The sequence below is a fragment of the Physeter macrocephalus genome, chromosome 11, assembly GCF_002837175.3.
Source record: "Physeter macrocephalus isolate SW-GA chromosome 11, ASM283717v5, whole genome shotgun sequence".
Lineage (NCBI taxonomy): Eukaryota > Metazoa > Chordata > Mammalia > Artiodactyla > Physeteridae > Physeter > Physeter macrocephalus.
The window spans coordinates 91,852,530-91,924,618 of record NC_041224.1 but is presented as its reverse complement, the minus strand read 5'-3'; the positions used below and the strand labels follow the sequence as shown (position 1 = coordinate 91,924,618).

Here is a 72,089-nt window from a genome sequence, read left to right as displayed (position 1 = left end):
GATTTCTGAGTCATTTAAATCACACAGTTCATCAAAATGTTCATCACTGAGAAAAAAGACCCTATGTGGGTTTTCTTTTCTTTTTTCTGCTTTACACCATATTTAGAATATTTCAAATGAGTCTGCACTCATTTTTCAAAGAGCAAAAGCTAAAGTAAACTTTAAAATAGGGTGAATTCTAAACCTGGCAAGTAGCTAATTAAAGGGAAATTTTAAATGGACGTTAGACATAAGACAATTTGGATACATAACGAAGCAAAATAGGGAGAGAAATGACCTACCATCTGACAAATTGCTGCAATCTTCCAGTAAATGTCTTCAGTTTAGGTCATTGATTACTAATTCATTATTTCATGTAAATCAGAAACATTTTACTGTACATTCCTTTTAAAGAAGAAGGAAATCATTATCTCAGTTGGTAACATTGTTTGTTGCAGACTATCTGTTTTGCTTCTGTGGTCATTCTTGGGAACAGCCTCAGGAGCCAGCTGGTATTATTGTAAGGTAGTGCACCCTAATGAGATGCAGAATCCTCTTCATAGGTCTAGTTTTTGATAACCTTCCTCTCAATTCTATTTTGTGGTCTGTAAACCATTTAAGTATACCCTACTTGGGGAATGTAACTGGAAATACTCCATCCAAACTGTTTTTAAATTGACAATTTACGTTGGGAAATTGCTGTGGGCCATTTATTAATAACTTATTATCTTATTAGGATTACATAATTGTTAGACTCATTTGGTCATTAATGGTCCCAAATAAATTATGATCCATCATTATTTTGACTCTGATGGTGAAATAAGATGTAACTTTTCTAGATTAATGTTTAGTTCATAACATGAACAGTCCGATTTTGCACTCATGAGTGTATGTGTTTGCATGTTCTGGAATAACAAGTTACACATAGTTGTATCAGTTTATTTCCTTTTAATTTTCTTATCAATATTCTTTAATGTCCGTTTAAACCATCACCTCTAACTGATTAATGGTATCAAAACCTCAAATGATGCACGTATTAATTAGGAATGCAGATTCCTTTGATTTGTTCTATAAAAATACTTTCTAAAAATATAACAGAAGTACAAACTTCCTGTCTTTTACATTCGGTCAAATTTTCATTACCTCATAGCCATTTGCAAATGTATTCTGCCAAAGCTGAAAATACTTCTAATTTTAAAAAAAGAAAGAAAACACCTGTTTTGGGTCTAATTATGAATTGCAGAGAATTATCATTCCTAATTACTAAATAGCTACAGAATTCCCATTTAAGTCAAATCAACTACACTTGAAAATAAACCTAGAATTTAAATGTTATAATCATTTATAATTCATTCTGCTTCTGCACACAAAAATAAGGCTCAATTCAAAAGCAAGCCTAGGGTAGGACATGTACTTTGCAAATCTTGCTGGGTGGTTTTAATACAGATGACACCGAATTTTGAGAAATTTAATGAGAGGCAGGTTTTTTTTCCTTACAGCACATTTTGTAAATTAATCTTAATTTAATCTTGATAGCTTCCTCTCCCCCACCCCAAGAAAAGATAACCTGTAATAATTCTAAATGTATTTTAATGTTACAATTTAAATCTTCCAGAAAATCCCAATATGAAACCATACTTAAGGAATTTCTGGACATAATATTTACTTTTAATTCATACTTACTTTTAATTCATAAGAATGAGTATAACTAGATCTCCAAGATTAAAGCAGACAGCATCTACTACTTGTACATTAGGAAAATCAATGACCCAAAGAAATCCAATGATAATTTCTCAGGAAAAACTACTGAGGGTATGACTTGTAGATCTCAAATGCAGTTAATGTTCTCTTGGGAAAGACTAAAGGCTCCTGGTATCAATCTTTAATGTGTAGACACATTTCGGTTCCCCCTGGATACTACCAATCAGTTCTACCAGTGTAGGCAGGTTTCATGTTGATTTGTAAAGAGAGCATTTCAGTCATTACTTCATGCCATATATCATTAAAATACACATATTATAATTACATCTTTCTTCAAAAATGCATTTAACTATACCCAAAACAATATGGCCTGCTTTAAGGAATTCTAGTAAAAAAAAAAAATCAATGGCCACTTTTTTTTATTTTAAACTTGGTTTTGTTAACCAAGTCTTCATCTATAGGTTATCTTAGACATGTTTGTTTGCTGCTACTTAAAATAAGGTTACAAATAACCTTGCTGATTATAGAAGTTCTCTTCTTCTAAAAATCACCTGATACAGCACATATTCTGACAAAAGCACACATTGCCGAGTTGATTTATAGGGGAATATGACAATACTCAGGTTAGGTAGATGGCAAAGTTTAGCATTACCTTAAGACTCTATGTGTACATGATGATTTACAATCAATTGAATGCATCTTAAATTAAAACATGTATATGCATCAACAACAAAAGCATAAATTCCTGTTATGATTTTTTTTCAGTTTGCATGCCCTTTTTTCTGCATTTACCATGTAAGTAGTGGTGCTTTTGAGTACACAAATAAAGATATGGAATCCCCTGGCCTGTTGTGAAAATTGGGATGATCCTAGAAATGCTCACTAATCCTAGGTAGAGATTAACAAAACAAAACAAAACAAAAACTTTTTCCTGATGTGTAGAGCTGGGAGGGAGTAACTCAGTACATATGCCTCATTCTCCAGCTTTTCTTCTAATAGTAAAGAAATTATTTAAACACAGACTTTGGAATTGGCAGAAATATATTTGAGTTCTGGCTTTGCCACTCACTAAGTGTGTGGCTTTGGAAAGTCACTAACATCTTTAGATCTCAGTGTTATCCCTCACTAGAACGGGGATAAAAATTGTACCAAATTCTTAGAGTACATATGTTAACGTTGATGAAACAACATATGTAAAGAAATTAGTAGCTGACACACAACAAACAATAAGTGTTACTATTACTGTTATCTCTGAAAGTCACAAATTTTTGTCAGCTTTACAACAAAATTCACCAGTGAGTTTTTACAACGTATAGAAAAGTGTAACCATGACGATCAACATGAAATAGAACATTTCATCTTCGTACAATGTTCCCACATAGTCACAAACGTTTAAGACTCGAAGAAAATTTTATGGCATCTAGTCCAATTTCTTTGTTATAGCTGAGGAAACCAAGGTCCTGTGTGGTACAGAAAATTAGTCATGCTCACTTACTTCAGCAGTGTTAAATCTGTTAAATATCTCACATCTCCTTCCTCTGGACTGGGTTCCCTTCTGCTTTACCACACTGGCTTCAGGGAACCACGAAGTTCTAGGGAAGGCTCAGCACCCTGCAAAGCTATTCACAAAAATGCAGCAACACACAGGACCAGGCCCAATGGACACAGAACCAGTGAACAACAGATATTTGCCCTCATTTGGAATGCAAACACTGGAGAGGTTACTTGCTGTGTTAGTCTGGAAGCACCAGCAAAACTTCCTTTATTGCTGAAGTTCAGAAATTTCAATAGTGTTTGCCAAGGGCAACGTATTTAAAGGAAAATAATTTGTACATTAAACAAACTATGAAATTTGGGAATAAGGTGGGTATGCAATAGAAAAAGAACCTTGTATTGGAAAACAAGAAAGACTCCAGGCCATAGACACAAAACAAAAATCATGAGTTTTTGATCAAACTCTGTTGTTTTTAGGAGGATTTGATGCTTCTTTGCCTTGTTGGGAGAAACAATGGCTTATCTCACGCCAAGGTATGGTGACTTTGTATCCTGATTGGGCTTTTTAAGCATTATAGAATAGGTCAGTCAGGATCACAGAATTCCACACTGCTGGTTCTATTGAGATAAAAGGGCCTTACACTTCTATCCTTCATCAAAAGTCTGGGTGAAAGAGATGATATCTACATACCATAGATAAAAATAGTGACTTTCTAACATTTTATTTATATCCCCTAAAATAATTTTGAAAAACTATGAATCATATTATATATTTTAAGTTGACATCCAAATTTTTCTGTCATTTTAATTTTTAAATAGTACTTAAAATGTATAAGACCTTGTGTTTTTTAAAATATTAACATTTTAAAACAAAAATGTTAGATCACTATTTCAAATGTTTTCAAGGAAATCTAATTATCGTTGTGATTTAATGCCCACCATCATCCATAAAAGAAAAAAAAATGAATAAGGTATTCTTCAGAAATCTACCATCATTCCTTTTGGATCTGGTTCTTATATCCACTTCCACATACAATCTATTTCTTATAAAATAAATTTAATGTACGAAAATCTTTTCTAGAAATCCTATAATACTTAATTGCAGCAAGTACATACAAATAAATATATTTGTTTATAATTTTTATAGTCGTCTATGTTGACAGAGGCAAAATAAATTTACTACCAATTTTAATAAATAATCATTAAGGACAGTAAGTAAAGTGTAATTTAGAATGCATTTCTTAATGAAATACATGATGGATGCTCTTGCTTTGTTTCAATTAGTTTATACACCCTCTTTTAAAATGAAACAGGGTTCAGGATCAATTGTTTCTATTTTTTAAATAGACATATTCATTGAGATAACTTGTTCTCTAAAGAGATGAGAATTCAAAGACTTTCATTACGGTAATGAAATTCAATTCATTGAACTCCTTTCAAGTTATAAGACAAAAATCTCATATTGATCTCTCATTAAAAATATATCTGTAATGATCTAATTACTAGATTAGATTCTTCATTCAATTTTATTGAAAGCAAAGAATTAGAAGCCACCGACTGGCAAAAGAAATCATTTCCCAGTCATTAGCATTACTTAAATTATCCCTTTGATTGGGCCGTCACACAGAGGTAATGTACCATATGAAGATTCCCTTTGTGTGAAATCTATGACTTTCTATGATAAAGTGGGAGAAAAACAGAAAAAAGAAACTAAAAAAGAATAATAGACAGGAAACTTCCAGCACAATGCACTGGCCACCAGCAAACTGTCAGGCACATCAATTCTAAGAAACTACACATACGGCAGTTGAATATTTGGAAATGGATTTCCTTAAAACTATTCCTGCCTGAGTGCCTGGTGGAAAGTCTCAATGGACCCCCAAGGGAAAGCATATTCCAGCATGAAGACCACTGAAGTAACAAATGTAAAACTAATTTTATCTGCGAAAGATTTTTTTCTATGTTGCTCTTTAGACCTCTATTAATTTGACCTCTATTAATCTGTAAGCTACGTGCTTCCCTAGAACCATCCTCGTTGAGATATAATATATTCCTGATTTTGAAGGCTAAAAAGTGAAAAAATCATATACCTTTACTAGGAATATGATTAACTTAAGACTGCACCTGAGGGCCAGTTGAGGAAATAAAAGTATTTAGAGATAACCTTGGCATTTCCTACAAAATGCTTATTGAAAATAATTCAATTATACTCCATTCATTAAAGTCTCTTGCAATAAATTCTTACCACTAATTAGTACTAGGAAATGTTTGTCAATCTTGAATAATTAATATATTTTATCCTATTATAGAAAAAAGACTATAGAACACTTTGTGCTTCTACTTTTGTCTTGACTGCTAGGATACTTAGACACAAATTTAAAGTTAAATCACTCTCGATATTTCTTAACTATAAAATATGCTTCCCCCCTTTTCCTTATGATTTTATATTTATATCGTTTTTAAGAATCTTATTATATATATGCCATTTATTTAACCCATAAGTCTCTTTTCTGAAGATTTAAGGTATAAGTTAGAGGATGGAGGAATTAAAATATAAATAATTAAAATATCCACAATCTAGCTATGTAGCTGGGGATGCTAAAATTTGTTTTTATGACACTTACTATCTGTTAGGAAACTGGTATAAATATTGTATATTTTCAAGTGCTTTTCAGACAAGCAGGAGATTACTATAACATAATTATTTATAGAGTTGATGTTGTTCTGTAACCTGATAGCATACTATGCATGGTAGCAAACATGCATAGGTTTCTATTGGTCTCTGATTGGAGCAGCTACCAGAACTTCTGACAGGACTCATGACAACAAAAGTAACCATAGCTGGAAATAGCAATGGTAAAGAGACCCCATTGCCTTGCTTCTACTTTCCACCAATTTTGAAAGTAAAATATTCTGGAAACCTTGTCTAATTTATATGTGTATCAAAATGTGAAGAAAAAGTTTTTGGCATTACCTTCATAATTTAATGCTTTAAAACTATGTGAATTTGGAGACTAAGAAGACCAAGGTAGAGTCTTGAGCCCATTGTGGGAACCTAATCAAAGAATTCTCAAATTTCAGGATCTAGGTTGTGATCAATTGAAAAAAAAAAAAATAGGTGGCTGGATATATCAGATTAAAAATCCATTCACCAGACACAAGTATTAACTAACAGGCTTTGGGGTCATTTTAAATTGAGTAACTCGTTATATATTTTTAAGTGTATTAACAGATTTCTAAATGAGTACTAATATTCTTAATTGAAAAGCAACAACAATTATCACATTTATTATGGTTCTAGTTGTACCTCTAATGTGAACAAGTTGTTTATAGATTGGGTAAGGCCTCATTCTCTGAACGCAACTTTACGAGGGAAAAATACTTTGAATTTAGGTTAATTTAATAAAATTAAAGTCACTGAATTCAGACATACTTGTGAAACTTATGAATATTTTCTTTTATTGATAGATATCATTGGATGATAAACCATTAGAGACCTGAGTTTAAACAGAGGATTGTAATGAACAATATAGGCATACATATGATTCTAATTAATGAATTGTCTCATGTAGAGATCTGTGTAAGTGACTGCATCTGGCACATGGAAGACATGCAACTCTTTGTCAATTCTAGATCCATAATGCTTTTTGCCTGTGCTTTTGTCAGTTTGCTCACCCAGAGCCACTCCTGGAATCATCTGCCAAAGCAGTCAGCAGAGTGACCACATGAAAGAGGTGTTAGTTAGACTCACTCAAAACAAAGTTGCTAGGCAAAATACAGGACACCCAATTGAACTTGAATTTAAAGTAAAAAATGACAAATTTTGTAGTTAAGCATGCCCCATGAAATGTTTGAGTGTCCTGTATTTTTATTTGCTAAATCTTGCAACTAACACAGAAAGCCCTGCGCTCAATTCTTGCCTCAACTGCTTAACTGGTTGTGTAATGTGACCTTAAGCAACTTATTTAACTTGAAACTCTGTTTTCTCTTCTGCAAAATGGGGGTAAACATTGTTCCTTACAGTACTGTTGTGACAGTTAAATGAGACCATAAATATATGTAAAGTGCTTTGTGCAGTGCCTGGCATGGGTGGGCTCAAGTTGAATGGTAGCTACTGATGCTGTCAGACAGCAGCCACAGAGTTAGGCTTCTGTATAGTTTACACAGACCACAGCAGGCCATAGCTGCTCCCTTTATTTTTTTTCCTCCCAGAAAAGTACATACAGTCTAGCTGACTTCTCAGAATCCCAGACAAATGCTGGAGTACCCAAATAAGCTTAAACAACATAGCAACCCTCTGGGAAGGAATAAAGGAGTGCATCTGGCCTTAAGTAGTCTTTTCTGCTCTGTTAATTGGATTCACTGAACTCTCGTTTACAATGACAAAAAGCAAATGTTTGGGACAGAAACCTTTCCTCAGTCTAGTAGAATACCACCATTTCAAATAAACATTTTGATCAAACATTTCATCACATATATTGTGTTTGACCAAAAAGAAGCTTCTGCACCTATGTGCACTGGTTTTCTCCTTCCCAAAATATTTGCTTGGCATTTTCTAGACACAGGTCGACAGCACCAAAAATAAAATCTTTTTCTTTCTTTTCTGTTTCCTTTTTCTAACCATCAATTGTCCAGACTCATTGTCATTGTTTAATTATTTTTTCTTAGTGTTTTATTCAATTATAGTATGCGATGAGGAATACTTTACCCTGAGGGAACAAAACCTTTTACTATGTTCTCTGTTTAATTTCCTTACTTCCTAGCTTGAAATTCATGATCTGTCTCTTTCTTCCCATGTTCAGCCCAAATCCTGCATCCATATTTGCCCTCTTCATTGGTTTCATCATCTTGATTCACTTATTTATTTAGCAAAACTATTTTCCAGATAATGTTTTAGACCCAGAAATACAAATAAAAATAAGCTCCAGTCTCTTCTCTCAAGGTGCACAAAACCTAGAGGAAGAGACAAACAAAGGAGTAATGATTCCACTATTTTATTAAAAACTCTATCACAGAAATACGTCCTATGTATTAAGGAAGTAGAGAAAAAAATGCTTAAATGTGTCAGGGAATGGGATAAGGTCAGAAGAGGCGGTAATAATGCAGCCAAGTTTTAGAAAGTTAGATATGTGTTCATTAAGAGTGCACAAATGACAATTAACTGCCAAGAAGGAAGATCTTGCATGAAACTGCAGGGCACATCAGGGAAAGTAGAAATAGTTTGGTAAAGCTGAAGCATAAGGTATGTATAAGACTAGAAAAATAGGCTGTACTTGGATTTTTAAAAGACTTGTATGTCATTCTGAGAAGTTTAGGTTTTATTCTGTAGGAAATTAGGAAATTAAGGCAGGATTTATGTTTTAGAAAGATCAATCTGGCTACAAGTTTTGTGAAAGTTGAATTGGCAGAGAAAGAGATAGGGCAGGGAAAACAGTTATAAGGTAATGAAAATAGTAAAAACAAGATATGACTAGTGAGCCAAGGTAAAGACAGTGAGAATGCAGAGGAGAGGATGAATTTAAATGTTATCTAGGAAGCAGAGTGAAAATAATTTGGAGACAGGGAAGTCATGGTTGATTCCTGAATTTCTACATCTCTTTTTGAGTCTTATAGAGAAACTGGACACACATACACATGCAAATACATACACAACACACCAAAGATAATATGCCTCTTAAAATGTTGTGAGTATACATTGTAGTAAAAGTTCCTAAGCAAATTTCACCATTAACTGTGTTTAACCATTTACGAATCTGTTATTAATATTTAATTAATGTATTATTAAGGGAATATGAGGCAAGAAAGCCGCATGGCAATTTTCAGAAAATCTGTGATTAGTTACAGATTTTACCCTCCAAGAAAATTGCCAAGGTCTATTAATTTCTTGAGAAGAACCTGTTTATATATGAAATTTAGTCTACCCATTATCGTAAGTAGGAGTGCAACTTAATATTTTCCCATTTCTTTTCATTGTGGTGTTATTCTGTTTTTATTTTTAATGGTTTTATTAATTTTTAAATATATATGAAATTATATTTATAATATATTGAAGTATAAAGAGTAATAACAAGTGAAGATCCATATATTCCCCTACCCAGGCCTAGAAATAGAATATGGCCAAAACTTTGAAGACCCTGTGTTCCCCTCACTTATTGCACAACCTTCCCTCCACACACCCAACTCATAAGTAACTACAAATTTGATTATTTGGAGTTAATTATCTCCTTAACTTTTTTCCCAGTATAATCAATATTCTCTTATTCTTACTCACGAGTGATCATTTTACATATAAATTAAATGCTACTCATTTATTCTTAGTGGGTTTTATCTTTTGCCAAAAAACATATTCCTGAGATTCGTCCATGTTGATGTATATAGCTGTGCTCATTCTTTAACTCTGATGTAGGGTATTCATTATGAACATAAACTAATTTGTTTATCCATTCACCTGCAGACCAGTTTATTATGAACATTCCTGCTTTGAACATTCTTGAGCATGTCTTCTTTTGCCTATGGTACACGAAAATAGTTAATCAGCTGTCTTTTGCTTAGAAATCCCTTTTATATCTTTTTCTATGCTTTTACTTTCAAATATTTGTGATTCCTTATATTTTAGAGGGCTCTTGTTAATTATACATATATAATGATTCTCAGTCTATATATCCCCAAATATATACATATATATTAATATATTTTTGTGTGTATATATATATATATATATATATATATACACACATATATATATATAGTCCATTAACTGACAAGTTTAGTTAACTCGTAGAAAGATAAAGATAAAAACTGCTGCCAGCTAGAATTGGAAAGCTAGTATTATGAGAAGGAATAAAATGATGCTACATTTAGGAGGAGAAAACAGAACTTGATTAAAATGATATTTATTCTCTGTATAAGGGCCACAAGGAAGGACAGAGGTAGTTCATAAGAAAATTATAGCATGTGACTTAAAAAGCAATGGTTACTGGGAGGAATTAGAGTCTAATCTAGAGGAAGAAGAAAAAGAGGTGACATAAAATGGTCTTGAAGGCTTGATAGTAAAGAATATTCTAGTTTGGGAAAATGGACATATACAGGGGAACAGAATGAAACAACGGACATATAGTTGGACACCAGGATAACAATGTATTAGATCCTAAGGTTGAGTGAAAATTACCATAACCATGAGTCAATAGTACCTGCGAAGATTCCAGAAGGTCCTGAACTTGGACTAGCCCGGACTCATTTGTAAAATATAAGTGTCTTTCTCTGACAACACCACTGTTGGGGGTAGGGGGGAACTTTCTACCCTTCTAGATTCTTCTGGTCGGTCTAAGAATTAAATTGATGTGAGACAAATTAAAAGGAAAAAATAAAATTTAAGAACATGGGGCCCAAGGACAAGTTAGGCAACTGAAGCTTATATACCATCTAAGAGAAGGAAAAGGGGACAGGGTTTTGGGACTTCAAAGAGAAGAAAAGCAATTTACAGGAAGATGAAAAAGAACATATGTTTGGTAAACAAACGTTTGCTGGGCTATGCAGAGACAATGGGACACAGAGAGGATTTTGATTAAGTAGGCCTTGCTAAGTTTCCCCAACCCTACCACACCTAGTTCATATTATACTTCAGTTATCTATTATGATAGTTCTTCTTCCTAGAGCAGGCCCTTTATCTAAATTTTTTTAGGCAGTTAAGGTAAAAGCTCTTTCTGAGCCTTTTGTTTCTTAAAAATCAAAAATCAGCCCCAAATAATCCTTAAGCCAAAGACATACATGTTGGGGAGACATATTTTGTTCCCCTACACCACCATTCTTCTTCCTTTGGGGGGTGCCCATTCTTAGGGCCTTCATGCTGCCCACCTAATTCACAGAACCCTTACATCCCTGCCATCAGCTGCACGTCTTTCCACCAAGCAGACATTTTCATTTTCTCATTCCCATGGCCAACTTGCACATTGCCCAAAACCAGAAATTCTCAGTCAGTGTATCCCCAAATTTTGATCAAAGTATAAAATGTATCGTTATAGCTAAACTTCTCTCACACTGACTTATGAAAGATAGAACAATTTGTTGAATGGTTTGTGAAAGGTGTAGCAAGCAAGGGAGCAAGAGATACACACTGCACTATGAAGCCAAGCTGACATCACAAAAAGGCAGAATGTTTACTGTGTCATGTGAGAACTTTGTCTCCTTAGAATAGAATAAAGCCAGGCTTCCCTGGTGGCACAGTGGTTAAAAATCTGCCTGCCAATGCAAGGGACACGGGTTCGAGCCCTGGCCCAGGAAGATCCCACATGCCGCGGACAACTAAGCCTGTGCGCCACAACTACTGAGCCTGAGCTCTAGAGCCCACGAGCCACAACTACTGAGCCCACATGCAACAACTACTGAAGCCCGCGTGCCTAGAGCCCATGCTCTGCAACAAGAGAAGCCACGACAATGAGAAGCCCGCGCACCGCAACGAAGAGTAGCCCCTGTTCACCACAACTAGAGAAAGCCCACGCACAGCAACGAAGATCCCACACGGCCAAAAATAAATTTAAAAAAAAAGAATAGAATAAAGCTTAGTCTAGATAGTAAACAGTTTTCAGAAAACAGAGGCATGGTGCTAAAGGGGTGACAAATGAAGTTTGTGATAATTATGGACACTTCTATAAAGATGCAGTCTTGCACTATGGTAGTGATTGTATTATGAACATTTTAAAGTATTTTAATCTACAAAAAATTCTAGCATTTTGGAATTATGTTGCAAACACCAAATATTTGTGGATCTCAGCAGATGTAAGCCCTGTTAGAGTATACCATGCCCAACTTACTGAACAAAAGCACGTAAGCAGTGCCAGAGAAATATCAGGTGAATGAATGAATGCTTTCCCTTGCTTTGTTTTCTACTAGGGCCAGTCTGATAAACTTATTTGGGTTAACTTGTTCAGGCTGATAAAAGGTGATAATGTTCAGCTAATAGTTAAATATTTAACAGAGACTCAAAGCCTTTTTACAAAGTACCCTTTTCAGATTATGAGGAATTTTAGACAAAGGTACCAGGCCTAAAGGGCAACTAGGAATAAGGATAATACTTAAATTCAGCCTACTACTTATATCACAAAAATCAAGGCCATGAAATTAGAAGGGAAAACATATGGTAGAATTTATTTTATCCATTCCTTAAATAAATTTTAACACATACTAAAGAGAGATACTCTTCCTTAATGGGAGGATACTGACAACAAATATAATAAATAAGAAAAGTATGTAATATTTTTAGAATGTGTTAAGTGCCATGGAAAGATATTTAGAGCAAAAAAGAGAGTTCAAGAAAGCAGAACAAAGGAAAGTTAAAAATTGATTCAGTCATTCATTTATTCATTCATTCACTCAGTCACTTAGCCAGCAGTTCCCAAGCATCAGTTTTGTCCTTAGCATTCGGAATATAAAATCTAATTAGACATGGTCCTGCTTAGTCTAGTTAACATACATGAACAACAGGAAGAGCCAAGCTCTTGTTTTGTAAATTCCCTAATATAAATGGGTACAGACTGCTACGGGGATTCCAATAATGACTAGCAATTCAGGGAAGACTTCAGAGATGAGAAACTTTTACGTGAGATCTTAAGAAGTGTGTGCGATTTAAACAGTGGAGAGGAGAGAAAGGACAATCCAAATGGCAGAAATAGCTAATGCAACAGCATGGAGATATGAAAGAGGACAGCAATTCAGAGAGGTAAAATGTTTGTTTATAATTACAACAGAAAGAAAACTAGGGGGTGTGTGGTGAGGTCCGGGTTGGGGCGAGGGTGTAGCTTTGCAGGAGATGATCTTCCCAACACACGTTAAGAGTTTCTACATACACTGAATGCATTTGTATGCTGCCCTGTAGTTTGATCATAGGAAAGAGCAGGCTTAAAAGTACTGTGGAACAAAGCAGTATACTTTTGTTTTTACCATGGGTGTGCTTGGCTTTAACTAGACTCAGAATACAAAAATCCAAACCTACAAACAGATAAAATAGGATGTGATTATTTTGTGAATAAAGGAATTCCTAACTTTATAAAAGGATTTAGGTTCTTTGTTCTCAAATACAAAAGTAGTGCTTGAGCTTGTCAACTCCCTTGATGTCAGGAGTCCCCCATAATGGAGTTATTCCTTACATGCTTCTGACTCTTCAGTACTAATTTTTTCCTGCTTTGTTTCTAAAGTTAAAGTTCTGCATCTATAGAACTTAAGACCAATTCTATATAAGACAAATTTGTATTTCCAATATGCTTTTAGTAAATAGTGTGAGTTTAGCTTCTAACTTTCCCCTCCCTTATCCATAAACAAACTGAAGGGCAAAAAGGGAAAGGAATCACTCAAGTAGCCCTCATGAGATCAGATCAGAGCATCCAAGAGATGGGGCTGGAGACCTGAGAAACAAAGCTCATGGTAGAGATGAGGGCCCACAAGTTTATAGGGGACACTAATGGGGCCACTGGCTGCTGGTAGTGATGGGGATCTGGGGTACAGGAAGCATGAGGATAATATGATTGTCTTGATTTTCCTGGTTGGAACAAATGAGATAGTCAAAATCTCATAATGGGCATGTGTATCTAGAAGATAAGCTTACCAAGTTCCTTAATATAGTGATGTTTCATGGAAACATAGTCTTGTTAGTCAGTGTCTTTGTTAGCTGTTATTCTTTCCTGTTTGAACTTTTAGAGAACTATAGTAGTTTTTTTTTTTTTTAATTTAAAAATAACACAAACATTTTGGGAATGACCTCCTCCAGGTACCTTTACTGCCACACCTCTTCAAAATACTAGTATTAAATGTCTTAATTTGTTAAAGGCTCAAAATTTAATGTTTGAGTTGATAGATACTAATACTTTGAAAGTAATATTTAAACATATTAATAAGGGTTCAAATATGTAAGCCATTTACCTCACTGACCAAATTATCTGCTTTTTCATATGTTAAAATACGTGTGTGCATGTGTACATGTATGTATGTGTATCTTCAAAATCTAAAGCTAACATACTTAATGGTAAAAGATGAAGTTTTTTTCCCTTAAGACCAGGAAAATGGCAAAGATGTCTTTCTCAAAACTCCTAATCAACACTGCACCACAGCTCTTAGCCAGTACAATGAGGCAAGAAAAAATGCAAATGATTCTTTTAAAAGACAAAAGGTAGAAGGATAGAATTTTCCTTATCCATAAATTATATGATTGCTGTGGGAGAGGAAAAATAATTTCCCCTTTATCTTTCTAGGTTCTTGGCTAAGACCCCCTATAATAAAATACAGATTAACATCAGAAAGGCAAATAGAAGTTTAATAACATGTATATCTTCTGTATACATGGGAGATACCCAGGAAAACTGAGTAACTTCCCAAAATGGTCCAAGCCATAACCTTAAATACCATCTTCAGTCAACCACAAAATAAAGATGTTGAGGGGGTGGGGGAAGGCATGTTTGTGGGACGTTACAAGGAAAAACACTGGAACAAGTAACAATGGTATTGGCTGTTATGCAGATCTAAGTTGTTGCCTTCTCCACTGATTTGAGTTCCTATAGATTTAGTCATCCATCTCTTCCTGGTGGAGAAAGGGAGATACCCTTATAAGTGAAGATTTCCCTTATAAATGTAAACATCTCTTAAAAAAAGGGCAACTTCTACTCTATTTTCAGAGATTCTCCTATGTCTGCAGCTTTTTAAAAATAATCAGGCTAAAATAATTCTTACACCTAAAATGCATATTTTGGGGAGGCAAATTCTGATCCCCTTTATTATCTACGAAGAAAATACTAGAGTATTAAAAAGAAATCTGCTAGAGAAATAAGTGAATTTAGCAAAGTTGCAGGACACAAGATCAATATGGTAAAATTAATTGTATTTTTGTATTTCTATATGTTAACAACAAATTGGAAATTAAATTAAAACAAAGATTATTTATAACAGAATCAAAAATATAAATGAGGAAGAAATTTAACAAAAAAGGTGTAAGAACTCTATACTTAAAACTGAAGAGATTGAGAGACATTGAAAGACTATTTAAATAAACAGAAATAAACCATTTTCAAGAAATGGAAGACTCAAAACTGTTAAAACATTAATTTTACACAAATTGATAAATGTATTCAATGAAATCTCAATTAAATTTACAGCAGATTTGTTGTTGTTGATGAGCTGATTCTAAATTTCATATGGAGAAGCAAAGGATTTAGAATAGTCAAAACAATCTTGAAAAAGAACAAAGTTGGAGGATGTACACTACCTGATTTCAAGACTTAGAATATAGCCACAGTAATCATGATAGCATTGTACTGATATAAAGGTAAGCCTACAGACCAATGGAAACAGAATAGAGATTCCATAAATAGACCATACATATGTGGTCAAATAATTTTTGACAGAGACATCAATTCAATTACATGAAGGAAAAAGTCTTTCCAACATATGTGCTAAAACAACTGGATATCCTATGGAAATTAATGAACTTCAAGCCAATATCACAATACATACAAAATTTAATTTGAAATGAACAATAGGCCTAGATATAAAAGCTAAAACTCTAAACTTTCCAAAAGAGAACACAAAGTAAAACTTCATATCCCTGGCATAAGCAAAGATTTATGAGATAAGATATAAAAAGCACTGACCATAAAATAAAAAAGACAGATAACAGCCTTTACCAACATTAATATCTTCTTATCTTCAAATGACATTATCAAGAAAATGAAAAGGCAATCCATTGAGAAAAAATATTTGTGATACATTTATCTGACAAAAGACTTATATCCAAATCATATAAAGAATCACTATAATGCACTAATAAAAAGTCAACCAACCCAATAGAAAATGGGTACTCACTTGGATACCTACAAAAGAAAACATTCCCAACAAAATACTTCATTTCTTTTAACTATTTTCATCATATCTGAGCCCTAGGTTTTTTATAATAATTATTTTTGGTGATAACAACCCAGTGATAATACCCAAGCAGAATCCACTGGAGTGGAGGCAGAGAAGCCCCATGAATAAAGGTAATAAGGTTTTAATGGGCTTTACTACTCTGTACATACCCAACCCATTATAGATTTATCATTTAGCTTTACGTCATCACAATCATATAAATGCTAACTGCAGGCTTCATACTCTTTCATGTATCCTGGAATTTTCCTAAGGCTATCCACTAAAACATTGTCTGATTGCATATCAAACCCAACAGAACTGTGATGGGAATTTTATGTTGACCTAACTGAATAGATTGACAAAAATACAATCTCTTTATTTGATAAAGAAATAAAGACGCACATAGGAATGTTATTGTATTAGTGTATTAGCGTACACAGTAAATCTAATCAGAATATAATTATTTAATTAATGTTTTGTTATACAAGTGAGTGATGTCTATTAAATCAAGCCTCAAGGGCCATCCATGATTACTCAATCCTAAGAAGTAAGTTCTTGTTAGTTTTCTTAACAGAAAAAAAAGCTATAAAGAAGCACATCTTATATTATGCAAGATACCACCCTCAAATTTATAAACCAAATTATTATAATTGAATCAGCTTTATGCCCATTGATGTTTTAAATTTGGCCTTATTTTTTTCTGATTATAAAAGTAATATATACTCACGAAAAAATGGGGTATACAAACGGGTATACTTTTTTTTCTTTCAATCTGAAGATAACTTAAAATTATTTGATTTGTTTTCTATGTACTTTTAAGGCTCTGGAACTTTTCACATAACACCTTAGTTACCTGTTCTTTGCAAACTCATGAGAACTTGCTTGTAAAACTTTCTTAACCAAGGACTCTTTATAGCTATATATAATAAGCATTTCAATTTTTTCTACTGATTTTTTTTACACAAAATTAGAACTTCCCAGTATATATGTATGCAACTATGCATTGAATTGTTGTATAAAGTTAAAATCTCTCCCTTATGTTTTTATACTTAATTTTTAAAATAATTTTCCTTTTAATAACTATATTTCCCAGGGATTTCCATTTAAGAAAAATCTCTGCATATTTCTATCTATTCACATTTTTTTCTGTTTACTAATTCATAATTTTCCTTTTTCCTGCTTTCTTTGGGGCTGCTTTCTTTAAAACTTTCTAACCTCTTAAATAAAATGCTTATTTCATTTATTTTGTCTTTCTTAAATGACAGCCCGTAAGGATATATGTTTACCTTTGAGTATGTATTTTAACCTATCCCAGAAATTTTGATACATACTATTCTCAGTTCAATTATGTTCTAAACACTTTTTAATGGCATTTTTATTCCCTCTTTAACTAAATTGATATTTAATGGAATCTTAATTAATTTTTAGTTTTGTTTATTCTTGGACAAAAGATGTAATCTTGCCCATCCAGTTTCCATTTTTTAAAAAGCAGAAGTTTTTTGCATGGCTTTAGATCTGATTAAATTTTATAACCATTCCTCAGGCATTTGACAAAATGTCTTTTATATTTGTGAGTATATATTTATATTGTTCATAAATATCTGTGCTTAATCACTTTGTGTCTTGATTAGTCACAGCGTGATAGTACTAAGTTAAGGCATGTCACTATAATTGTTTTTTTTTTTTTTTTTGTGGTACGCGGGCCTCTCGCTGCCGCGGCCTCTCCCGTTGCGGAGCACAGGCTCCGGACGCGCAGGCCCAGCGGCCATGGCTCACGGGCCCAGCCGCTCCGCGGCATGCGGGATCCTCCCAGACCTGGGCGCGAACCCGGTTCCCCTGCATCGGCAGGCGGACTCCCAACCACTGCGCCACCAGGGAAGCCCCCTATAATTGTTTTTTTATGTCAAATGATTCCTAATATTTTTTGCTATATTTTGTGTTCATGGAGATTTATTACTGTTATCCTTTCATAATAGATTTTATCAACAGAATTTCCCACTGTTCTATTCAATATATTTTTCCCCTTGAGTTCCAGTTTGATATTATTATTGTGACTTCCAGTTCCATCTCTTCATTTCTTTTTTGCCTTTGCTGCTAATAGAGGAATTTAACTCACATATAAATGTCATAATCAATATATTTAATCTTCATTTTATTTTCTAATTTTATACCTTCTCTATTTTTTTGCTTACTAGCTACCTTTTATTTCTGCATTTCATTTTGTAGACTTCGTTTAATTTGCTTTTTTTTCTTATTTTTAGTTTCCTGGAAGTTGTCCTTAAGTTTTTCAAATGTTTTAATGACTTTCTTATTTTTTGAAGCTAATTGCTTAGAAATATACATTTAAAATAAATGTATTTAAAATGAGACCCAAGTGATGCTGTACACAATTGGAGTAGGGCACAGCATAATGAATGGCTAGTACGTATTAGTAAAAAATTGAAAAATGTAACTATTTACTATGAAAATAGGTCTATGGCGTGTTAATAGAAATATTTGTTATAATTGCAACTATGATAGAATTCTTAGAAGGAAAAAAAATTGAATCAAAGTGATGATTTTCTTGCTACTATTTTCTCAACAAAATGTTATGACATCCTCCTTTAGAACATGTTGCAAAAGCACCAGTCTTCTTTCAACTCATGCATTTAAAATATATTTAATGACTTCCTATTACGTTTAGGGACTCGTGAACAAATCAGATATGGGTCCTGCCATTATGAAACATACAGCCTAGTTGGGGAAACAAATAATAAGCAAGTGAAAAAGGAACGCACACACAAACACAAACACCCCTCCTGTCTTTTGATTGTTTTTCAGGTGTATTTTAATGAGGTGGGAAGAGACCTCACGTATTGTATTAAGTAATATATATGAGTAAGCCCATATGTTACCATGGAAGTTCTAACTTAAATTTTACCTTCAGTGATGCTTTATTTCCATTGCTTGCCTTTCAACCAGTTATGATCCTTTATATTCACTTGATATTTCCCCTCTCATAATTTCTGCTGACACTTAATACTTTGTCTTTCACAGAGAATGATAAAACTGACAGGGACCTTAGAGATCTTTTAGGCCCAGGATGGTAAATACAGGTACCAATGTCACACTTGTACCTCCCATGCCCATGGCAGACACTGGCAATCAATCTTAACCCCCACTTATTTTAATACTGGATATAGGCCAGGAGTCGCTTTCATCATAGCATTCTAGTTTGTACTAGCCACCTGAAGCTTTTTAATATGAGACCTACTTGAAAAATTCTTGTTTCAAAGTGAGTAAACTTATTGCCAACTAAAATTTAAAACTTAGTAGATCCATATTTGTAAGAATCCCCTTGAATAACAATTTTGTATGTTGGAATTTTTAAATAGGGATTAATTTGAAAGTGAGGCAAGTTAAAATGTATTGTCATGATGCTCTTTCTTAGCCCTATGCCTCTTCCAGCTCAGACAATTTTTACAACCGTTATTTGGAGATCTTGAACTAGAACTGTGGCATTAGAACATTTTACTCTACCTACATTATCTCAGAACAACACATTCCTTCTTTTGGGGAGTGCAGATCCTTTCTCCATTTTTTTCCATACAATTCAGCCTTCACTTCTCATACTATCAAGTATTATGCTCTATTATACCCACATGGCAATGCAAAAGCTAAATATCAGTGTAGCCATGGAACTTCTTTAAGAATAGACATTGCACAGTTGAGAGCTTTATTATTTATTAGCAAATATTAATTATCTTCCATGTGCTAGGCAATGTGCTAGGCTCTTGAGATACGTCATTAAACAAAAAGTGAAAAGGATTCAGGCCGCTGTTGAGCTTTCCAGTTGGACACAGCTTAGGCAGAGACAAATAATAAAGAGGACAGTAAATTATGTAGTATATTATAAAGTGGTTTTTGCTCTAAAAATAGCAGAGGAAGGAGATTGGGAATGCTGAGGATGGTGGTGGGGTACAATTTTAGATAGGGCCTTATGGAAAAGGTGAAATTTAATCAAATATTTGAAAGAGGTAAGAGAGGTAGCCATACATACAGCTGAGAGAAAGATGTTCCAGGCATAAGGAATAGTTGTGTTTGAGGAACAGCAAGATGCCAATGTGGCTGAGCAGAGGGGAACAAGAAAGACAGCAATAGTAGGAGACAGAGGAGACAGCAGAGGAGGGGGGGGCAGACAATTTAGGGTGTGTCACTTTGTACAGACAACCAAAATGGTATACACACAAAAAAGATAGATATTAAATGTTAGTGTAGTTAGTATATGTAATTTAATTAAGTGTATTTAGTAGGTTTTAGACCAAAGGACTATAGGAACCAATTTCCTACAGGAATCCTCTCTCACTCTTAAGTCCTTAAAAATGTTTCCTCATCACTCCTTTAATTAAACAAGAGTCCTATTTGTGAAATTTTTATTTCCCTAGTCTTTGCAAACTGCCTTAACCTTATGCAACACTTTTCTAAATGCAACCTACATAACAAATTTTCACATTCAGGGTTTGTGGTTTTTGACATCACCATAATTACCTGTGAAGTATTTTTTGATATTTCTGCAAAATAAATTATATTACAGTGCATCTGGGCTCCATTTACTACCTAAAACAATTGATTTGAGTCCACTGTATCCTTGGCAAAATGATGTGAACTGAAATGGATTAAAAATGCTAAAGTGCCTCATGCATACCCTTCAGGCTTCTCTGGTGGTGCTGAAATGAGGTAATGATTTCATGCAAACTCAACCAGCAACCTGAATGTCTCTATCCATCTCCTGCATTCGTTGCAAGAAGAGTGAGTTTCAACTCTCAGGGAGGCAGTTATGCCTGGAAATTCAACATGAGGACACAGCCTTCCTCCCAATCCCCCATCCTTCCAGTAGCAGCCATGCTTCAGCCTAGCTCCAGGGCACACAGCGTCCAGTCATATCGTGTGCAGCTATTGTGTGGCACAGTGACTTTCTGCCCAGCACTGTGGAGGATACACTAAGATAAGGCAGCTTTCACATTTTTAGCACTTGTATTATGTCTTATAAACTGCACAACATACTCATCATTTTACCCAGAAAAGCTATACAATATGCTGCCTTTTGTTTTTTTAATTGGAAATAATTGGAAGGCCAAAGCTTACATATGTTAAATAGATAATAATCAAGTTCCAAACTCTGTAGGCCCAGCTATAATCACATTCTTATGATGTGGAGTCGGCCTAAGTAGTTTTAAATCTTGGTTCTACTACTTTCTAAATCTATGACTCTGGATAATTTACTAAAACTCCTTGGGGACAGTCTCCTCATCTGTATGTTTGGGTTAACTGGAAACTAGCAAGTCTAATGCAAGGAGAGGCTTAATAAGTTTTTGCATATTAGGGTTTGTCCTCTTGGAACAGCCTTTCTTAGGAGCCAGCCATCTTGCTGCAAAGACACCAACAAAATAATGAAAGGCCAGAAGAAGGGAGGCCCTAGACGGTGAGAGGCCACAGTAGATGTTCCAGCCACAGCATATCTTCCAGCTGAGTATACCCATCTGAACGACCTCAGCTACACCATGTGGAACAGAAGAACCATCCAATTGATCCCAGTAAATCCACAATACTGTGAGAAATAATAAAAGACTGCTATTTTCAGCGACTAAACTTTGGAGTGATTTGTTAGCAACAATAGATAATTGAAATAATATATTCTTTTAATGTGATATTTAAGTTGTTTAGATTTGATCTTTGCAATAGATTTATTATACTGGTTCAGACAATAGCAAGTCAAGGAGACAAGAGAGGGTGTATAACTGGACCTGGGAATGGATACAGGAATTCGGTGTAATGAGGTAGAGAAAACATTAAGTTATTAATTTCTGGCAATAGAATTTCTCTTAGCCTCAGAATTGCACTTGTTTAGAAAAAAGAAAATCCTTAGGTAAGTATATCAGGTAGGATTAGGTTTGGCAGCATGTAATAGAAAAACACATACAACAAAATAACGGTGGCTTAAATAAGATAGATGTTTATTTCTCTTGCGTTCATAAACAAAACCAAAGGAAGACAGTCCAGAGCTGATATGGTAGCTTCTGGTTTTCTGGGACTCAGACTCCTGTATCCTTATGCTCTGCCATCTAAAGGCATTGACTCATGGCCCATGATGGCTAGTCAGTCCCTGAAATTCAGGTCTGTATTTCAGTTTGGGGGTGAGGGGCAGGGACAGAGGAAGAAAAAGACAAAGGCCACACAGAGTCCCAAGGAATGAAGAGAAATGTAGTGTTTTATATTGCTATGCAATATGTTATGTGAAGACCGCATACCTGCCAATAGCTCTTCTTAAAGACTACCTTATTCAGATTACTTTGTATGTATGTGTATGTGTGTGTATTTGGTAAAAAGACTGAGAGCCATATATGGGAAGATGTGGATGGCAGAGTGACACAAATATGAGAGAAGATCCCAGAAGTGTAGGTGATCAACACAGTGTAAGCCCCCCAGAGTTTTCTGAATAAATTTTGGGGAGGACATCATACCTCAACAGTTTGCAAATAGAGATTCAAACAATCATTTCTTTCTTTGTTTTTTATTATATAATTTTTAAAACATTCACAAGATTAGAAGTAATGATATAATGAACCCCCTACAAATCCATCACTGGATTTCAATCATTTCAACACATGGCTAATCTCGTTTCATTGGTACACCACTGACTTTTCCTCCCTCCCAACACCGGATTATTTTGAAACAAATGCCAATATCATATCAGAGGCTAATGTTTTCTAGATCACAAAGGACCAAAGACCCTGAAAGCATCTGGATTAAATGTGGAAAAACGTAAAAGTCAATGATTGTAGAGTCAAAGAGCAGAGTTGGGCAGCATTGAGAGAGAACAGGGGATAGTATGAGTAGTTTAGAATTGAATAAAAATGAAATATATGAAGAACTTTAGGATGATTAAGTAACTAATATAAGAATAGGAAAAAGACTGCATGGATAAAAAAGAAGGCAGTGGACTTGTGAATTAATGAAAAAGACATACAGAAAGAGAGGAGAAAATTATTCAGGTTACAGAATTTTCAAGGTGCCAATTTGATAGCAAACCAAGACTTAGAAGATGAAGATGAAAGGGAAAAGTAAAGAAGTCAATGGCAAACACTGCTTGTTATTTGCCTAATATCCATCTTTCTCTTGAGTAACAGAACTTAATCGTATTCAGGCAGCAATGTGTCCTGCTAGAAGTGGCATTTCCCAGCTTCTCCTGTCACACAGAGTAGGTGAAATGCATCTGGTAGAGCTTTGGAAAGGTTCTTTAAAGAAGACTGATTCACCTGGAGGGGCTCACTTTTTACCTTTTTGCCCTTTATTATTTTCCCTCTACCTCCAGTACATAAAGAAGGGATTACTGGAGTCCCAACAGACATCATCAACTAAGAGGCAGTGCAGGGATGTTGGAGCTTGCATCCCTGATTGACTGTGGGGACAACGCATTGGCTGCGGCCTGCTGAATTCTGCATTCTGATACAGGAGAGACAAATGAATACCATTTTTGAGGGGGAGGGGTGGTCTCTGTCCAATCTAGCCAAGACTATACAGGTATAGTGAAAGAAATATAGTAAAAGTCTTTGAAGGAAGAATGAGAATTCTTATTGAGCAAAGCAAAATGAATAAACCATTTTCCATTGATCAGTAGATGTTGCTGTTGTTTAGACAGTGTCTCTGCCAATTGAAGTTTTAGATGAAAAAGGTTAAGCATCAAACATTTCTTGCAGGGCAGTTCTCCAAAGCTGAGCCAGAATCAAAGACTCAAGGTGTTACCTATTATTACTTATTAATTATTACTATTAATGCTAACCTAAAACTGTACAATACTTTGTCAATTTCACATCCCTTTCAGATAAATTACCTTATATCCTTTTGTCCATTTATTTAGCATTTTTGAGCTCTTAATATGAGCAAATCATTGTAGTAGACATGAGTGGGGGATGAAGCATTGCGTGGAATCATTGTATCAAGTAAGGCAAAAAAATAGTTACCACTTATTGATTGATTATTCTCTATGAGGCACTATGTGAAACATTTTACAGATATTTTCTTATCTAATTTCATAACAACTTTATGGGGTGATTATTGTTATACCTCTGTTTTGGGATGTGAATTAGTTTAGAGAAATTAAAAACTTACCAAGTTTACTCAACTAATAAGCAGAGGCATTGAGATCCAAATCAAGAAGTGTCTGACTCTCTCAAGTCTCCGAATAATTGTAATTCAAAATGGAACATGTTACACGTCTGAAAAAGATGTAAAAAATGGTACGAGTAAGAGCTTAGAGATGTAAAGTATGTAGAATCAGGGTTTATGTTCTATTTCTGCAGAAGAAGAAACTAAATCTCAGATAATTTAGTGATTTACCTGACTTGCTTTATTTGTCCCTCACATTTCCAATACAAGCCATACAAATTATCATCCTTTCTACCCCTGCCCTTTTGTATCACCCCCATACATCTAGCTGCCAGAAATTGGAAAGGATATGAAAGGGGAAAGAATATTCACCCACTGCTGGCCAAAGGACTGTGAATGATGGGGGAATACTAGTTCAAAAGGAAACAAACCTTCAGTTTAATCCAACCTACTATTTGTATGATAAATGGTAGGATGCTAAACACTCTGTGTGACAATGGGAAATCCCCCACTGGTGGAGTGGATTTATGCTCTGTGACCAAATCTTAGAAGAGTCACATCATTCTCTTTTCTTCTATGTGGAGCAATACATCAGCCCTAGGCCAGCAGTGAGGGATCAAATCTGATCTTAGCCTTTCTTTAAGTGAACACAAATTAGTTAGTTCCAATAAAAACTGAGGGGGAGAGGTGGTAGGTCAGGGAACGGGAGAAGAATGGGGAAATGCACATGCAACAGAAAAGTCAAAAATAGGTTTGTCAGACTGAGAAAATAAAAATACAGGGTACCCAGTTAAATTTGAATTTTAGATAAACAATGAATAACTTTTTAGAATAAGTATGTCCCCAAATCCCAAATATTTCACAGTTAAAAACAGGTTGCAGGGGCTTCCCTGGTGGCGCAGTGGTTGCGCGTCCGCCTGCCGATGCAGGGGAGCCGGGTTCGCGCCCCGGTCCGGGAGGATCCCACGTGCCGCGGAGCGGCTGGGCCCGTGGGCCGTGGCCGCTGGGCCTGCGCGTCCGGAGCCTGTGCTCCGCAACGGGAGAGGCCGCAGCAGAGGGAGGCCCGCATACCACAAAAAAAAAAAAAAAAAAAAAAACAGGTTGCAAAATAGAGACAATTTATTGTCTCAAATATTGCATGGCACAGTGACTCATACCTAAAAATTATTATTTTTTTAATCTGAAATTCAAGTTTAGTTGCTTGTCCTATATTTTATCTGGTAGCCCTAGTCAAAAAAAAAAAAAAAAAGAAGAAGACAAAGAAAAATCTAGTTTTTAATTTCAGCCTCTCAGAGTTTAGAGAGCCTGGGCCACATTTTTTGTTTGCTTGTTCTGAGGTCCCAAATATAGCAAAATGTGAGAAAAAGGTTACAAAGTTTATGGAGAGTTTATATATATATTTTCATTTTACAAATTAACACTTCTAACTCAATGAAAATATATTTTTGCTATTCACTAGATAATTATAGAAGGTATATTTAAAAATTAAGCCCTCACACATTTTAAGCAGTATGGCTGCATAGTGGGAAACAAATTTAAAATTTCAAGATTACTTGAAACTGTATAAGTGTATCTCAGTTGTTATATGTATTTATCCTATGGGTACAATGACAAAGTCTAAAATGGAAGGCTTTTCTATAATATTATGCTGGGGGTCAAATGCCCCTCTCCCTCTCCCAAATGATTGGCTCCACCAGCCACAGAAGAGGGGACTGACCAATTGTTTGGATGATCTATCTTCTTTTTCATCCCCAGGTATAGAAAGTCATCTTCCAGGGCTGGGGACTGTGTTTGTTTCCTTTGGCTGCTATAACAAATTACCACAAACTTGGTGGCTTAACACACATTTATATTCACACAATTCTGGAGGTTAAGTCCAAAATCACTTTCCCCAGACTGAAATCACCATGTATGCAGGGCCATGCTCCCTCAAGAAGCTCCTGGGAAGAATCCCTCTCTTGCCTCCCCTAGCTTTTGGTGGCCCTCCTGGGCTTGTGGCTGTATCACTCCAATCTTTGCCTCTGTGGTCATACTGCCTTCTCCTCTTCTGTGTTGAATGTCTGTCTCCCTCTAATAAGGACATGTGATTGCATTTAGGACGCACCTTGATAATCCAGGATAATCTGCCCTCAAGATCCTGAATTAGTCACATCTGCAAATTCCATTTTTTGCCACATAAGGTAACACTCACAGGTTCCAGGGATTAGGACATGGATGTCTTTTGGGGGTCATTTTTCAGCCTATCACAGGGACTGAGGGGATGCCTTGCACAGAACAGGGTCCTTGAAGAACATAAATTGGCTTGTTGGTGGCCTTAGCCAGGAGTCAATTTAGGTGGGGATGTCTTTTTAGATTGTCTAGAAAGACCTGAAATCCAACCTTGAAGCCTTTGCTATCTTACACACCTGAAGTCACGAGCCTGGATTGTGTCCCTCATGTGTTTCAAATATAGGTTACAGGTGGAGCCCATGATCCCCCAAAGAAAGTAGTTCTGGTGGTGCTGAGGCCAATCATAAGTCCTCGATAACCTAGATTTCTGCCCATTTCATTACTGTCTCTTTTTCCTGCTCTGAAGCTAGGTGTAGATGAATAAATATTCATTATTTTAAAATATTTGTTAACACCTCTTAGGAGCAAGGGGTTGTGGAAAGTCACATAGCAGGGTGGTTAGAGAGCAACCTCTAAAGCAGATTGTCAGGAATCCAATCCCCGCTCCACTAATTACTGGCTTTGTGACCCTACCTCTGTGCTTCTGTTTCCCATCTATAAAATAGTCTCTACTTCATATGGTTCTTGAGGATTGAATGAGCTAACATACATGTAAAGCGCTCAGAATGATGCCTGGCTGTTAGATATCTCTAATTTAATAAATGTTAGCTGCTATTTATTTCAATGGAGAAACCAAAGAAATAAGAATCCCTGTGTAAGAAACAAGGATAGCTGAGGCAAGACACATGCCAAAAAAATTTTTTTAAGTGTCAGAGTTAAGACAGTAAGTACTAAGAGAAGTCTGAGCTTAGAGGCTTTTTGTTTTTGTGTTTGTTTTGCTTTGTTTTTGAACCCTAACTTAGGGGGATCAAGACCTACAGAAGAGGACAAGGAAAGGATAAAACGCTCTCTTTGGAGGAGAGCTGGTAGGTAGCCTTAGCATGTAGCATTGGACAGTCAGGGCAGGGCGGACAGTCAGGGCAAGATGGTAATGTGATAAGAGCACCAGCCCCATGCAGCTTGTGCTAGTCTGAAGAAACATGGAGCCTCAGCTCAGACACTTAGGAGTTCAAGCTTAGTAACCTTCACAAAGTTAGAAAAAGTAATACCTACAAAGAAGAGTTGTTTTAAGTATTACATTAAGGAATGCATGAGAGATCACCCAGCTGAATGCAAAAAGTTCTGTTTTCTACCTGACCTATTAGTTGGGATGTGGGCAAGCAGGCAACTGAAGGCTTCATTCCTTTAAATATAAAACCACCAATGCTTGCATCATATCTAAAGGGCATGGTTCCTTGAATAATTTTTTGAGCATATAGTATGTACCGGGAACTATACTAGAAGCTGCTGAGCAAGTTATGAGCGTGACAAAGTTCTGCCTGGAGAAAGTTATGGACCAGGGGTAGAGGCAGTCAAATGAAGAGGGAATACCAAATGCGTGGTAAGAACTATCATGGAACTGTAAGAGTACCGAGAAGAGCCCTTGGAAAGAAACCTCTAACTTCGCAGAACAGGGAAAAGTGACTATCAAGATCTTTCTATAACAACAGCAAACAACAGTAGAAAATGGCTTTTTGGTTTGGATTGGGCAAAAAGAGGGTGTTCAGGAATTTTCTGGGCTTTTTGCATATGGAGAAGGCTGGGCTGAGAGTCCAGCCCCAAAGGCCAGTGAATAGCTGCTGTATGATTACCAAGTGACACGCAGGAATAAATTTCCACAATATTAAAAGTGATATATGGCACATTAAAAATTACGTCCTTGTATATAGTACCCAATGCCTAACCCATCGCATTAACAAAATCAAAATGACGGAACCTGCGTACTCAGCGGGGGTGCGGAATGTGGGCGAGGACCTAATGATCAGTCAGCCGCTGTGCTACCCTGAGAGGGACCCGGCCTCGGCTTGGAGACCTTGGTGTTTTCCAGCCGAGGTGGGGGCTCGGTCAGGGGAAGTTCGGAGCAGCGGGAGCGGCAGAAGCACGTGGGCTGAGGGAGGGGGCGGGGGTGGGAGGACGCAGACGGAGGAGTAACCGGTGGAAGTGTCAAAGAGGAAGGAGTGGAGGGCCGCTGAGGTGACAGGGTGTGGCCTGTGGGGGAGCAGGCGGACTGGGAGAGGAGGGCAGAGAGACCCACCGGGACGGAGGAGGCAGTGGGAAGCGTGCCTGCGTCGCTCGGTGCGGTGACAGCGAGGAGCGAGGCGCGGGGCCGAGTGACGAGGGGAGTTTCCCGTGCTCGCCAAGTGGAGTCCAGCTCAGAGCTGCGCCAGCGCCTTCAGCCTAGGTCCGCGGTGCCTGACACCTGCCGGGTCCGAAGCGGGAGTCCGGCGGAGCGTTCCGCCCCCAAGTAAGTCTCTCTTTTTCTCTCAATTCTCCTCCGCCGCCTCAGCCTCTTTATCTGTGGAGCGCGGTGCTCGGAGCTCCTGTTGGGGGGAGGGGAGGGTTGCGCGAAAAGCGCACCAGAGAGCTCCGGCGGCGTCCACGGATGCTCCAAGCTCCGAGCGCGCCCCGGTCGGCGCGGGGACCCGGCCGCGAGGCCCCGCCGCCTGGTTGCCCTGCGCAGCGCAGATGGAGGCGGCGGCAGAGTTGTCGGCACAGATACGACCCGTCTTTTGTGTCTGGCCGGATCCCAGAGTCGGGCCAGGCCGGGGGGAAGGAGCGGAAGCCACTTTATGGTTCCTGGCCCCACTTCTTGGCCCCCACCCCCCCAATCCTTCGGGATTTCAACATGCGGCGGACTCGGGCGCAAATGAGTGCCTAAGCGCCCCTGCTGGGCTAGCTGGATGCGGGTGGGCAGCGGCCGGACCACCACGCCGCCCCCTCTGCTGGTTTTCTTTTTAGATACAGCGTCTTTAACAGCGGGTGTTGAGAGGGAGGCTGACTGGGTGTTCACGGGAGTCTGGGTGTGGAAACGACCTACCTTCTTGCGTTTCTCGGGTTCTGGAGGGGAAAGGACAGGGCTGAAGAGAGCCCCGAAGCCCGAGCGTCCCGAGCTAGCGGGCTTGCGCGCGGCTGGCGAGGAGGCGTTCGCTGGGTGGATCCCTTGTCTGGCTCATTGTTCGCGGTGACTGTTCTTGGGGCCGGGCTGAGCGACAGACACTTAAAACGGGGCCGTAAATAAAAGTGACGACTTGCCGGAGTGAGGTCAAGGCTACCGGGAGGAAAGGGCTTTCCAGTTTGGAAACGGACTTCTTCGAGCTTGGAGGGCAACAGTAGTCGTCAGCGAAAACCGCTGCTGAGTGTGAAACTTAGGTCTGACTCTCATTCACAGAGACAGCTTAGTGAATGAAACCCTCAGAAACAGGGCGCGATATTTTCCCACTGAAATTGTTTTCAGAGTAACGAAGATGGAGTTTAAGTGTTATTGGCAACCGGCTGCTTTCTCTTGCTAGCACCTGTTTCTTTTTCACCCCTTCCCCCCACCCTCGCCTCTTTGGGGGAATGTGTATTTATCATTCTATTTGTGCCTTCAGCTAGTCGAAGTGTATGGTTTGGGGAGAAGAATCCGTTTTTAAAAACAAAGTGCAATTTCCACTCTACAAAGGGCCAAGCGCTGGTGTAGACATTTATTGCTGCTCCTCCACCCTAGCCGCATGCTAGCATTCATGAAGGCAGACGGTGCACCCGGAGTCGAAGGGAGCCAGTTATCCCCAGCTGGAGATGCCAAAACACAACTAGCGCATGCTCAATGCATGGAGGTTAGGACACTCGTTTTCCCATTTCCCTGAATTACAGTGATATCACTTGTTCATGGTGTCTGTTCCTTAGCACTACGAAGGAAGGCGCATTTTCCTGAGAAGGATGTTTCTTCTTTTTCTGAAGTCCATGGGTAGTAATCAGAGTAAGCTGATCCAACAAGAGGGATTTTTAAAAATTACATATATATGTATATGTGTGGGTGTGGGTGTAATATATATAAATATATATTTCTGTAAATCCCAGTAGTTACTAACACACCTAACTGCCCTGGTTATATTTGCTTTGACTTGCGTGATGGACTTGCTAAGGGCATCGGTCTGCTGAAACCTGAAGTTCCAGCCCCCAGGAGAAATAATATGAACACCTCTCTCTGACCACAGTCTGATTCCACAGGGGAAAAAAACATGCCCCAGGAGTGTTATTTAGGTTATTGAAAGCTGTGTGATTTATTCTAAGGAGGGAAGCAAGAGTTAGGTAGAAGAAAATAGAAATGGAAGGCCTGAGTAGGCATCCAAACCATACTCATAGTTCCACAAATATGTATGTGGAAAGTATATTGTGTTCCCTTTCTCCTTGATCACTCTTAGTATTTGTTTATATCCTTAATGCTTTTCATCACAGTTTTTGTGCCTCTTGTTTGGAGGGAGGGGGTTGGCTTTGAAAAAAAACTTTTATATTTTCAGTCTGTTATTATTTTAGATTTTCAATATCAGTAGTGCTCATTGAATACAGGGACTTATCTTTTATACTCTTCTTTTGTTTGTCTCCTTGCACGCCATGTCCAACTTAGTATGGGACCATGTGAGCAATGAATCAACCAGGTTCTAATGAAGATTAAGTTATGGAAGGTATCCACAGCTTTGTATAAACTGTATACTCATTTAACTACCTTCCCACATGACCAATTTTAGCTACTTGCTTGTTTATCTTCTGAAGTCTCCAGACTCCCAAATTCTTACCCAGATTGACTGCTGCCCTAAATCTTGACTGTACAAAGAATAGAACTTAATTATTTTGGTCTTATTTATCAGTCAGCAGTGTTTAGTGTTGCCAGTTTAATTATATCATTGAAATATGCATGACTCTAAAGTATGTTGAAAAAGGTTCTTTTAAACTTGTTTCTTCATAAAGAAAAAAAAAAGTCCTTGTGAAGCCATAATTTCACTGCTGTGAGGCCCCTTAGCCATTTGTGTTTATTGAGTTTACTCTTCCACATGAAGAAAGAACCATTGTTTTGTTGTCTAGGAGCTGAAGGAAGATGGAAAGTGAGAAAAGAAAATCAAGCACTTTAGAATGCTATTATTTTCCCTACTTGGGAAAAATATTTTTTTAAGTAAATAGTAATTATTTTCTTAAAGATACACTAAAACCTTCTTAAAGTATCCTGAGGAAAAGAAATTTTCAGGATAGAAATGCTGGCTGTTACTAAATACTCATAAAAGATCGGTGCATACAAACATGCATTTCTGAACCAATCTCATAACACATTTTCTTCTTTCCATAGAATTTTGAAATGTTATTAAATCATTGTTATTAAAACATTGAAATCTCATCAAAATCTATATTTAAATATACTGTCTTTTTGCAAGTGCTTTAATTGTAATAGCCTATTTGTTGAGATTAAAAAGAACATCATTGATGTCATGGTGTGCTTTGCATTTTAAAATAGTAGCTAATGAATTACAAACATTCATTACCCCACAACCACTTGCTGAAATTTCTCAGGACCCCCAAATAGAGAATTATTTGTACTATATACTTACTATCATTCAGATCCTTGCTGAGTTTATGTTGATCCCCTTTTCTTCAGAATTAATTGCCTTTTAAACTAATACTCTGTTGGCTGTGAATTTTTTGTTATTTTTCTCCTATGGCATAAATTTATGTGAAAATATCTTCAACATTGTCTGGTTAGGGAATTTGCTGTTGATAACACGTGGGAATTGGGGGAGGGATGAGAGAACCACTTTTATTAAACCTGGAGAGAGTCAGAGCTTAACAAGGGAAAAGAGGGCAGGTTTCACCTGAATAAAATTCACTGACGAATACTTCTTTAACCTTTAAAAGTCCAAGCTATGTAGCACATAATATACATTTGGGTAATTCAGGTACTAACTTCACATATCATAAGGCAAACAATAGAAATAATAAGAGTATCATAGTGCCTTTGCTTCGTTACATTTGAATGGTGACTTTAATTCCATTCACTTTTCTTCATACTAAGTAATGAAAACTACCCACAGTTTTCTTATTTTTTTGTTTGTTTTTTTGGCCAAGAGTGGGTATAGATGAGGGGCTAGGAGGGGAGGGAGCATTGTTCTATTTATGTAAAAATGAAAATTGTCAATGTTTATTTTGGAAAAGTTTTATTTTAAAAGTTCAGTTTCTTCTGTAAGTTTAGTGCTTATTAAATGTTTACTGAGGAAGAAAAAGTTTGACACTCAATTTTCATAACCAGATGCAACAGAAACAAATTGGTTAAGTGATTCAAATTAGTGCATTTAAATCTTAAATTTAGTTTTCCTTCCCATAAACTAATATGAAGAAAAATATTGAATTAGGTTTTATGTTTAATAACCAATATTCATTTATATTCTCTTGAAAACGAAGATTAACATGATTAACAAAAAATGTTAACATTTGTGAAATGAAGATATAAGGGATGCAAATTAATGATTGTGTATACTTTTGATATATAGCCTTTTTTCCCTGATAAATAAGTATTTTTAATCTCAGGGGTGATGTGAATTTCTTAACTGATCACATTTTCTCTTTTCCTTTGACCACTAGAAAGCTCAGAGCCAATCTGAGATCTAATTTATTGATCAGATAAGGCTCTATAGAATGCATTTGTGTATTATCTTTCTCAATGACCTTATCTTATTCTACTTATGTATTTTCTCTGTCAAAATGTCTGTTTTTTTTTTCTTTTTATTTCCGCTGTGGAAGGAGACAGACCATCAAAGTTAATTTGAATAAGTGTTTAGAAATACAATCAAGTCTGCAATTATTAGTAAGGTCTAATATTGCAAATGCTGAGGGAATATCAGGCAAACTAAGGCATAATTTCTGATCTGAAGACCCTTATAACCTAGCTCAATATAGAAGCCATAAACACATAACAAATTAGCTAACAATGAATCAATGTATATACACACATCTCTTGCATTAAATTTAAAACCTAGACTTTGTCTTTAATAATGCTCAGCTTCCACTTTCTAGAAAAATACTATTAATAGTACTAACTGGTAGAGCAAAGTAACCAAATCTTTTCATTAGAATTCCCCTCTGGCTATACTAAACTCTAAATAATCTGAGGATATGAAGTTGAAAATAAATGTTGGAAAGTCACTGTGATTTTGTGGTAGTGGAGTGGAGACTTCCAGACCTTTCTCTTCTCTTTCTCTTCTTTCTCTTTCTCTATTCCTCTGTCTCTCATTGGCTTTTCTACTTGCTCCCCAGTCAGCCAGTGGCTGGACCTGATTGACAAGTGTGACAATTCCAATGTCAACCTAAATCCCACCAGGCTTGTCAGCTTATGAAATTTCTGGATATGTAAATACAATAGTTCTAAGTAATGTACTTAAACACAGTAGTTAAGTGCCCACTGGTTGTTTCCCTTTGTACTTGAATCAACAACCATTTTCAGCTTTTAGAAGGGACCACCCACAAAACTGTTCTCAGGGAAAGAATAAAAAGTAAAAACGTGAAAAATAAAAGAACTAAATTATTGACCCAGGGTGACATGTTTATGGCTAAGGCCACAAACTCTGAATTAAACTTTCAAATCTAAACAGCTACCTCTGGGTATAAATCTGATTCTCATCTTCTCTATCTCCCATATACACACCATTTTTTTTTCAGACATCTCAATTATAGTTAATGTTAAAAATAAAGTCTGAAACACAGATCTGTTGTCCTGAACTGAAGCAAACTATCAGACTTTGATAAATAATGATCATTAAACTTGATCTTTTAAAAAGCACATTGGGGGCTTCCCTGGTGGTGCAGTGGTTGAGAGTCCGCCTGCCGATGCCGGGGACACGGGTTCGTGCCCCGGTCCAGGAAGATTCCCCATGCCGCGGAGCGGCTGGGCCCGTGAGCCATGGCCGCTGAGCCTGTGCGTCCGGAGCCTGTGCTCCACAAGGGGAGAGGCCACAACAGTGAGAGGCCCGCGTACCACAAAAATAAATAAATAAATAAAAATTAAAAGAAATAAAAATAAAAAGCACATTGGATACAATGAAAATCCGTGTAGTACATTTACTGTGCTTCCACTTATGATATAAATAGTGCATAAAGCTTTAAAATTTTCATCATATTAATGTTTCACTGACATGAAAATTAACTACTGACATCTAAGGTGCATGCCATGTGATGATTCCTAATTGGCAAGTGAACCTTAGAGGGTTATTTATAGATTACATTGCAACAAAGTGCTGGAGTAAATTCTCATTGTGCAGTTCAGTTCAAATTGATGTTTTAGCTTTGATTCTCTTCACTTTTTTCACATCCTTTTCGATCTCCAAAGCTTCTCAGAAATAAGCTACCTAAGGTGCTAAATATATAATTAATAACATTTGGGCAGAGAATTTGTCTCAAATTATCCTTAAGAGATTTGGAGACCCGTTAAGTATCCTTCACCAGTTTGTTCAGTTATGAATAACTCTTGGGGCTGTGAATTTGAACTCAAAGATCTGGTAACATTCATTTCCATCCAGAGCACATAGGATAAATGTTCACGTAGAAAAAGTAAGGAAGAAACTTGAACATTTATCAAATGAATTAATTTTTAAGGATAGCTGCCTTTAAAGATCTAAGTGGAAATACTATTTTATTCTCTAATGACATTTAAGGTTTCTTTTGTCTCTATTTTTCATTACATTTTGTGTATAGGGAATGTGGTAAGAGAATTATAATGTATCTGCAATTCCCATGCTACGTTATTAGATCAAAATTTAGCTTTCCTTTTCTTTATTCCGTGTCTGTGTCTGCCTAAAGGTAGAATGACCAAATAAAAAATGAAAAAGTAAGTTCTTTATTTATTTATTCTTTAGTTATTTATTCTGCATATTTTTGTTCACTATGGATTTTGTACGTGATCCCTTAAGGCAAAGTTATATAAGCTATACATTTGTGCCTACAAAGATAAGTTTACAATTTATTAACTTTTAGACATTTTCTTCATGCTATACTCAACCTGGAATATTCTACTTTCCCTACCAGATTTGTGAAACGCCTATCTTTTCGTAAAGATTTATTTAAAAGACATTTTCTCTTTGAAGGAATCCCCACCATTGGATTTGAATTTGGCATTCGTTTTGGGAAAATGTGTGTATATGTGTGTGTGTGTTTTACAATCATATTGTAAACCTGAAAATGTTTAGAAAATTTAAATAATTTTATACAAATATAGTATTTATTATGATTATTACTATCATTATAATGCCAAAGAGACAAACTAGACATTGGATCTAAGCTACATGTGGGAGTGAATACTTATTTATTTATTTTTTTAAACAGTTTTGACTAGTAGTTGAATAATTTGTCCTTAGGCCTGTTGCTTTTTATTGACGAAAATCTTCACTAGTCCTGTATGGTGTGGTGTGGGTATGATCAAGGCAACTTGTTTTCTTGATGATGAAGGTTTATCAGAAAATTTATCCCTTAATTTAAAAAACTCTCATTGATAAACATTGAACGAGGACTTACTATGCATCAGGTATTGACATAGGAAATGAGCATAAAAAACAACAAATAAATAAAAAGGTCTTGCCCTGAAGGAATTTAGAATCAAATGGAGAATAAACATACTGAATTAATGTGGTAAAATAAATTACACACATCATCAGGGAATATTTGGGGAGCTATGAGGAAAGATATGTTTCTCAATTTGGGTGGGTGGAGGGTGGTCTAGGAAAGTTTAATGGGGGATTTGAAGCAAAAAGGACAAGCAGAAGTCTAGCAGGTGAAGAAGCAGTAGGTGGGGGTCTCTGGCATAGAGCTGCTGGAGAAAAGAACAATGAAGCATATGTGGAAAATCCAGAATGTCCAGCAGAAGTATCATATGTTAGACTAAAGACCAGTTTAGTATTCTAGACTAGAAATCAAGATTTGGAGGTTTAATCCTGATTAAATCCAACACTCTTATAATGTATGTCTGCACCCATGCAGCTGGACATATCTAAGTACACAACCATGGTGTCATTTCATATTCATTCATCTTAAATGGATTCTTAAAATCATCACATAATCTTACTGAACTAGCCTGCTCCATTTACTTTCCTAGAAGACTATATACCATGCTTCCTCTTCTGTCCTCCAAACTCTCAGTACCTCTGTCTACATCCTCACTCACAGATGAAGGCCTTGCCTCCTATTCGCTGATATTGAGCCATCTGAAAAAAACTGCACTGTTGCCCACTACCACACTTACCGAACTACAAGTATTTGCTCCCATGTAATCTGCCTTCTTGCAGGTTCTCTCACATAGCACTGGTAGAATTTAAACTGTTACATTTTAGTGAATGTAGAAATATGTAAATGCAATTTATTAGTGAGTAAAACTACTACTTTAGACCTTGAACTTTCATTTTTAGTTGTTTAGCATTGGGAAATAATAAGGGTTGGAGTCAAAGATTTTTGTAAAGCATGTTGGTATAATGAAAAAATTAGAAACAATAGACCAGCCCAAGGAGAGAAAAAAACCGCAATAAAGTACAGTACATTCTTATGACAGAATGTTAAACATCTTGTAAAATTATTTTTTAAATTAATGATATAATGTAAAAAAAAACCCTAAAACTGTACATCATACATGATACAGTTTTGTTATATGTATGTAGAAAGACCAGAAAAATAAATGAACCATGTTAAAAGGCTGTGTCTTTGGACATTGAGATGAAAATCGTTCTGTATAACAGATTCTCGGAAAATCCACTCAGCTTGGAAGAGAAAGGTTTTTGACAGGAAGATCCTGGTGACATAGAAAACGTCCACTGAATAAACACAATAGTGAAAACCATCTCTATAGTGTGATTCAAGTGTCATTGAAATATCAGTCCCCACCAGGCATTCCCCTTGCCTGCAACATTCAATCCGCCAAGACCCATGGAATTTACTGCTAAAATACATCACAAGTTTATTCAGTTTTCACCATCTCCACCCCTGTCCTTCTATTGTGAGACACCACAATTTGTAGCCTGGATCACTGCTTTAGCTTTCAGCAGGTTCTTCCCACCCTTGCTGTTGCAGAAATAATGATCTGAGAGGCCGTATTGCAGAGTGTTCAAAGCATGGACCCCATTGGTGGGTTGCCTGAGTGGGAATCCCAGCACGGCCACTTACTAGCTATGAGACTGGGGGCAAGTTACTTGACATCTTTTTGCTTTCATTTTACCATCAATAAAATTAAAGATATTAATACCTACCTTTTGAGGTTATTATGAGAATTAAATGAACAACTAGCTTAAAGCAAGTAGTTTTATGTGTTAGCTATTTGTCAAGGCTTAAATTAGATTATAACCTTCCTTGTTTAATATCATCCAAGGACTTCTGATTGCACTTTGAATTAAATCCTTATGATCACCTGCATCAAACTTTATTACTCTTGGCTATTTTCTGTTTTCTTGCTATTTCTCTGAAAACACCAAGTCCTGTTCTGTTACTGGGCCTTTGTACTTGCTGTTGTTACCTTTGCCTGGTATACTCTCATCTGATTCTCCCCAGAGCTGCTTCTTGTCCTACCAGTCTCAGCTTCTGCCACATCCTCTTAAGAGCCCTTTCCTGATTTCTAGTCATCTAAGGGACACTTTGTACTATTCTTTTTTCCACTCTCCACATTTTATTAATAGACCTTATCACAATTTGAGCTTTTTGTTTGTTAACCTTTTTCCCCTCTTTTTTACTGCTAGAATTTAAATTCTGTAAAACAAATATGACGTCTGTCATGGTTATATTTGTTTCCCCCAGTACCTAGAAGAGAGTGTGGCGTGTCGTCCTGAATAAATATTGGACGGCTGGCTGGCTGGCTGAGATTCTCACTATTGTCATCTTGGAATTTGCATTTCTAGAATGACTAACTTCATATTTGTAAGGTCTGTAAGTCACTAAGGAGATATAGAAGGTTAAGTTGTTAACACTTGTTATTTTAGCTCTGGTTCACAGGGCCTTAACAATACTTGTCAGTACACAAGTACATTTTGAAAGAAGTAGAGTTTGAGAGTGGAGAGGGGAACAGTAGGTGAATTGGGGGACTTGAGATGTAAAGATACTTCAGGCTAAATGGAAGCTGCAGTGATGGGGGTACGGGGTGGGCTGGGGGTGAGGTATTAGAGTGTCGATAGTTCAGGCATTCAAGAGCAAGTGTCAGACCAGCATTTCACAAAGAACCAGGTTAAAAATACTACATAAAGTAACTTCCATAACATTTTACTTCTTAGCTTTAGAAAATGTTGCATAAGGCTCTGTATATACATAAAGCCAAAATAAGTGGATGAAAGATTTGTTTTAAAGTCAAATTAGTTATTTGATGTCATGAAATAAAAACAAAACTCTTTTCTTTCTCTGATTCAGCTCCTTTTTAAAATGGAAATCAGTCAAACCTGAGTATTGTATATGTGTGTGTCTGTCTTTGAAACTTTTTTGTTTTCTTCAGACAGAAAAACACTTCATGTGGAAAAGATGTTTTCAAAGATTTGTATCCAGTGATGTTCCTTTTTTCTTACCAGGAGGTGTCACTACAGCTCACTCAAACTTGCTAGTGCATTCTGTATGGACAAACTAGTGCTAGCATTTTATCAGACTGTCAGTACCCACCCACCAACTTCTTTACTGAGTTGCTTGAAGGAAATCTGATGAAAGTAGAATTCTTTTCAGGTGCCTGCTTCTCCTCCAAATAAATATTCCTATCATGAACTAGCTGAAAACCTAAAACACTTGTTTAATATTCTGGAAACAAACAGCATTCTTACTTTCTCTGAATGTTGAGTGGGGCAGGGGATGGTGAAGAGGAAAAAAAAAAAAAAAAGAGTGGGATAAAGAGGAGAGATAGACATCAAGAAACATGAAGAGTGAAACTGAAGTGTTTCCAGTGATAACACACTGCTTGAAGATCCCTGAACACACAGTTCTCTCACCCATCTGACTTGCATGTTTTGTCCTTTCCCTGCCCCTCTTCTCTGCCCAGATAAGACCAGCTTGCTCTGCCAGAACTGTTGTAATTAAAATAAAAATGTCTATCTGGTACTGAGCTAATACACTATTCCAGTTATTTGACACATGTAATTTCTATCTTGTCTGATAACAAAATATTATTACTAAATAATAATATTACTACTAAAAATTTACTAAAATTTTTACTAAAAATTTTTCCGGTGAAGAGAATGAAAATTGGAAAGGTTGCATGATTTGTAATTGTAGCTGTGATTTTATCATAGGCTCATCAGATTTCAAAAACACATCCTTATTCTTTGTATAATGCCACTACAGAGTCCCTACCACTGGAGACTTGCCTAACATCCTTTCACCCCTGACCAATGTAGGTATCCCTCCTCTGGGTCCCACAACATCTGGTGCTTACCCAGTGTGAACACTCATCGTGACTGGGCCATGACTATCTTATTTTCTTGTCTCTTGCTTCACCCAGAGTCAGAGTATTTTAAGGTAGGTACAGTATCTTGTCTCTAGAACAGAACATGAAACTCCTAATATTGATCAACTGGATGGGCAAACGAGAACAGGTGGACCCAAAGATGGGGCTCCAATGTGGATGAGGGTGTGGGTGAGCAAAGCATGGAAGGTAAAGACCATGGTGCTGCCAGCCTTCACCCATTTCTGTTGGCCTCACTTGTTCCACAAGCAACTAAACAATGAAGAGGAAAGTCCCAGCATCTGGAGAGGAGGAAGAACAGGGTTATTTGCCCAAGGAGGAGGGGATATTCAGCACATCCCATACCTTGTAGCTCCTCTAGAACTGGAGGGAAAAGACTGGCATCTGAAGAGTTGTGTTTCCTGCTGACCTGCAGGTGGCAGCATGGCCCAGCTGTCAGAGACCAGCTCAGTTCTTAGACACCCCTGTTGCTGCTGTGGGACTCAGAACTGTTCTCAGGGCATTAAGTGCCCTGGGAATGATTGATGGTGCTGCCCGTTCACTGTACCCTGAGGGTAATTGAGCCTGCAATATTTTGGAGGTTGCAGAGAGACTTCCTGAGCCTCTCTCTAATAGAAGGGGCTGCAACAGTTTGGACATTATATCCCTTTGGAGACGTCCCAGAAACCTTTTGTTGAGTCTAGAATGCAATCATTGGCAGAACGCTTTGAAAGGGGAGAAAAAAAAGCCCACCACCACCATCCCTAAAATATGAGGAAATTGAATAGTCTTAATGTTTTTTCAGATGTCTGGTTTGCTATGCATTCCATATTCTTTTTTCCTTCTTTGGTTCTGAAATAATATTCCTTTCCACCTGACTTAAAGCAAATCCTCTGGAAGGTAGCTTATGTTAATTGACTGAGTATTTTGAAAGAGTGCAGGCAGAGCTATGTATAATGTCTTTATTTAAATAAGCTCTAAGCCCTTTTATATTGTAAGGTGAGGTATTTAAAAGTAAGATGATTGGAAATTTCTAAAGTTGCACACAATTCAAAAGAATGTGAAACATTTTAGAAGGAGCAACTGACAAGGGTACAGTGTCCATTTATTCTAAATATACATGTAATATCAATTATGTAAGACAACCAACAAAAGATCTTAAGCTTGTCGGGTTGGGTTTGTGTGATTGCTTCTTTTCATTAGAAATTTTAGTAGCTGGGAAAAATGCCAGGTTCTAAACACTGGGAAAAGGTATTTTGAATAGGTTATAGTGGTAGATCTTTGCAGTGTTGAGAGAAAAATCAAAGATTCAGAAAATGTTTCCTCATCTATGCAACCAAATGGGGAATCTGAACCTCCACCTTTCTGTACTTTGGTTTTAAATAGCCCTGGTGGTTGGTAAAAAGCAGTGGTTTGTAGCTTCTTCAGTGATTTTAAAAAATATCACTTTGGTACTTTTGAGAACAGTTGTTCTTCCCTCAAATCTGTGAAATTTTACTCTCCATCACAGAAGGTTCTTTCATGGTAGACCATGACGATTAAAAGCTGTGTTCTGTATGGGAGGTTACGTTATAGATGTTTAGAGAGCCAAACTTAGCTGGTTCTCCACATACTGACGCTTTAGTAGGCAATACATTTGGTCTCTTTAATTTCTTGGAATAGAGAAGAAAATCAGAAGGATGATTAGAATGACCCCTCAAAGTCTGTTTTTAGATTAGATTGCAGGTGTTGTACAGACTGCTATTCTGTGTGCCTTTGCTTTGTTAGATTTATCTCAAGGGTTGAACTTACAATAGTGTCTTTTTGTGATGAAAACCTAGGCTAGGGATTAAAAGTGAGGGGTGGGGATGGAGAATTAATTGAGATAGGTCCACAACGGTTTATTCACAGCCTCTGATTTAACTCCAACTTTAACAACAAAATAAGTAAGGAAAAAAATCCCAGCATACCCTAAAATCCTGCTTGATGATCCACGACTCATAGAAGGGCTTTTCCCAGCCTACTAGTCTCTATTTCTTTGGCTGCTTTGGGCAACTTATCAAAAATTTCTTGATTTTATCTCTTGGTATAAAGATCTCCATTTCCATGCTGCCTTTAATTAATATACTGCTGAATATGTAAATATTATATCTTGCTCTAAGTATTATGTATATTTTTTCTAATTCTAAATAAATTATAATTATTTTGTTATCAATATCTAATTCATATTTGTAAAGGAACAATTTTTGAATATATTGAAGTCATTTCCTTGTGGAGTTAGGAGACTTATTGCTTTAGAAAAGGACACACTTGCTACTTTCTTAAATAGAGTGTCCACTGATCAACTTTGCATTTCAAAGCTTAACTTCTTGACTTCTTTACTGTAGCACAATAATGTTCTTGAAAATCAGGTATTGTTGAGGAAAAAGGATTTTCTGAATCCTTTAGCTTTCAGCAAATCAAGAACCAAGACTGGTAGAATAGATCGGAGTTTTAATGCATTCCAGGAAATAGGGCAAACTCAAGATGAGACAGAAGAAATGGAAAGCCCACTCTTTTGGCCCTAAGGAATTGTGGCAGGGAAAATTTATGGAATTAGGGAACCAGGATGGGTTATTTAAGATCCTGACCTTCCTTCTTTGACTTCGAGATCAGAAAAAGAGCAGGATTCAGAAGGAACGCCAGTGGTGTGCTTCCCAGGTATTAGGTTTTAGGAGGAAACAGCAAGATTTTCGGAGGAGCCCCAGTATGACCTGGGCAACAGTAGAGCAGACAGTTGGCTTGGTTGATGAACCTCCAAAAAGGGATCTAGAAGCCATATCTCAGTGAGGGCATAGGGAAGCGAGCAGATTAGTGGCGATCTGAGGTTGGAAGGAAGAAGGTGCCTGCCATGGGTGGAATCTTAAAGATTAGGAGAAATGGCTTGTACCTGTGGACACCAACGAGGGGCACCAGCAGGTTCTTCCAAAAGACTAGATGGGGCAATCAAATTTCAGTAGTCACCCACAGGGCTTATATTTAGCAGGTCCACAATGACATGCTTACATCATTTGTTTACAGTCAGTGTCTGTAATGATAGTTTTTATTGGACTGGCATCCATTTTGATTGGTTGGTGCCATGCTGTACCCATTGTTAAATATTTTGAATTTACTCCAGGTTATCCACATAGGGAGTAAACTGGTCTTACCACTCTATATCAGGGACCTGAGAGCATCTGAAATTCTGGTGTGGATTGGGGCCCCCTTGCATTCACTGTCATAAACCCATGGTCAATCTAGGAATTATCTTAGGGAATAAAGGAAGAAGAGAAATGCAAATCAAAACTGCAATGAGGTATCACCTCACATCTGTCAGAGTGGCCATCATTAAAAAAATCTACAAACGGTAAATGCTGGAGAGGGTCTGGAGAAAAGGGAACCCTCCTACACTGTTGGTGGGAATTTAAATTGGTACAACCACTATGAAGAACTGTATGGAGGTTCCTCAAAACCTAAAGATAGTACTACCATATGACCCAGCAATCCCACTCCTGGGCATATACCTGGAGAAAACCATAATTCAAAAAGATACATGTACCCCAATGTTCATTGAAGCACTATTTACAATAGACAAGGCATGGAAGCAACCTAAACGTCCATCAGCAGAGGAATTGGTAAAGAAGTTGTGGTACATATATACAATATACGGCCATAAAAAGGAACGAAATAGAGCCATTTGCAAAGATGGGGATAGACCTAGAGACTGTCATACAAAGTGAAGTAAGAAAGAGAAAAACAAATATCATATAATATCACTTATATGTGTAATGTAGAAAAAGGGTACAGATGAACTTATTTGCAAAGCAGAAATAGAGACACAGATGTAGAGAACAAATGTATGGACACCAAGGAGGGAAAGGCGGGGGGCGGGTGGGGTGAACTGGGAGATTGGGATTGACATATATGCACTATGATATATAAAATAGATAACTAATGAGAACCTCCTGTATAGCACAGGGAACTCTACTCAGTGCTCTGTGGTGACCTAAATGGGAAGGAAATCTAAAAAAGAGGAGATACATGTATACATATAACTGATTCACTTTGCTGTACAGCAGAAACTAACACAACATTGTAAAGCAACTATACTCCAATAAAAATTAATCTAAAAAATTTTTTAAAAGACTATGTCCTCCAGAAAATGACTATGTAAACAGCCCTACTAAGGAGTTAATTTTGAATAGACCCAATATTTCAATTTAAGGAGACTGCTTAAACTTGAAAATAATTAAAATATTGTGAATTAGTAAGTGTATGTGGAGTAGGACAACTTAAAGAAGAATTATATGAGAGAAATAAAGGAACTATATGTTCTTTTTGCATCTCAGAATAGGGTGGTAAATTTCCACCCACCTCCTATACATTCTTGCTGAGTCCTGTACAGTAACAGTTGCTTTGGATCTGTGGCCCAGGCTGATTTCTGATTCCTTCTGTTTGTACCTCTTGCTTCTCACATGTACATAAATGTACAGGAATTCATACACTGTCCAGTTAGTGTCCTTTAGGTGTCTTACTTAACGCCCGATATTCCCAGGTCTAATCCAGAGTTAGGGCCGTCAGCCCCTTTCTTACATCAAGCTGAGTGGATCCACTTCAAACCCAGTAATTAACCCATTTCTTTGGATTTGTCTCTGAACCTTTATGATATTCTTCTCCCTTTAAAGAATGTGGTTCCCATTGTGGCTAAGATCATGTTGTTCCCTAAAGATAGTGATCTAAGATAGTGAAATAAGTGGGAATAATAACACCTTGGATTCTATGTTTTTCATCTTTGAAACTCCCTCTGCTTAGAAAGGCTACTGCATTGTATAACTCCAAGGTGAACCTTTAACACTATGGGTATACAAAACAAGGACCTGGCTTTCTCACTCACAATTTGATGAGTTTTTTTTTTTTTTTTCCTTTTGTCTGGGGGAGGGTGAGAATAGTTAATAAATTATTAAGCAAGAGAGCCAGTATTCAAATTTAGATTTTTTCTTAATCCAGACTCCTCAATTGTAATTCCACTTGATTGGCACCAATATTTTTATAAACTGTTGGTAACAAATAATAACAAAAATATATGGTCAGGAGAAAGAGCAGTTACATGTCAGTATGTTTCTGTACCTCTCTGAAACCCCTAAGTGATGAAATTTCATTGGGTACAGTGTGGCGTTCCTTGTTGGGAAGGAACTTTCTGTAGAAGCTTCGCTCTGAGGACTTGAAACAAGAAAAAGGGAGATGTGGAAGAGAAGAATATTATCCTCTTATACATCCTTCTCTTATTGCATTTGTCTGCAGCAAATAGTTGACCCCTAAGGCCATTGAAAGTTTCCAGCTGCAAGTCCACTTGTTTGTTTATTTGTTTCTGTCTCTTCTAACCTTTCCATAAAAATATTTGAGTTAGCAAATCTGTTAGGATAATTCATTAGACCTATTGACTAATAAAGAGGTTTGTATTAAGTTGGAAAAGAAATTTATGAAAAGATTGTTTCAGCTGCTTTCACTACCGACCGTGAAGCACACCACCTGGAGAACTCTACTATTCCTGTGAATTAATAATACCTTTTCAGCAAGGTGTTTGCTGAGCAACCTTGGTGGGCAAAGGAGGTTTTGTGGTATACAAGGCAAAGCTTAACACAACTCACAACTCTGTACACATGAGGAAGAGTGCATGTACATGTGCCTTACCCCAAATGGCAGAGAATTCCAGCATTCTTGTTTTACTTGGAATATGTTTTAGAATGAACATTTAAATATCTAGGTGGGTATGTTCAAGTGTCTCTATGTGTGTGATATTTTAGCAGTTCTTTCAAGAAAATTATGTAGTCCTAGTGTGAAAACCTAACTGTGAAAGAGCTAAAAATGTGTTTTCCCCATCCTGACCCATGATCACCTCCACCCTGGTAACCACTACTCACATATTTATTTTCCATGAAAACTTACTAAACTACAGTAGATCTCTCTTCTTTTATGCCTTCTCAGAAACAAAGTGTAAGGTTTATTCTAGAGTGCTTTTGTGTGGATGTGAGCTGAGATGCCTAATAATAAAACTAGTTGAATTTATGGAATTCATACCATGCACCTTGCACTCTGCTAGGTTAGCTAGTTGCATGCATTATTTCATTTAGTCCTGATTATGAAAGTTCATATTGTTAACACTGTTTGGCAGAAGATAAAACTGAGTTTTTGAAAGGTTAAGTAGCATGTCCAACCTTTAGGTTGGTTGGGGGTAGAATTAAGGCCAACCTCAGAGACCACACTCTTCATCATCATGTTCTGCTGCTTCCTGCAGTAAAACAAAGTGTTTGGTAAACCTGAAAGCAAGTTTCCTCAAGGAAGGAGCATAGAGAAGATTATCTATGTACTTAAGTTGCCATGGGATAAGGGAAATGACAATGGAGTGAATCAGAGGTATGTGAATATCTGATGTACTTACTTTGTTGGGTTGTTGGGAAGACAGATACATTTGTGAAAGGTGTTTTAAGACTATGAAGTGCCAGGATACAAAGCACAACCAACTAAACAAGCAAATTTAAATGGTACTTGTTGGGGGAAACTTGGCAGTCCTTTTCTGTCTGATATTATATTTTATAAAATTCAGATATCTATTGGAAATAAAATGTTTACTCAAAATCATAAAATATGCCTGGAGTAAATTCAAAGTACTACTTTTAATTTATAATTCTTAGCATCTCAGTCATTGTTAAATATTTTTAACTTTTATTCTAATGAGTGGCTGAAATACAGAAAAATTAATTATATGCTATTCCAACAAGCTCAAAATCTCTGGAGTAAAGCCATTAAAAGTTTCAACCTGGATTTAGAATAAAATTGCACATTTAATTTCACCAGCTGACATTTTGAGGCTGAGGTAAAAATGCATGGCAGTTTTTTTTTTTCAAACTGCCCTATAAATATCATGTAAACGCATTTTACACATTTATAAGTATAAAACGATATTTCCCAAAGTTAACTTAGAATGCTGCCCCCAAGTTTCCTGGTTTCTTTGCTCAACAAAATAATTGCTGATTGTTTTGAAAAAAAATTATCAGAACAATATGATGGCAATGATTTTTTTCTTCCACCAGAGCTGCATGGTTTCTTTGAGTGGGCTGAAAGGGAGAGAGAGAAGGGAGGGAGGATATGAGGAGTCAATATGTAAGCTGTAGTCAAGGTAGTCTCCGTCTTTATAGAACTGAGATAAACCATCTTTTGCCTTGTTTCGTTCATCTGTTTAGCAGAAGGTTTGTGCAATTTGCATTTTAGAATGTTCAGTCCTTTTAATTTACTTCTAAATAACTTGTTTCTACATTATGCTGCTTTGTTTGTAGAGAAAAATACTTAACACAAGTGTTTCATGAAGTAAAATGAACTAACATGGCACTCTCCAAAGAGAATTTCAAAATTAAAACCATTAAGGATGAATGGCGTGCATTACAGAAATCTCTACCATATGTCTGAATGGGTCTTTGTATCAAGCTTATTTACGAAATTCATAGGCACTAATTTATCTAAGAAATAGAATGATAATGCTTTCAAGCCAAAGAAAAAAATAAAAGCATAGTAAATATAAAAGACACATTAATAATCTTTTCTGTGAGCCTGATTTTGATCTTTTATTTTGGATTGTCTATTGAGTCATATCAGAAGGATTTGTTTAATTATATAGAAATTATTTGGGCTCAACAGAAGGTTGGCAGTATCAATTCCTGGAGTAGGTAGTTTGGAGGATGAACTACTAATATCATTGCATTTGTAAGAGAGGGAAATTTGACCAGACTGTAGCAAATTCTGTAATCAAAGAATTTCTAAGAGGTAGAGTCTACCGTGGTATATAAAACACATCTCAGAGACATTTCCCCCAGTGAGATTGACCATCTCATTTCAGTAAAAACAAAGAATGAGAAAGGCTTGTGTAATTAGACTACCTAAGTATTTTTTTTAAATGTCATTTTCAAAAAATGTGTACCCTTGTATCTTCAACATCATGTTTTCAGTCTGCTTATTTGAACAGACTCAGTTGATGACCCCTTTCACTACTAAAAGTGAAACACCATGTATGTTTTAAGAGTTATTGAATGAATCTCATTGTTTTGTGCATACTATGAGAATCCACATTTTCCTATTTGTTTATTTAATGTCAGGGACTGCAAACATTGTATAATAAGTTAGTGTCTTGTTTGTATCAGTATTTTTGCACAGAATGTAATTATTGTAGAAAGAAAAAAATTATGGAGTAGATAATACAAAAGAGTTTGGTAGTACAGAATCCTCAGTAACCTTAGGCATTAGTAGCAAACCTCTTTTGTTAGAGAAGAGAGTGGCATGACACTCTGGACCATTGGAACTTGATGAGATCTTAGCTAAGGAAAGGTCAAATGGTAATAAAAATTCAGTTTTTATCCTTATAGGTGGCATTTAAAGGTGATTTGTGAGGGACTCTCACTTCAGTTGTTAGCACTGTTTAATTTTGGCTATGGTTCAGACATGATCATCTTAAGATATTCATGAGCAATAAAACCTAATTCAGAGCAAAATTTAACCCACGGTGGCACTATGGCTTCCAAATGCAGTATCAATAGTGACTTGAAACTTCTCCATGTGAGGTGTAGAAGTATACTCTCTTTCAGAATACAATTCATATGTGTGAGGGCCCATTTTGTATGTGTCCAGGATCATTAATGAGCCACAGTAAAATATGGGGCCAGAGATTATTGTTTACAATAAAAATCGAGGTCATATCTTAACAATAAAATCCAATTAAGTTAATCACTGTGAAAATGGTGACTATTTAATAATGACCATTCTAAGTCATCTAGTCTGTTAAGGTGTGGATGGAATTGATAGATTTGACCACTTATTTTATCATAGAAAAATTTGCTTAGCACATTTATATGTTTTTTTCCCCCCATTTTGGTTCCCCTGAATACCATCCAGTAGATACGTAATACTGTAGGGAGACTGGGCATAGGTACTAAGCCTTTCTCCAGAGTTGGAACACTATAATAATACAAGATAGAATCAAAGAAGAGTTTAGAGAGTATTTCCTGACGGTCTAGTGATTAAGGTTCTGTGCTTGCACTGCCGAGGTCACGGGTTCAATCCCTGGTCGGGGAACTGGGATCCCGCAAGCTGCTAGGCATGGCCAAAAGGAAAAAAAAGGAATTTAGAGATAATCTTAATGCAAATCCCAACTCTCTCACCTATCAGCTTTGTGACGTTGGTCAATTATATAATTTCTCTAATAAATAGTATATAAAGCAGATTTCGTAAGAACTACAAAAAATAATATACTGCAGCGCATGGCATATTTTAAGCACTTGATGCTTGTTGTTTTGAGGGAGGATTAATGTCGAGAACAGTTAAGTATGTTGGAGTATGGGCCTGGAAGAATTTTTCAGGTAAAGAGATTTGAATCTAAAGAAGATGGTATACAGGCTTAGAGATGAAGGAGAAAGAGTCATAAAAATCACAATTTATTAGGTACCTAATATGTTTTGAACACCATAGTGGGCACACATAAGAAGAGAAAGCCAATATAAGAGGAAGTAGGAGAACTTCGGAATAAGTATTTAGCTGATTACAGTTCTTACCAATTTCTTTGCAAAACTTTCTGCCTCTGAAAATAAGCTGTGTCACACCTTTAGAAGTAGTTTGCTCATTCATGGCATGGATTAAGAAACTAGTTCTGATGATTGGAGATACCTAGTATGTTTCGTTGAAAGTATGCTATGAAGGAAAAATAATGAGCTTTTTTTTGTCTTCTCCCCTGAGTCCTTATGCATCCTAAAACACACTGGAATAAAGGCAGAGACCATATATGTGCTCACATAGATTTCTCTCTTTGAGAAAGTGAGCCATTAAGGGAAAGTATAACTTTGTATAGCCAGAGCCTAACATATTTTCATTACATAATTGTGCCCAATGAAAGGTTTTTGAATGCATGAGTTAATGAACAAGTGCATTAGAGTGAATGAATGAATAAATGAATCTCCAAGTTAAGTCCAGAGTTTTAATGAGGAGGGTCGAAACATATTTATTGAGGACCCTTTGTCATACACATCATTGTCACTCTGCCAGTTCTGAAACGCATAAAATACTACATCACAAAAATGATCACCGTTAAAGATGGTGAAGTTTTGGTAAAAATGATGTGTGCATTCCTTGCTGGTGACATTATTAATTGATAATCCCTTTAGAAAGTAGCATGACCATTTGCAGCAAAAGCCACAAATTTACTCATATCCATTGCCTTCAAAATTCTTCTCTTATGGAAACATTTGAACAGAAACAAAAGCTGACCATAAAAAAATTTTATTGCAATCAATATTAGTAGCAAAAAGTTGGAGACAACTAAAAGTCCAGCAAAATAATGATTTTATAGATTATGGTACATCAACACAGTTTAATGCTATGTAGCCATTAAAATAATAATTACGTAGGAAAATAAGGTATGTTTATGAGATAATATATGTAAAAATAGTGAATATGAAATTCTATGTATACCATTATTATAACAATGTAAATACAGCATGTGTGTATCGATAATATGCATAAATAAAACTAGTAGTTCTGTCAGGATAATAAGATAATTGGTTTTGCATTTTAAAAACATTTATTCATCTTACACTGTCTTTCAATACACTTCTAAAAATTTTATTTTCTTTTGTCATAAACAGATACTGTAGGGCCTTTTCTTCTGATAATTCAGTGTCTTTATAGGGCTTGAGATTTATTATCATTTGCTCTATACAGAAATTTAGGAATATGTAGATGACTGAGTAGAAGGTATATAAAATTGTTCTCTGGCTATATACTTTGAAGGTTGTTTTAAAAAATAAATTCCCAGTATACATTCATTTTCTTATATAGTTTGTTTTTCCTGAAAGTCAACTTAAGGTAAAAAGTGAAAGGCTTTTATCTTATAGATATAAATATGAATGTATCTTTGTTAATCTGAAGGCAACACATTAAAATGGAAAGGAGCACTTGGCCAACAGTTTGGATCTGTTGGTTTTACAGGTGGAACCCTGGGAGGCAGGGAGATGAAGTGATTTGGACAGGGATACGATGCCAATTAATGGAAGAGCCAGGATTAAAATGTACAGGTTTTGAGCGAGTTGAGAACTTTTCCACCCACCCCTCAGCCAGAATGCTTTTCCCATCACCCTAAAATGAACTGTCAACTTCCTTCTAGCTTCAGAGCCCATGAAGATTTTTCTCTACCTGCAGTGTCACATCTGTGCTGCATCCCCATGTCTAAAGAGAACAGGATTTTCTATCTCAGCCAGAAATTGCTACTTAGTACACACCTGCACAGAGGTAAATGCTGGCTCTTGGGTAGTTTTGTCTCCATGTGCTCATTGGTTGCATCTCCTCAAAATCAGGAGTTCTGCTTCTCAGCTCTACATCATTAATGGGTTCACCTAGCTATAGCATTTCTATCTGTCTTAATAGCCTTTCTGAGTTCTCCCTCCCCATCATCCACAGGCAGAAATCCTGGTCAAAGCAAATGGCTCCCACTGGGGTAGCTTTCAAAAATCTGCAAAGAACAAATTAGTGTCCCTGATTTGCTTCAGAAACAAACAGCAAAGAAGCCTCTCCAACATGCTTGAAAGGAAACAAACAACTAAGAGAGAGAAAATAAGTTCAAGGGAAAACCCACTGCTATTCTTAAAGGGAGCTCTAAGGAGAAGACTTCAAAAAAGATAAATGGTCGCTGAGGACTGTTTGCGCATTAGCCTGTGGTGGGGCAATTAGGCAGTAGTGGAAGGGAGGATGAGTGGGTAAATTCATCTGAGGGTCCTATGAAGCCAGCCTTGAAGGAATTTTTAAAAAATACACTCGTTTTATTTAGTGAATGTAGTCAAATGAACCTAGATGATTATATTTAATCTCTAAATTGATATGTAGTTTGTCAAACCATACATCAGTTAAACACGACTTCCTCCTTTGCACCCATTTGTTGTTGCCCTTCTCATTCTTTCCTTTGTGTTAATATAGTGATTAAGCTGTCTTGCTATATCTCCTATTTACTATGTTGTAGAGAAATTTATGACTCTTTTATTATCAGAGCAATAGGCAATTATTAGTTAGAAGACCCTTCTTAGTCTCTTTGGATAAACCATTATTTTATTGCCTTTTATCAATAATATTCACCCAGAAACCTAGACAGTAAGTATTAACTGAGCATCTACTATGAATCAGGCACTAGTCTAACCATCATGGAAGGTCCAAATCTGACTAATGTTTTGTCCTTGTCCTCAAGGATTTCATAGTGTGAGAAGGGGATGTGAAGACTTCCTGGGACAGGTGCTGGTTTAGCCAGTCTAGCTACCCTTTGTGTCCTCCCTCCTCTCATGGCTTCTGTGAACCTAGGCAGTATCTTTTTTTTTTTTTTTTTTTTTTTTTGCGGTACGCGGGCCTCTCACTGCTGTGGCCTCTCCCGTTGCAGGGCACAGGCTCCGGACGCGCAGGCTCAGCGGCCATGGCTCACGGGCCCAGCCGCTCCACGGCTTGTGGGATCTTCCCGGACCGGGGCACGAACCCGCGTCCCCTGCATTGGCAGGCAGACTCTCAACCACTGCGCCACCAGGGAAGCCCCCTAGGCAGTATCTTTGATGAATAAGGCAACCAGCCAAGAGAGAAAGTCTCTAAATCAATGGCTCCCAAACATGGGTCCTTGGATCTGAGCCTCCAGATGAATCTCTTGTGCTTTTTGAAACTACCTAGTCTAGTATGGATCAGAGTATCTTGGAGAGAGGACTACAGTGTCTGTAGTCCTCATGATACTTCATGATGTTTGGAAATCAACAATGGATGAATCCATAATGGACAAGAGGTAGTGAGTATGGAAATGGATAAGGAAAATAACCATCAGCAGACACCTACAAGACAGTATACATAATGGTTAAAGACTATAACCTGTGGGGTCAGACTGCTTGAGTTTAAATTCTGTCTCTGCCACATAGAGCCGTGAGATTTTGGGGCAAGGTTTAAAAACTAGTTGGTCTGTAGTTCCCACATTTTGTAAAGTGAGAAACGTAGTATTACCTACCTCAGAATTATTATAGGGAGTAAATGAGTTAACCTATTTAAAGCAGTTAAAACCATATTAGAGATAAAACAGTAAGTGTCACTGCTACTACTACTTCTACTACTACTAGTTGTTCTTCTTTTTCCTATTATTATTATTATCATAAGGAAGTTTATGCTTAGAGTCTTAACAAGAATACAGATGAGGGATGATAGGAGTTCACCTCTGTTTAACCCCCCAGATTAAATAAAGCAAAACCCCCTTCCATTCCAAGCTGTCTGCAGCAGTCTTGGGCTCTGTGGACCAGATCCACATCAAGCCAGGGGCCAAGGTGCTCTACCTCAGGGCTACCTTGGGTACCACGCTCTCCCATGTCTCTGACATCATAGGCCAACAGGGTCTGGTCTGTGCAGTTGAGTTTTCCCACTGGCCCGGCTGTGACCTCATTAATTTGGCCAAGAAGAGAACCAACATTATTCCTGTCATTGAAGATACTCAGCACTTACACAAATACCACAAGCTCATTGCAATGGTGGATGTGATGTTTGCCGACATGGCCCAGCCAGACCAGACCCAGATTGTAGCCCTGAATGCCCACATCTTCCTATGTGATGGAGGACACTTTGTGATTTCCATTAAGCCCAATTGCATTGACTTCACAGCCTCTCCCGAGACCATATTTGTCTCTGAAGTGAAAAGATGCAACAGGAGACAATGAAGGCCCAGGAGCAGTTGACTTTAGAGCAATATGAAAAAGACCACCCTGTGGTCATAGGTGTGTACAAGCCACACCCCAATGTGCGCTGAAGCCCAGCACCGTCTGGATTGGGATAGATTGCATTGCTACTGTTAATGCTACTGTTGGCTGATGTTAGACTAGGTGATTTTTAATTTGTGATTCTTTAGAAGCTTGTAGGCTGTTGTTTTCTGTGCTCAGTAGATGGGTAATGTCTAGCCACTGTACTATCCACTACACTATACTGCTATACATTCTATTGTTTTCCACTTATACATTCAAAGTATTAGGAACAATAGAAATTATAAAGCAAAAAAGAAACATTAAACATTTTTTAAATGTCTTTAATTGTTCATTTCTCATCATGGCTGTAATGGACCCAAAAGTAATATTAATATTCAATTATATTTGGTTCAATCAATAGGCTTTCTGCTCATCACTGGGCAGAAGTTGGTGTGGGCTGCTAAGAAGTACTCTGGCATCAGATTCAGAAGACTGGGTTCTCAATCCAGGCCTGCTTCTGACCACCAGAGTGGTCTTGGGCACGTCATGTAATATCTCTTGGCTTACTATTTTCATTTATAATTGAGATTGGATTATCTCTAGGGATAACTAAAGAGCATCCCCTTCTCTCCTAGTGGTTTATTTCACTCTGCCTCTGGTCCAAATTTGAGTGGCAATAAGGCAAGAATATTTACCAATAAGGAGTCTAATTACTCTAATTTCAGGGTGCTGACTGGGCCAGACCTAGCATGTGGATCTCTTCTTTTCATCTGCTTTCTCTTTGAGACACTCACTGTCTTCTGTGGTAGCTGGGCCCATGACCATTCTATTATTACTGACAGGTAGAATTATCTTGTGTTTCCCAAAGTATCCTCTATATAGAATATTAATTCAATAAAATATTAATAAATGCATCAGGAAAGTATTTCCATGATAAAGAAAAAGATTCAGAATTAAGATGTTAAACAAATTTAAACTGGTTATTTTTTTTGACTACTCAGAATCTGGAATATGCAGATGTACACTGTGAATTACCAATATGAGAATATAGTACAAAATGCTTCCAAAATGTTTTGATCATGGAATCCTCACCTTCAAGAAATATCCCAAGGGATCAGTGTTCCATGGAATACACTTTTGCAAATGTTGGAAGAATATTTACCAGTTTTGGCTTCTAAACAAGTGTCAACCATGTAATAAGCAAGATTTCTACTAGAGGGTCTATGAGGAAAAGTAGCTTACCCTAAGACACATTCATTGAAAATGGGAATTTTGAAAACTTTGTATATTTATCCACCACTACAGTATAACACATTCTATTCTTTCAGTTCAAAGATCTTGAGAACACTGTAAAATTTCTGAATATTTTATTTATTTTCTAATTTTTTAAAATTTTTATTGGAGTATAGTTGATTTACAATGTTGTGTTAACTTTCTGCTGTACAGCAAAATGAATCAGTTATACATATATCGACTCTTTTTTAGATTCTTTTCCCATATAGGTCATTACACAGTATTGAGTAGAGTTCCCTGTGCTACACAGTAGGTCCTTATTAGTTATATATTTTATATACAGTAGTGTGTATACATCAGTCCCAATCTCCCAATTTATCCCTCCCCCCTTTCCCCCACTGGTAGCTATAAGATTGTTTTCTACGTCTGTAACTCCTGAATATTTCAGAGTGTATACAATGTGGGATGTGAGGAAGAAATCTGAAGCCCAAATCATTTCTTGGTCCCTGTTGCCTGGCTAAGTCTGTTGTACTGGTCCTCACCAGTGCTCATGTGCCAAACAAAAACAGGGCTTAACTCCCTGCCACCCAGTTTCTAAAAGGCTGTCAATCCTGACTTGGTCTTTTTGTATAAAAAGAGAAGATTGAAATTGTTACTCATGCCTGATTCATTGGACCAAAGGAGCAATTGCCAAGGTCTCATCAAACCCTTAAAGTGTAATGGCTGGCAGTTCTTGTTCCAGTATGAATATTAGATTTTTTTTCCTGAATGAAAGAAAACTTACTACATTCCCTTTCTTTAAAAAAGGGGAATGGGGCTTCCCCTGTGGCACAGTGGTTGACAATTCGCCTGCCGATGCAGGGGACACAGGTTCGTGCCCCAGTCCGGGAAGATCCCACATGCCGCGGAGCGGCTGGGCCCATGAGCCATGGCCCGTGAGCCTGTGCATCCGGAGCCTGTGCTCCGCAACGGGAGAGGCCACAACAGTGAGAGGCCCATGTACCACAAAAAAAAAAAAAAAAGGGGGAATGGAGTAAAGAACATTAGATCACAAGTCTTTACTGGTAATAGGTGTTCTGTTTCTGGAAAGGTGCTAGGTCTATTCCCCCATGACCTACCCTTTGTTTCAATGTAGTTAGCTTCTTAAATTCTATAGCATTTTGTCAAAATAATGGGAGATTTCACTGGCTTTTACTGTATCCAGACTTTAGTGGAGCCTTGAATAGGTTTCAAATAATAATTCATCCACCCAGATTTGAATCCAGCAACGTACAAAAGAAGGTGGAGTTACTGAAGGTAGTCATAAGTAAATAGAGGATATTATATGACTTCTCTTTCTTTGAAGATGCAAGCCTTGATTTTTTTTTCAGGATGGACAGTCATGACCAGTTGATATTTCTTTGACCAAGTAGTTATGTGCCCAAACCAGGATTGCTCTGTTATTTTAGAAGGCAGTCCTTTAAAAATCCAGCCATTTGGCAATGTGGATTTGACAGAGAAAATGATGGCTCAGTTAAGCCTGTTATCAATAATACCAAAGATTGTTTAAAAATAGCATACTATTTTTTTAATAGAGGGAAGTAGGCTAACAAGTGGATCAAAATGTCAATGCCCATATAATTTCTGATGATATTTTTAAAAAGTAATACATGTACATGATTAGAAAATTTAAATTGTATGTAAGTACAAGATAAAATACAAATGTCTCACAACCCCACCCTCCATAGAGAAAACTACTATTGATTTTTGCATTTGTGTGATGCCTAATGATAATGATAATAGTAACAATAACATATCAGCGTCCATCCATCACTCTCTGTCTCGTGTATCAATTTGAAAACCACTCAACTTTCCAGGTTGCTTAAAAAAACTCATATCATGCACATACTTGTACATCTGGTGTTGTACATCTGGTGGTTTTCACATAACTTTATGTCTTGGAACTCTTTCCATTCTAATAATAATGGATTTACTTCATTCTCTATAATGGCTACATAATACTCTCCCACAAGATCTATCATAAATTATTCAATCAATGAGGACAATTTCTAAAGTTATCTTGCACATAAAATAAGAATATATTTTCCTCACCTTGTTTTAGCCCACTGATAAGATAAAGTAGTATATTTCCAAGAATATATTTCCTTATTAAGATACACAAATATTCTTTAGATGTGTGATCCTAATTTGATAATGTTTTGAAATATATGTAGCCTAAGTATCCATTAGCATAAATAGTTAACTATAGGAGGTTTGAAAGTCAGAATTGGCAGTTATTCTCCTAAAGCCATATATAGAGAGGATCTGGAATAGAAATGTTGTTTTCTGTGGTGATCTTGAATCAAAGAGGAAAACACTGAGCCAAATTTACTTGTGATCACAATTTATATTATAATCTGACAGACCAAGGAGTTAAGAGTAAGAAAGGGAGAAAAGGAAACAATTGTTGAAGGAGCTTTATGTGCCAAGGGTTGGGTTAGGTGTTAACACATTATTTTTAGTTAAGAGATTATTGTTATTAATTATTTAATAATTAGCTTTCCTGAAGTTATTTCCAGCCACTATGAGATGGATATTGCAGACAGTCAAGAGTCTTTATTATTTCCTTAAATGTACTCTCATCCATAACAGTTCTGCCTCTATGACTGATGATAAAAACTAGAAAGGAGAAAATATTAAGAAGGCCAAGATGGACTGAGATTCTTTCTAATATCAACAATAACCTGACAGAGCTATAAAAGGTACATGAAAATTAAGTTATTCTCCCAAACCTACCAACCTAGCAAATTTTAATGTCAGCCTTGCAGATGATTATGATCACCAGATATAAAGCTTAGGAAAAAAATTAGAACATATGTAAGGATAATTAAGAAACTGGCAAATTAAAATTTAAACGAGGACTTTCAATAATGGCAGTGCATTTCTTCACTGACTGATATTGGACATTATCTATTCTTTCATCACTTTGTTGTGTGTACCTGTGAAAAGGCATTGGGAAATTTCACTTTAAGAAGAAAAGAAAGAGGTTAATCAGTCAGACCTTTCTGCTTTCCAGACTGCAATTTTATCTCTGACAGTGACAGTCTCACCTGTACCTCAGAGGGTGGGTGATTATGAGCATGAATTATTGAGCACAGTAAGGATTCAATAAATGATAGCTATTGTTATAATGATCACTGTTACTACAGTTTTACTTTTGGCAATTCACTCATTTCTGGCTTTCCTTAATAATGAAACTATCAGTCATTCATTTTCTATAATTCTGTTTCCTTTTAAGTTTATACCATCTCTCAAAGTAACACATTTCATATGTTTGTTGCCTGATATATAAAGTAGCATTTCCTTTGTTTTTACATGCCTTAATGACATGATACCTCATTCTTTAATCTGTTTTTTTTTTTGATAAGTCTATATTGACTGTATGAACACCATTCATGATTGTATTGATGTTAAGGAGTAGTGGAAAGAGTATGGCATGAGATGTCATGTAGATGTGGATTCAAATCTTACCTGAGTCTCTACTGTTAGGTCAATAGCAATTTGGGGGCTGTGGAGATTAAGTAAAATGACATATGGAAAACCTATAACAAAGTGCTTGGCAGATAGTAGGTGGAGAGAAAATATTATTTTTCTGCTCCAGCACCACCCCTACTTCTTACATTCTTCCCTTTCCTCCTTTTGGCATTCCAGCATGAGGGATCCTATGGTTCTAGAGGAGCACTGTCTAATAGAATTTTCTGGAGTGGTGGAAATGTTCTATATCGTAGCTAATAGCCACATATAGCTATTTAAATTTAACTTAATTAAAATTAAATTAAAATTTCATTTCCTTATTTGCACTAACTGCATTTTAAATACTCAATAGCTACAATGCTAGTGGCTACACATATTGGACAGCACAGATATAGAACATTTCCCTTTTCTTAAAGTTCCATTGAACAGCATTGCTTTCAGACTATAGGTTGTAAGTGTGACTAATGTGATTGTAGAACTGAGTTTTTAATTTTAATACATTTCAATTCATTTTCATTTAAATTTAAATAGCCATGGGTGGCTACTCGCCACCACATTGAACAGCACAATTCTATAGTATCACAAGCACTAGTCAGCAGCTTTGCAGATTTTAGGCATTTTTAGATTTTATCTGATGCCAGAGATTCTGAGAAGTGGGTAGATTAACCTATCAACTCCAAGTGTTTGTAATGTGTTTTTGGTTTCCTCTTCTCTAGTCTAAGCTTAACTCCGCCCACATCTGATGTTCTTCCATGCTTAGCTGCCCCCAGTTTTTTAATTCAAAAACTTTTATATATCTCATCGGATTTTACTGATCTCACTTATTTTTAAATCTAGCTACAAAATCAATAAAGGACTTTTTGTAGTATACCTAACGTTGTTTGGTGAATGACAAGGTTTAGAGAAAGTATATGAGAAAATGACAGTCTGTAGCAGGAGGTCTTAACTACAGAGATACAACACACTGATGAGCTGTGATCACTTCTGAGGTGTGTGGTGAGTAATTTGTTGCTATTAATAAAGTGTCAACATTTGCAAATTATTCCTCTTTTTATTTTAAGAAATTAAAGTAGTCTTGATCACTGGTACAATGATGTTGGTCTGACTTACTTACATCCTGTCATGCTCTCTTGAATGGGAAAGAAGTGTCGTGTGGAGTTATGTCTGGCACATTGGTCGTAGCTCCCATACCTGGGTTCACTTATGAGATTGGGTCATTGATCAGAATGTTATCCATGTGTGTCACTGTGGTGAAAACTGTTGAAAACATTATAAGCAATATGATGTCAAGCAATACATTATACTGATGCTTGGTCATGGGAACTAAACGTTTCTCCCTCACTGCCTGAATCTTGTTTTTAAAAAATTAGATGGGGCTTCCCTGGTGGCGCAGTGGTTGAGAGTCCGCCTGCCGATGCAGGGGACGCGGGTTCATGCCCCGGTCCGGGAGGATCCCACATGCCGCGGAGCGGCTAGGCCTGTGGGCCATGGCCGCTGAGCCTGTGCGTCCGGAGCCTGTGCTCCGCAACGGGAGGGGCCACAGCAGGGAGGGGCCCGCGTACCGCAAAAAAAAAAAAAAAAAAAAAAAAGAATTAGATGACAGCTATTTAATAAATAGACTGTTTTAATTGTAAAAAGTCTGTCTTAAATGAATGTTTTTTTGAGATGAAATAGGGTCAAGGATTCGTCTTGTCAACGGAGAGAAGGGACAAAGTCGAAAACCGCAGAGTCTGGAAGGCTTCACAAGCAAAGAGAGGTTAAACATTTAATGTGAAAGGAGGAAAAGGTCATAGGAAGACATGTCTGAAGGTCAGAAAACAATATAATATTGCTAACAGCATGCAGAATGATTATTTAACTGAGTTCCCTGAAATGTGTTCAGGTTTTTGTTTGTAGACTCTGAAGACACTTGTGTTTAGAATACACATAATGAGGGAATTTGGCATCTGTTCTGGTCTAGTTCCTTTATTTACTTATGGGCAGAACAAAATTGTTATAGAAAGGATGACATGTTAGAAATTCTCATTGGTTTCTGTAATCCAGTGAGCCCAGATACAAATAAATGATCATCTACCAAGAAGTTTCCTCCTGAGGAAAATTGTAATCACTTTTAATTCATCTTGTTATTAGGGTAAACTGCATCAGAATATTTATATTTCCCAGTTTTCTCAGGATAGAGTCTGAGTTCATTCTAGAAAATGGCAGATGAGCACAAGGACCATATCAGACCTTCTAACTGCTGGAGGAAAAGGGAAGCTTGGCTAATGTAGTATCATCTGCCCATTTACTTTGTTTTTTCTTTGCTGACAGTTACATGGATTTAAAAGCCCATTAGGGAAGAGCGTGTTCTGTCTGTAAGCAGTGGAAGCACATGATCTGATGACTGTTCTATAAATAGACCTAAGCTTCATTTTAGATAGGAGTAGGTTTTCATTTATTTGGAGGCTAATTATAAATTGGATAGACATTCCTTTTGATGGACAATTCAATTGCATTTAAATTCAAATTAACATCTGCTGTTTATACTTTATATTGTACAATCTACCTGAATCTAGACAGAAGCTGTTAAAGATCTGTGGCTAGAGAATCTTTGTTCTCTGAAGAGTTTAAAGGAAAAAAAAGAGCATTTTCTAAACCCTCGTTATTGGAGCCAGACCGTAGTTGCCCTTGAATCAAGGATGCTTCCCTTTGTCCACAGTGTATTAAAGCGGGTTGTGCAAATATGCACAAATACATTTTGCTACAAAGGGGATGTTAAAAATATTTGACATTTTTCAAATAATATGTGTTTTGAATGAATAACACACATTATGGTATTCATATATTGTTCAGATACTGTCTTAAGAATTTAGTTCATATACGTTTATAAGTACATTTCACTCCATAGATATATTAATTCTATTCATACATGAATTCATTTATAGCTATACTTCATATATATGAACGACATACTCATAAATGGTAGTATTTATTGTTGGATGGATATATACAGATATGCATGTATATATGTAATAAATCAGCATCTCAAAATTGCAAAACTGGAAATAATTAGCTACAGCTCCTCATGGTTTTGGGTATTTTGCTTTTTTGTAAATTCTCATTCACTTACAGACCACATGATTAATATTATAGATATTATAATATCAAATGTTGCTAAATGCCTGAAGAATGTGCTTTTCACTGGAAAAGCATGTAAAGCACAATGACACCAGAGTAGAGAATCAATGCTCAAGGGTCACTATAAAGTTATGGGCAAAGACATATACGATCCACTTATTACTGTTACTTTTTATTATAGAGTTGTAGAATTGGCATTTCCCCCAAAAGTAACTAGACAATTTATAAAATGACAAGAAGTTCTTATGGCATGATTCTCTGTCTAAAATCAGTCCTGACATCTAATTTAAAACATTGAAGAGGTAACTGATCCTGTTGAATGGTCACTTTTATCTTTTTAAAATAGTACTAGGATGGTCTTCCTTATTATATGAGAAGATTTTGATGTGAAATAAGCATAAAATTATTTAAAAATACAACATGTTTTGCATGAGCTTGAATAAGACTTCAAGGCCTTTGAATTATGTAACTATTTACTAATTATTTGTTTGACAGACTGTGGTTTTAAAGCTTCAAAATATGTAAACAAATGTTAATCATTAACAATCATGAACTGAAATGAATAAATGTGAGCCTTTAAGAGGATCCTACAATGGGCACAGAGTTCAGAGGTTCAGTGTTCCAAATCCCTTGAATCTTCCCTATGCAGCATCTAATCTTCTCCTTAAATATTAAAAGCTATCTCATGCTCCCTAACAATTCATCTCCCCAGAATTCTTCCTGGTTTACAAAGACCTAAGACCTACCTTCACATTTTTCTCCTACTGATGCTCAGAATGCTCCATGAAAGTTGGAAATGAAGTGGGTGAAGGCAAGGTTGGGGAATTGCCAGAAGAAGCTGACTGGCTGGCTGGCATACGGGACGCACTGAGCCACTTTGCAAAGTAGCATGAACAGGGAATTAGCAATGACCCCATGTATTGCTCTTAGTCTTGCAGGATCAGAAAATGATTTCTTAGCTCATCAAAAATGCATCTGTCTCTCAAGGAGGACTCAAATTAACAAAAATTCAAAAACATATATACACAAACACACAGAATCCTGAGTAGTATGTTTAAAACCAGATTGCCAATTTATTACTTCATAAAAGAAAATATAACTTTTACACATGCCAGAATATTCTTAATAGCATAACCAGGACATATTCTCTTGAAAGCCAATTTAAGAGAAAGTCAAATCATAATCAGAAATTTGCTTACGAAGATGAAGTGGCTGATTGTTAAAAAGTGTTACTTAAGAAAAAAATATGCAAGACCCATGAAAAACAAAGAGCCAGTTCCTTAATTTTCAAAGAGTTCGTACAAATAATTAAGAAAAAAATAATGTGAATTTAAAAAATAGGTAAAAATATAAATACCTAATAAGTGAAAAAAATTTAAAGAAAAATAAACACAAATGACCAGTAAACATATAAAAAATGATAAATGTCATACATAATTAAAGAAATGAAAATTAAAATAAGATGCAATTTTTATCTTTAAGTTCAGCAAAAATTTAAAAATCCAATGATATTTAGCGTTGGTGAGGATGTGAGGAAAGAAACCATCGCAGTAAAAAATTCTAATTCACAGGACCTTTGAGCCAGCAACTTCACAGCTCAGGATTTACCCTAGTAATACACTTGCAAAAGGATACTAAGATATCTGAATTGGATGTACCTTGTAATAGCAAACAACAGGAAAACAATATTCCCCTTCAACAGGGGATTGCCAATAAATTAATTGTATTGAACAGAATACCCTGCGTCGGTGAAAAGAATAAGTTAGACCTATTGATGGTGATGTAGGAAGAGCTTTAAGATGTATTATTAAGTGATATAGAAGGTATGCATTACACATTCTCCTTTGTGTAAGTAATAGTTATATGTATTTTACTAGAAAAATACAGATAAAAAACTACAGGTGGTGGGAGATGTTTACCTTTCATTTTATACCTTCCTGTGCTGTTTGAAAATTTTCATATCATTTGCCTAGATTTAATTTAATTACAGTCAAATATTTATTTAAATACATTATATGTGTATATGTGCATATATATACATGTATGTATATATATGAATACACATACAGACACACTTTTGAAAAGTAATATTTAACCAAATAACTTGAAAGGATCTTCCCCCTATAAAAGTGGCACAACCTAAAGTCTATTAGCTGAAAATTTTTTCTGGTCACGCCTTGATTGGTCACTGACTTTACCACCTTCAAAATTCCCTTCTTTCATTATTTTCTTGTTATGTGACTTTGCACAAATTAATTAATATTTCTGAAATTCTAGGTTGTTTTATTGTTTATTCTAGGTAGCATGAGGGAAATGCCTTTATCAAAGATGCTATAAGCATTAAATAATAAAACTACTATGCACATAGTTCAATGTCTGGAATCTAAAGGACTCACCATAACTATTAGTATTTTTTTACTCATCCAACGCATTTTTGGTTTTTTTTCCTCACAATGCCCCTTCTCCCCTTCTTCACTACATCCTTGTCTTCTACCACACGTGGCTCTGCTCTGAGAATCAGAGTTAAAGTACTTTAGTCAACCATTTTATGGGCCAAATATACTCTACTGAGGTGGCTTGAGAATCTAACCACCATCTATAAAATTGTTTCCAGGAAGTGGCTCACAAATTAAGTTTTGGAACACAGTCCTTTGAAAATTGGAGAGTGCCTGGACTGTGACTAACAGCATCAAACAAAGATGCATTCTTTCTCCATTTTGCTTTTTATCTACAACTCAGTCATGCTTTTCACTGCTTCCAAAGAGTGTGATTGATCTTTTGATAAAACTCTTTCAATTTAAACACTATGAGAGCCAAAGCAAAGTGTTTATGGAGATTATGCTTTGCATTCAACATAGGGAACTGGCAGTGTAGATTTATTGAACACTTGCTATGAGCCAGACACTGTGTCAGTGGTTTGATTTGTGTTATCTCATTTAATCTTCACAATAGCCCTGTGAGTCTATTGTAATTATTACTCTTACCATCTTCTAAAACAGGAAATAGGTTCAGAGAGGTTAAGCAACATGGACAAGGCCATGTAGCATTTTTTTTCTTTTTAAAAAATTTTTATTGGCGTATAGTTAATTTACAACGTTGTGTTAGTTTCAGGTGTACAGCAAAGTGAATCAGCTATACATACACATATATGCCCTGGTTTTTAGATTCTTTTCCTGTATAGGTCATTACAGAGTATTGACTAAAGTTCCCTGTGCTATACAGTAGGTCTTTATTAGTTACCTATTTTATATATAGTAGTGTGCAAGTGGTAGAATCAAAGTTCATTAACAGATCCATCTGGTGCCAAAGCCCATGCCTTTTCTAGTGGTTGCTAACTGATTGAAATTTGCTACTCCAAAGATTTTTGCGTCTTATTTCCAAAAATGTTCTTTATTATTATTTTGTGTGTGTCAGCATTGGCATTACAACATTTAACCCATAGATAGTCCTCCTATACAGCTTTAAACTTCCTTTTTAAGGAAGTAAATTTTTTTTACCTTGGTAGAGTAATTTTTCAATCACTGTTTTATAGAAGAATACTGTTTTGGTTAGCAGGAGTCATTATTGTTTGGATGTTTGTCCATCCTCTCATTAACGATCTGGAGTTAGTAGTGGATTGTCTATAAGTATACTGTGTCAAGATGCTCAGTACTCCTCTCCACAGCTGCCAGAGGTGGACCATGACATGTAGACTCCCGCCCATTCACAGAAGCATATTCAGTAAGATATGATGAGGAGGCTAGAGGTTGCCAGGTCATAAACACTGTTGCTTTAGCATGGCTAAATTCAAGATTTTCAGAAACATGATATAGGATGCTTTAAGAATGATTTTTATTGCACTTTTCTCCTTATGGACATGGTTACCTCCCTCATCCTGCAGTGTGCCTAGGACTGTAACTGTTTGTTCAGCATTAGTCCTGTGCACAAATACAAGGTGTGCAGTTGAATTTTTGTGCTACTTCCATTTCGTATTACCTGTCAAAATCTTCCACTCATTTAAAAAAAACAAATGTTTTTGGGTTACCCACATTCTTTCATCATTATGTGCACTGGGGCGAGATAGAGTTATATCCTTTGCTTTATTATATCAATTAGCTATTGCTGCATAACAAATCACCCCAAAAAGTAGTGGCTGAAAACAATATCCATTCATTTTGCTCATGATTGTACAGGTCAGCAATATAAGCTGGGATTCACTCTGTACTTTCACTTGTCTTGGCTAGACTTCTTTATGGTTTGATGGTCAGCTTAGGTCAGCTTTATTGATCTTGGCTGAGCTCTCACAATGTCTGAGGCCTTGCCTGGGACACATGGTCTAACTTGACTCTGATCCACATGGTCTCTCATCCTCCAGCAGCCTAGCTCAGGCTCATTCACATGGCAGCTGGGCAGAGTTCCAAGAGAACTAACAGATGCCGGCAAGGTATCTTAAGGTCTGGGCTCAGAACTGGCACTCTGGTATCTCTGCAATATTTTATTGTCCAAAACAAGTTGCAAGGCCACCCCAGATACAGGAAGTGGGGGAAATATATTGCACCACTTAAAGGGAGGAGCTGCAAAGCCACACTGCAAATCATGTGGATACAGGAAGGGCTAGAGAATTTGGGTCCTTTCTGTAAGCAGTCATCCAAAAGTTCCTTCTTTTTGCTCTTACCTGTCAACAGAGTAATTTTTAGCTCTTGGCTAATCTATGCCCAGGTACTGTCCTGGTGAGCTAGCTGACTGCAGTGACAGATACACAATGGTTTATTTGTGATGTTTAAAAGATGCATAATGAAAGAGCCTGTGATTAGAGTGGTTACCACAGCTGATGTTCTCAGTGGAAAGGCTGTAAGCACTCTCATCTGTCCAGGACCCAAGCTGACTATTTGGGATTTATGAAATCCCTGCCAGAGGAGTTTGGAGTCCTGAGCTAGGTATGAGGGGATGGGCTCCCCAAAGTGCTATAATAGGATGGGCACTTTCTCAACTATCTCTGATAAAAAGCAGGACAGGTTATCATTTTCTTTCAGCAACACTTATTCTCAACTCTCACTGCTGCCAAATAATTAAAGCTGAAATCAGGTCTTTCTGGTCTCTCACAGGTGTTTGCTAGCTAATATGCTAACCTGGCTAGACAGCTAAATAACTTAATGCAGGTAAAATACATGTTTACAGGAAATCCTAAAGCAGTATCAGGAAACTTTTGTTCTACAGAATATTGATCCTCTGTGATGTTCCTTGAAAAATGGATCCTGAGATAAGATAACTTTGATTAACACTCCTTATTAAATTAATAATTAATACATGTAATGACTAATCACAGTACACGTTAGTATACTGAAGTATCTGGAAAAATCTTCCCCAAAGAATCATAGCTACCTAATGGGCTAGTTTTCCTGGTGTGTCTTGCTGTACCACTCCATTTTCCACCCTTGTTGCCCTGCTCTGTGTCCCCTGGAGGCTGACCCCTGTGAAAAGACTCACCAGGCTTTGTGTCTGCTGACCTTTTATTGGGTTTAGCCAATAGAAGACACCTGCAGAAGTTAAAAAGGGCAGAAGGAGAATGATTTTTTCTTCACAGCTTTTTTTGCTTTGGTGCCAATTCTCTGGCAGTAGCTGGCTTCCTTCATGACTACAGCTTTTTGGGCAGGTCCTCCCCATGACTCCAGCTTACCATGGGCTCTAGAAACACTATTTCTCCTCCCCCATTTCTGCCCCGGGCTTCCCTGTTGTTGCTACTCCCTGGGTGCTTCTGCATCCCTTATTTCATTAACCCTGCCTGCACTTCCTTAAGCAGCCTCTTCATTAAAGTCTGTTCCTAGGGTTTCTTAGCTTGGGAGTCTAAGGACCCCAGTGACATCTATAGATAGAAAACAGGGGATTGGAGAACTTGGATGGGAAAAAAAGCTTTGAACTTGCTCAGTAAAAAACTACCCCTTTATTTTCACTAACCCCTAAAAGAAATTTAGCTTTTCTTTCAGCTATGAATGTAGGCAAAAGACGTTAGCAGCACCTCTGGCTTTGTCATCAACAGATATCACAGATATTTTCATATTACGTTGTAGGTTTTGTTGATATCTTGAAATAGAATTTATTGTTATTACTACTTTGAAACTATGTTAGTTATGAGATCTGATGCTAGATCATGTTATTTAAATAGGTTAGTAAAGAAGCACATTTATTCCTATACTAAAAATATGTTTTTAAAATATTTTGTTAACTGAATTTCAATTTAATTGGAATCCTTTTGTAATCTTTGTGTATTTTATTTTATGTATTTTCTGAAATTGGTTTCATAGACTTCACCAAACTCCCAAGAGTTTTAACACACACAGACACACACACACACACACACACACACACACACACACACGAGATTAAGAACTCCTGAACAATCTGAGTGAATTATATTTCCTGCAGGGCCATGACTGATATAACAGAAAATGAGCTTCCCAATTTATTTGACCAGAGAACCCATTTTTCATGTTCATAGATTACGATTTCATGGAGCTAGTCTTTCACAAAACACACTTAGTAAAAGATATCCTACGGGAATGACCCATCATGTGATATTTCCAGAAATAGGAGCAATCAGTCATGAAGATGTCTGGTCAGAAAGAGGCTGTTGCCCCTCAGGTTCCACTGGGTACAGGACACAGGCTTCTTAGACTTTCTCTGCCACTTATACTTTGCCCAACTTGTTTCCTTGCCACATATTTTCCTCTTAGGTTCCATGTTCTTGCCAATTATCCTCTTTCCCTTTATAGTCTGTGCTTGGACACCTCTCCAGTGTCCTGAACCGTGTTTTCACAAGCCCTCCATTTTCATTCCCGTGGTGAGAACACACTAGTGAATTATAATATCGGCTATAGCCAAACACACCCAAAATAAAAACAGTGACCCAATAAGTCTCAATATTCATTTCAACCTGGAACAAATCTATTAGGGACTCTGCCTTTGTCACTGAAAACATAATTTAGCCTGTTAGGATAGTCAAACAGTCTCACATATTTTTTCTTTATCTCTGGTTCCCTACTAATTAACCACGAACAGCTAGATATGACCACTACTGTGATATTACAAATGCATGATCTCCTCCATTAACTCTGTTCTTTGAGAGCAACATTTCCCTTCTATTTATTTTAGTATTCTCAGGTCCTAATACCAGGAGTTCAGTTATGCCTATTGGATGAATAAATGAGATGCAGACTTAAGCTGGGGCAAGGAGGGTTTGCTTTGTTAACAGATTTAGTGACTGAAAAACCATACTAAAGGAACTTTAAGGACAGCATTCATATTTTATTCATCATTAAACCCACTGAGGGTCATGTGCATAGTGTTGGATTCTTACTGACTGGGGCATAATCCCAGGTTCCATCCATATTTCTCAGAGGCAGAGCCACAGTTAATAATGTTTACCCTTTAGAAAGATTAACTACAATGCTGACCATTCTCCCTGAATGTTTTGTTTCTTTGCAGTATTTATAAAATCTTTACAAGGGTTGTGATCTTTGATTTTTTTGGCCCCATATAGATCAATGCTAAAACCTTTCTTTGCTAAGACTAAGCTTCCAAATAATAATTCTTTCTTATCTTCTTTAAGAAATAGAGAACAAACTTCTGCATTTATTATTTTAATTGCATTATATGTAGTATATCATAATGTGTGTATATATAATATTATATGTAAATATTCCAATGTTTTCCTTCTTGGTTAATCATCCACCTTCATTTTCCCCACCCCCCCCTTTTAACCAGACTTCTTGTTTGAAATATGAAAAATTGTGTTTTAGAAATTATCTTATTAAAGTACTAGGAATCATACATAATGTTTTAATTTATGAATTATTTGTATCTTTTACAGTTAATTTTCCTACTACACTTACCCTTTGAGGGATGTTTTCTACTTTTTATCTGTTCTTTCTGTTTTCTGTCTAACTTTTTCTACGAAAGATGTTTATAGTGTCTTTTTCCCCAGGGCTTTTTAAGGGTCTTACTGAAGTTTGAGTTCTCTCCAAGTTTTCTCCCTTTGATTTTCTTTTCTTTTTCTTTTCTTTGTTTTTGGTCACCTGTGGCAGCACTCTTTAAGGATTTTTACACTGAAGTCAGTATTTTGAACTGCGCCTCACATGACCGTTTTCCGACATCAGACTTTCGTGTTGTCATCTCCTGTCAGATGGTTCCAAGTTACCCTTCAAGTTTGAAGGGAGAGGCTTAAAAATTGCCACCTTGTATGTGCACTCTAACCATTGATAAATAAAGTGATCATGTGGTTCTGTCTTGCTTTTTTTGGTGGTCACTAACCTTACTGTGAAGTCCAAAATTCTGTCTGGTAAGTAAAACTCTAGACAGATAGGGAGATGATATTGTCCTGCAAAATGTAATTCTTGTATTTATAAATGGTACATATATTTATTTGAACTACTCTTTTTATATCTCCAGTTATATTTCACTACTCTATTCTCTCTTTACCTTTTGAAGTAACATCTATAATAATTTATGGACCTCAGCAATAGCTGAAAATTCTTTTTATGTGTGTGTTTGCTATAAGGCTGTGATTAAAATACCAGAGTAGGGCAATTTCAGTGTCTGTGGTAGAAAAGATGGAATATTATTTGTTATTTAATTTCTTTTGCTTCATTTCTCATCCTAAACTTCACTTTAAGGACCAGGTTGAGTGTCATCTCATTGGTGAATCCATTCTTACACTTTCCCCATCAGAATTAATTCTTTCCTCTTCTGTGCTACATATGTAATCATAATAATATTAATTATTAATATATCATAACAATGATAATTGCACTCATGACACTTAATGTTTTCCAGGTACTATGCTAAGTACTTTCCATATAATAGTTAACTTTCTTTTAACAAAAATACTGTGATTAAGTATTATTATTGTCTCCATTTTACACCTAAGGAAACTGAAGCACAGATAGACTGTGCAAATGAAATTTGATCTCAGGTCTTTTTAACCTCAAAACCCTAGTAGCTACTCAGGACTGTTATCTCAAAAGAAAGATTGTGACTTACCATTTTATTCCAGTCACCAAAATTGATGTCATGTGGTAGATACTCAATGAATATTTGTTGAATAAATGACTATGAAAGGAAATTCTTTACATCAATGAGAATTATTCGATTGAACTTACAAGTCTGGGACCTACTAACAAACATAACTCATAAAAAATTACTTTTATCCATACTTAATCCCATTTTGATTTCCTATTTCCTGTTACTCTAAACCAATAGTTTTATCTTTCCTAACTTCTTCTAGGTACTCTCTTTCCTCCTTACTGCTCTGTGAAGATATGGGAGTGACAGAGGGGACCCTGCTTGGTTGTGTAGTGACAGAAGATCCTTATTCTGATTTCTGACTTTCTGAGTGCCCTTCCTTCCCCTCCCCATTGCACTCTGGCTAGGGAGTCCCTGGCATCTCCCACTCTTGAGAGAATAGAGTACCAAGCCCCTGAGCCTTATGGTCTACTCAGATTTGATGGGTTTGCCTTTTATAACAGGGAAGAATTCCATCATCTCTGGACACCTGAGTAGGAAAAGGCCTACCGCACAGGGGCCCCATTTACATAGGAGCCTAAATAGAGTTCCTTTTCCTTTACAGAACACCCACATCTGCACACACTTACACAGAGTAACATTATTGTTATGGGTTGAGCTATGCACTCCCCCACAAAATGCTGAAGTCCTGACTCCCAGTACCTGTGAACATGACCTTAATTTGGAAAGAGGATCTTTGCAGATGATCAAGTTAAGATGAGGTCATTAAAATGTGGGCCCTAATCCAATATGACTGTGTCCTTATAAAAAGTGGAATTTTGGACAAGACACGCATATGGAGAATGCCATGTGAAGATGAAGGCAGAGATTTAGGTGATGCATCTCCAGAAATTGCCAGCAAACCACCAAAAGCTAAGGGAGAGGCATAGAACAGCTTTTCCCTCACAGCCCCGGAAGGAACCAACCCTGCCCGACACCCTGATCTCAGACTTCTAGCCTCCAGACTATGAAACAGTGATTTCTGTTGTTTAAGCCACCCAGTGTGTGGACTTTGTTATGGCAGTCCCAGGGAAGGAATGCAATTATCTATCCAGATTTTACAATCTCCCTATCTAAAGCATAGATGAAATTCAGAAATAAATGAAGAAAGTATCTGGGTAACCATAATAGATGTCATAGACAGACCCAAATACTTTGTTACCTGTAGGCCCTCGCTCAGAGCCAGTTCATTCCTCTTTAACTTAACAGTTCTATCAACTGTCAACAGGTGATTAGAGGGCCACAGGAGTTTCCATGTAGACATTGATACTGATAAGATAGCAAGGGAGGAGTCAGAAAACCCAGAAATAGCAAGCAGTGCATGATTATATATTGAAGGAACATTACTGCTTGTAAAGAAACCACACCATGAACAAGATGAGCAGGGTCTGGCTTATCATCCATTGACTTTGCTGCTGTCTCTAACTCTCCAGAACCCATTCCTTCATCCCATTCCATATCTCTGCTTTGGGTTGCATCAAGTATTGTGCTGGCTTATTTTCTGGTTTCATTTTTCTAATTGTCCTTTCTGGCTCAACTATACTCTCCGTTCTGCATTTTTAACCTGGTATGCCCATTGGTTCAATATGTGTCCTATACCCAGACAGGTTTTTCTTCCAAACACCCTCCTTCCAGACAAGGGAAATAGGACTCATTTGTTAAAGTGCCCTTGAGCACTAAAATCAAAGTAATCAGGAGCTCCTTAGGGGAGAGGTATA

General features: G+C 36.7%; 1 protein-coding gene across 1 annotated transcript; it reads left to right on the top strand.

Annotated features, from left to right (window-relative positions):
• Nucleotides 1–30,002: 30,002 nt before the first annotated feature.
• LOC102982254 (rRNA 2'-O-methyltransferase fibrillarin-like) lies at nucleotides 30,003–53,540 on the top strand. Its single transcript, XM_024118474.1, is given in 5 exon segments — nucleotides 30,003–30,107; nucleotides 40,134–40,272; nucleotides 42,327–42,501; nucleotides 52,986–53,425; nucleotides 53,428–53,540. Coding segments are annotated over 5 exon segments (972 nt in total).
• The last annotated feature ends 18,549 nt before the right edge of the window (nucleotides 53,541–72,089 follow it).